Source organism: Lolium perenne, chromosome 2 (assembly GCF_019359855.2).
Source record: "Lolium perenne isolate Kyuss_39 chromosome 2, Kyuss_2.0, whole genome shotgun sequence".
Taxonomy (NCBI): Eukaryota; Viridiplantae; Streptophyta; class Magnoliopsida; order Poales; family Poaceae; genus Lolium; species Lolium perenne.
Window position 1 is genome coordinate 289292921 of NC_067245.2, and position 72089 is coordinate 289365009.

General features: G+C 43.9%; 2 protein-coding genes across 3 annotated transcripts in view; both read right to left on the reverse strand.

Annotated features, from left to right (window-relative positions):
• Positions 1-13441: 13441 nt before the first annotated feature.
• Positions 13442-20347, reverse strand: LOC127336312 (mannosyl-oligosaccharide 1,2-alpha-mannosidase MNS1). Of its 2 annotated transcripts, XR_007873249.1 has the most exons (15): positions 19998-20347; positions 17654-17701; positions 17364-17537; positions 17160-17272; positions 16446-16511; positions 16138-16309; positions 15760-15849; positions 15349-15473; positions 15073-15138; positions 14851-14959; positions 14649-14747; positions 14466-14546; positions 14184-14354; positions 13738-14095; positions 13442-13701 (listed from the first exon to the last, which is right to left on the reverse strand). XR_007873249.1 is itself a non-coding variant. In XM_051363110.1 (14 exons), the coding sequence occupies exons 1-14, from the start codon at positions 20157-20159 to the stop codon at positions 13862-13864; spliced, it is 1710 nt and encodes a 569-aa protein (XP_051219070.1). In that variant the 5' UTR covers positions 20160-20347; the 3' UTR covers positions 13442-13861. The 2 variants fall into 2 exon arrangements, 1 of the variants encoding a protein (XP_051219070.1); XM_051363110.1 differs by having other exon boundaries at positions 13442-14095.
• A 47135-nt stretch (positions 20348-67482) lies between these two features.
• The window catches only part of LOC127336311 (uncharacterized), a 16841-nt gene continuing 12234 nt past the window's right edge, over positions 67483-72089 (reverse strand). Inside the window, exons 14-17 of the mRNA XM_051363109.2 lie at positions 71822-72059; positions 68761-71231; positions 68518-68657; positions 67483-67925 (exon numbers count right to left, since the gene is read on the reverse strand). Of these exons, the coding sequence (XP_051219069.1) occupies positions 67598-67925; positions 68518-68657; positions 68761-71231; positions 71822-72059 (3177 nt within the window). The 3' untranslated portion in view covers positions 67483-67597. The remainder of the gene's footprint in view (positions 67926-68517; positions 68658-68760; positions 71232-71821; positions 72060-72089) is intronic.

Here is a 72089-nt window from a genome sequence, read left to right on the forward strand (position 1 = left end):
TTGCTCGCCATCAAAAAGGCTTCAGTACGAGCAACGCATGAACAACGTGGAGCTCGTGCTGCCTAGATCGCAAGATGCGATCTAGGCAGCATGTTGCTTACCGGTAGAAACCCTCGAGACGAAGGAGTTGGCGATGCGCCGAGATTGATTTGGTTGGTTGAACGTTGGTTGTTGTTTATTCCATAAACCCTAGATACATATTTATAGTCCAGGGGACTTTCTAATTTAGGCGTGCACCTAACCGTGCACGGGTCAAACTCTATCTTCTAATCTAAGATGCGATCTACTATATTACAGATACAAGGGCAAACTAGCCCAAACTTTGCATATAAGGCCGATTCACGTATTTCTTCCGTATATAATCTTCAAGTCCATCTTGATCGCGGTCCACCTCTGACTCGGTCAAATTCTGGTGATAACACATGCCCCCCTGGTTTTGGAATTGATAATTCCAAAATCACTCTGCTTTTTCTTCGTCGGGTCATGTCGTGGCAGAACCGTCGCAGTATCCTTCATCATGATGCCTTGCCTTCTCAACTTCTCCGCGTGAACTCCCATTTCTGAAGAAGGTTTCGACGAAGGACCAGCCGATGACACCCCAATCAGCTTTTAAAACAGAGCATCTACCAGGCCAGCTGCCCCCCGAGCCTCAGTCAAGGCGAGAATAGCGGTGAGGATACACGGATCAGACAAAGGGTTTTGAACTCAGGTAATTCTGAGACAGCCACCATGCCGAGCCAGCCAAACTTGCCCCCATCGATCGCCTCTTCCTCCGTTGAAAGCCGATATTGTAGACGAAACACCAACGGCTTAATGAGCAAAAGGCTGCCTTGCATGCCAAAACTGGCGCTTCTGACAGTACTGCTGAAATCGGCTCATTGCAGCTGAGGAAGCTCTCATCGTTTGCCCCCTCGAGGAAGCAGAGGGCCTCAAGAAATCCGTGTCTTGCACCCCAACCGGTAGATCTTGCGTAATTGTACTAGAGTCGATGGTTGTGCATCGGCTGTATGTCATGAAAAATCATCTATGGAAGAACATTGCAAAACCAAATGACATTTGGACTGAAAGGGCAAAAGGTGGCATCTTCTGGATATTATCAACATAAAGTAATATAACAAGTGCAATATGCAAGTATGTAGGAATCAATGCACAGTTAACACAAATGTTTGCTTTTTAGATAGAAGGAAATGGGTAAACTGACTCAACAATAAAAGTAGAAGAAAGGCCCTTCGCAGAGGGAAGCATGGATTGCTATATTTGTGCTAGAGCTTTGATTTTGAAAACATGAAACAATTTTGTCAACGGTAGTAATAAAGCATATGTATCATGTAAATTATATCTTACAAGTTGCAAGCCTCATGCATAGTATACTAATAGTGCCCGCACCTTGTCCTAATTAGCTTGGACTACCGGATCATCGCAATGCACATGTTTTAACCAAGTGTCACAAAGGGGTACCTCTATGCCGCCTGTACAAAGGTCTAAGGAGAAAGCTCGCATTTTGGATTTCTCGCTTTTGATTATTCTCAACTTAGACATCCATACCGGGACAACATAGACAACAGATAATGGACTCCTCTTTTATGCATAAGCATGTAACAACAATTAGTAATTTTCTCATATGAGATTGAGGATATTTGTCCAAAACTGAAACTTCCACCATGGATCATGGCTTTAGTTAGCGGCCCAATGTTCTTCTCTAACAATATGCATGCTTAACCATAAGGTGGTAGATCGCTCTTACTTCAAACAAGACGGACATGCATAGCAACTCACATGATATTCAACAAAGAGTAGTTGATGGCGTCCCCAGTAAACATGGTTATCGCACAACAAGCAACTTAATAAGAGATAAAGTGCATAATTACATATTCAATACCACAATAGTTTTTAAGCTATTTGTCCCATGAGCTTGTATATTGCAAAGATAAAGAATAGAAATTTCAAAGGTAGCACTCAAGCAATTTACTTTGGAATGGCGGAGAAATACCATGTAGTAGGTAGGTATGGTGGACACAAGTGGCATAGTGTTTGGCTCAAGGATCTTGGATGCATGAGAAATATTCCCTCTCGATACAAGGTTTAGGCTAGCAAGGTTGTTTAAAGCAAACACAAGTATGAACCTACAAAGAAAACTCACATAAAAGACATATTGAAAGCATTATAAGACTCTATACCGTCTTCATTGTTGTACCTTTTATCATTATATCGAAGCCGATCGCTTGAACCGGCCCCTCTTTGCCCTTGCCACCAGAGTGACTGCTTTCTTCTTTGTCTTTGCCATGGCGGTAAACAGAATGAGCTACCATGTAGTTAATTTCCCGGCGCAGAGCTCTGGTCTGTTCTTCTGAAGGGGTGGACATATCTACTTAGTCGAGGGCACCCTCGGCTGTAAAGCCGTTCCACCTGATGCCATGAGAACGGGTCTTCGAGAAAGAGCCGATTAGATCGGCTTCAAAGAGAGCCTTGAGCTCATCGTACCTCTTCTTGTGCTCATCAGGCAGCTCTGCGTACGTGACTGGGTCGCCAGCCATCTCAGCTGTGAATGTCGACATGGTTGCTGAAGAGCGTCCCACCGGGCGTGCCAGAATGTGTTGACGTCCGAAACCCACCGGCGGGCAGCGACGGGCAACACCGTAGAGCCGGGAACAACCTAGGGCTGCGGCTGGCCGAGGTCCCTCCGAGCGACGGCCCGCAAAGCCTTCTGGTCACACGTCCGATGCTGATTGCAAGGGCGTGCCACCTGACCTATACCTGGCCAGGAAGGTGATGGAGATGCCTCGCTTAGTTTCCTGCATGGCATACACGTAAACATTAAATACGAGCCTCGATCGGCTCTCAGGTTATCCTGTGAATCGGCTCAAGGAGCCGATCCACCCATGATTCGTACGGGGTGCACGAATATATGGTGGTCCTGCTTGATCAAGATAAAGCTAATGAGATCTACGACGATTTAGGGTTTTCACCGCATAATCGGATCATCCTACTCAGGATTGGGCCTCGCGGCCACGCACGGTGATCGTAAGCCGATCCTAGACAAGGCCTAAAAACCAACACGAGGTTGATCCCCGGAACATCCTGTCTAGGACTAGCAAACGACACCCTACGTGCCGCTGGATCCTCCCGCCCTTTGTAAGGCCTAACTATTGCAGATATTAAACTAATCCTTGATGAACAAGGAGCAACCGTAACGGATCGGATCTACTAAATAAAGATCAAGCGGGGTGCCGCCCCTACACCTAAGATAGGTGTAAGGGCGGCTAGACATGCGAGGGTTGCACTACGATAGCATGTTACACGAAGAACTATGCTAACCCTAACACATCTATGATAACTACGTTGCTCGCCATCAAAAAGGCTTCAGTACGAGCAACGCATGAACAACGTGGAGCTCGTGCTGCCTAGATCGCAAGATGCGATCTAGGCAGCATGTTGCTTACCGGTAGAAACCCTCGAGACGAAGGAGTTGGCGATGCGCCGAGATTGATTTGGTTGGTTGAACGTTGGTTGTTGTTTATTCCATAAACCCTAGATACATATTTATAGTCCAGGGGACTTTCTAATTTAGGCGTGCACCTAACCGTGCACGGGTCAAACTCTATCTTCTAATCTAAGATGCGATCTACTATATTACAGATACAAGGGCAAACTAGCCCAAACTTTGCATATAAGGCCGATTCACGTATTTCTTCCGTATATAATCTTCAAGTCCATCTTGATCGCGGTCCACCTCTGACTCGGTCAAATTCTGGTGATAACAACCATATCGAGGCACCAAACGGCGAACGTCCATGTTAATGGTATTGTCTTTAAACCGGACGCTGGGGTATGATTTTGCTTGGCGTACCTCTGGCACCCGTTGCATTTTCTCACTAAATCCTCAGCGTTTTCCAAGGCAGCGGGCCAATAAAACCCATGCCGGAATACTTTTGCTACCAGTGCCCTTGATGAAGCATGATGCCCACATTCTCCTTGGTGAATCTCCTCAAGCATTTCTTTCCCCTCTTCCGGTTCCACACATCTTTGAAGGACACCGGTAACGCTTCTCTTGTACACCTCACCATTGATGAATGTATATGCCTTGGACCTTCTTTGGATTCTCCTTGATTCATTTTCGTCAGCCGGCAAGGTGCCGTTGATCAGGAATTCCTTAATAGGTTTAACCCACGACGGTGTCTCTCGAACCAGAAACACCGGTGCGTCTATCTCCATGTTATCCACCAGCATCGTTTCTTCCGGTATGGATACAGCAGTCCCCGAGCTTACCGGAGCAGTCCCCGAGCTTGCCGGAGCAGTCCCCGAGTTTCCTTCATCGATATCCATGGGTACTACGTGCGATTCCGGTACGAAGATTGACTCCGATTCCGGGCTTGGTTTGATCGATGGTACTCTTAAGTGAGCCAAAGCTATTCCGGGAGGAATTTCTTGCCTAGATGAGCCCAGCTTGGACAAAGCATCCGCGGCTTCATTTTTTGCGCGTGGCACATGGTGAAACTCACACCCTTCGAAGAATCCGGCAATCTTTTGCACGTGAAACCGGTACGAGGCCATGTTGGCATCTTTCGCGTCCCAATCCCCGGAACACTGATGTACCACAAGATCTGAATCTCCATAGCAAATGATCCGGTGCGCACCGATTTCTTTTGCGACTTTAAGCCCGTGGATCAGAGCTTCATATTCAGCGACATTATTCGATGCCCTGAAATGTACTTGCAAAACATAGCGGAGGTGATCTCCTTTTGGCGAGGTAAGCACCACACCCGCACCTAGACCCTCTTTGAGTTTGGATCCATCAAAGTGCATCTTCCAGTATTCTACCCTCTGATCTGGCGGTTTGTACTGCATTTCCGCCCAATAAACGAGGAAATCAGCCAAAGCCTGTGATTTTATGGCATCTCTTCTTTCATATACCGGCACGTATGGTGATATCTGGATTGCCCATTTTGCAATCCTTCCACTAGCGTCCTTGTTGCACATGATATCGGAGATTGGTGCTTCACTCACCACTTTCATGGGGTGCTCCTCAAAGTAATGCTTGAGTTTTGTGGCGGCCATGTACACGCCATAAGTCATTTTTTGGAAGTGAGGGTAGTTTTGTTTCGAGAGGGAGAGCACCTCGCTCAGGTAGTATACCGGCCTCTGAACGGTTTTTCCTTCCTCTTCTCTTTCAACCACAACCACTACGCTCACAACCCGGTTTGTTGCCGCTATGTATAATAGCATAGGCTCTCTTCTAGAGGTGAAGCCAGTATAGGTGCTGTGGCTAGCATTGTTTTTAGCTCTTTAAACGCTGCGTCTGCCTGAGGGGTCCAGACGAACGTGTCAGATTTTTTCATAGCGACGTATACCGCCTGCGACGTATACCGCGGTCACGTAATCCGCGAGCCAGTCTTCCGGCTTTGTAGTGCCATCGTATATTTTTGTGTCACGAGGCAACATAAAGTTGCGCACTGGTGGTTTTTCTTTCATGATCCTTGGGCCAAAGCACTTTGGGCCTGGGGGACCTTCCTACTCGATCATTTCTGACAAGTAGACTCTATCCAGACGGTGCCTCGCATCCCGTTCCGGTAAATATCTCTCTCCCAGGCGTTCTCCCAATGGGTTCCGGAAAGCTGCCGGTCTTGCAGAATCAGCTTCATCATAACATTCCGGTACCGCGGCCCTTGCCTGCCGGTACCTCGGGGGATCTATTTCCTCCTCATCATATGCTGCCCTTGCAGCTCGATAATTTTGCCCGGTTTCGTATCTACTGGCATGATTGTTTCCGGCATAGCCTCCTCTGGCGTAGCCTCGTTCTGCCCCTTGGCTTTTTCTACCGGCATCATGTTGCCCGGCTTGTTGTTTTCCGGCAAGAACCGGATCGTACACAGTCATCTGCTGTGCGTTCATTTCTTTTTCTCTTCTTCTGTCCGGATGGGGGGACGAAGCCTGCCCATGGGACTTGCTTCCGGCATTCTTTGTTGAACGCGCGGATTTTGAGGCCGCGGCCTTGTTCAGCTTAGCCAGCTGCTCAGCATTCTGCTGCTCAATAGTTTCCAGCAGCTCTCTAACACGCTCTTGCTGTTTTGCCAAAGCATCTCCGGAAAGCGACTCGCATAACTCTACTGCAGCTTTAGCAGCTTTTATAGTTTTATCCGGGCTACTGTATTTAGGTTTTTCCACGATGCTAACAGATGCAGAGGTACTTTTGCCGGTAAGAATTTCTTTGCGCAGATCCTGATCTAGGTTGCGAGCCTTTAGCCGGTTCTCCGGTATCCTAGCAGCATGCGCGTTAACAGAAGCGAAGCCATGGGCAACGTTATACTCACGTAGGGTTAGGTTCAGCTCGCGCTGCGCCCGGATGATGTCCTTGTCGCTCTCGAGCACCTTTTGGCGCTGCGCCTCCAGCTCCGCCTGAGCCGCTGCCGGGTCGATGTTCTGCGCGATGGGGGTGGCGAGGACGTTCATCGCCGCTTGGAGCGGTGTTTCCGGCGGCGCGGACGACGCTCCCGCTGCGCCTGCGTCGCGCTCCAGCGGTGGCTTGGCCGCACGGGTTGAAACCGCACGACCAGCACCTTCACCCACAGCTTCTTTTCCTGCACCAACCACGCCGGTCATCATTACCTCGACGCTGCCGGCGGCGCGGCCCGCACAGAGCCATCTTGGCGGGTCCGGTGCCACCAGCACCGGCGAGAGGCGCTGGCGCACAGGGACGGTGCCGAAGTAGACGCGGTGGCTGCCAAACTCGATGACGCGGCCGTTCTTGGGGAAGACGCCGCCATTGGCGAAGCAGCCCGCGTTGTCGTTGATGAAGTCCATGGCGTAGATGCGCTGCACGAGCGCGGACACCATACGCTCGCCGGCGACCTCGAGGATGCCCGCCCGAACATGAACTCCTGCAAGCGCCACTTCATGCCCCACGGTGGGCGCCAACTGTCGTCGTGGTGAACAGACAGATGCCATAGGATGGCTTAGATTGGGGCCGAATGGACGCTAGAGGATTCGGGGGAGGGTTTGCGATTAGATGGGAAGAACTTCCGGATGCTTTCCTCAAGAACACAACCAAAGGCCGGTATACAAGAAGAGAGACAAGAGGAAGAACTCTTTACTAGATCGCTAGTTTCATTGATCTCAACATGGTTACAAGTGCATGAACACCAGCTCTATCGTCTAATCCCTTCTGTGTGCACGCGCCTGTAGGAGGCAGTACCCCCTCTCCTTATATAGGGGAGAGGGTGGCTTACAGGACAAGAAACCCTAATGGCATCTTTGACTGGACAAACTACTTTACAAAGCTACTTTAATCATAGATGACGCTGGGGTCCTCTTTAATCAGGAACGCTGACGTCCTCCGGCTTCTTTTAGCGTCATCCCTCTCTTTGGCGCTAGGGCTCTGATTAAAGCCACCTTGCTTAGCTCATCCTTGTCTTCTTGCTCTGAAGAGAATCTTTGACCAGTCCTGCCGACAGGCCCTTCTTTCCGGTAACTTCTTTACCGGGTTCCGGCATACCCCCTTGGGGATGCCGGCTTAGCTTCACTTAGCCCAAACTCCTACCTTTGTTTCCGGTAAGAATATTAAACCGGTATCTCGATGGCCCAAACCATCCGGTTTGGCATGCCTTTGGCATACCGGGGGTTATCCCCCCAACACTCTTGCAGCTCTATCCCACGCTTCCTGCGACAGCTGTACTTTTTCTCGTGGCTCAGTTCCAATGTATTTATTTCCCGTTCCTCGCGTGAGATCCGCGGGATCGACGTAGGGGTTGCCCAAGTCGTCGAAAGCCTCGGACTCTTCACGCTCTTCACGACCTGGTCTCGTGATTACGCAAATCTGGTGATATGTTGCAATTGTATTTTCATCGGCTTCAGGGCAAGTGACACCATCGTATAGATCGGCGAAGACCTCCCTACTAGCAGTAGAGTCGTTGATGTTGGTGAAGTCGAAGTTGGTGAAGCTTTCCGAGTTGCTATCTTGAGATAGATTGGTTCCCGTGAACGACCCGAAAGTCATGCCACCGAACAGATCCACGAGTGCCCCGCTGCTGGTGGGCTTGGTGAAGCATGGCGATGAAACTTCCTCGTCGCCTGACTCGACAAATGATGTTGACGATCCCGAGAAATCGGGATCGACCGCCAACGGTCCCGAAAAAATCGGTGCCGCAAGACAATGCAATCCTTCTTTCCCGACGAGGAAGCGGAAGCTCCCGAACATCATCTCCGTCGACTCCTCCAGATCGGCATATGCATGCAAACGGGTGGGAGGGCGAGGAACAAAATCGGCGAGATCAGGTTGGACTCGTTTACCTCTGTCCATCGCGTTGCTTGCCGTTGACGATGATGTTGAAGATGTCATCGAGATCAGGACCTTGCAGCCTCCAGTCCCCACAGACGGTGCCAATTTACGAGGTATCAACTCATCAATGCCTACGTATTGTAGACTTAGGGTTTTGTAAGAAGTAGAGGGCAAGTAGATCTCGAAGGTTCAGCCGAACAAAGGTGCTCAACTCAAGATTATGGTGGCTAGGGTTACAATGGTTTCGATCCTTTCTTTCTCCCTCGGCTTCTCTTTTATATAGGAGGCGAAGCCGAGGCTTTCCGTGTCATACAAGTTACAAACTATTCGAGCCATGTTGGGTCTTTCCTATATTGATACAAGTTTACTATTACAACTCTACTTCCCTAACTCGAAAGCCTTCAACCTTCTGGGTCTCCAAAGCTTCGAGCCCATGGGCTTCATACTTTCCTATAGACCTAGGGTACTTATTCGACATGCCTATTAGGCATACCTATGTCAGTGACATAGATCAAGATCATCCAGGAGCTAGGAGGTGAAGGCCAGTTGAATAAATCAACCAGCAAAGCACTTCATCAACACAAGAAACCATTTAGGAGCTAGAGCAAGGTATAACTCATACCTGGAGAGGATCCAAGGATCCAACCCATCATAAGCATTCTCATACACACACCTGGTGTGGAGCAGATGCTCCATACGGTTTAGTCATCACTTGGTATAGACGAACCTGATGCTGGTAAGAGAGAGGCCAGACCAGTGCTAGTGAATCTAGTAATTGGACATGCACAAGTAAACCCAAGTACCCAGCTATCCAAAGTAGCTAGACAAACCAGACCTAGTGACCAACTAAATTACCTAGCACCACTTGGTGTTCAAAACCATCAGTAAGACCCATTTTCATCAAAAGAATATCACAGGCCATTCATATACATAATTCCCAACTGTGGATATTATTATTTTCATAAAAAACAACCAGTTAGCCAATTTACTTTGCAACCAATGTCAGTAGCAAGATACTGAGGTCACAACACAATCCAATCAAGCAAGCAAGCCACACAGGCAAGCTAGTCATCATTACCAGAAGAGGTTCAAACATGTATTTAAATCCAATTCATCATGGAAATCAAATGAGTACCTTTGAATACAACTGAATCACTACCAACACATGGTTCATCAAGTATATTTGACAGTAAACCATCACAAAGCAACAATATGACGTGCACAGGTTACTTTAATGAAGCCAAAGCTTCAGTAAAGCAAACCATGCTATCAAATATTGTTTGCCAGGTAATTACTGCAAGCAAGAGCATCATAAATCATTCACTGAGCATACACAAGTGTCATAGCATGATAGTAACCCGCATCACAATGTAGAGGCAACACAGATGTATCACTGGCATAGCACCAGTAGCACCACAAGTCACCGATACTAAATGAGCATATACCAGTAGGCATCACAGTTCACCAATTGGTGACCAGCAAGTACTGGGAAGCTTAGCCAATGGCTAATGCTTCAGTTAAGAACAACATAGCCTAGCAGTATAGTAGCATGGCAACCAATAGCATCACAAGCTCCAGATGGAACCATGGGAACAGTTAGGACCAGTACAACCTAGCAAGCAAATACATACATCAATTATAGCATGCCAGCACAAGAAAATGGTGTGCATAGGAACACCAGATGAACTAAGAGCATCTCCACTCGTTGGCGATCCCCACGCCCAAATCCGGCGTTATGTTCGTCCGGATTGGAGGAAAATTTGGCGTGGGGAGGACGAGTTTCCCAGCCGCGATCTCAGGCGAAGTCGCCGACGCAAATTTGGAAAACGAAAACTGGACGAAATACGGCAAAAAACCTCTGAATTTAGACTAAATTTAATGATATTTACTATATAAAGGGCGAAGTTCATACATAGAGGCCGAATTCGAATATATTTCGAATTCTGCAGGCGGATACAAATTAAAATATAAAACACGGTGCTCTACATGCCAAAATGGCGGTAGAACACCGTGTAGTCCTCGTCGCCGTCGCCGTCGTCGTCGCCGCCATCGTCGGAGCGCGGTGGCGCCTGGCTGCTGGTGCCATGGCCGGGGTCTCCCCACCGGCCACCGTCGCACGGCGGGGACGGCGATGGCTTGTACCATTCGTCGTCGGACCCCTCAAGGTCGATGACGGGCACGGCGGCGCCGGATGGAGGAGTCGCTGGCCGGCGGAAGCGAGCGACGTCCTCGAGGAGGCAAGCCTGCCGCTCCGCCTCCTCCTTCTCCCACTGCTCCCTCGACCAGGCGCAGGCCTGGTCGAGGGGCAGGGCGTTGTCGGCGGGGACGAGGTCCTGGAGGGACCTCGCCTTGACGGCCTCGAGGATGGCGGCGTCCTCGGCGTCGTTGGCGGCCTCGGGATCGTTGGCGGCCTCGTCCTCCACCATCACCTTCGCCGGCTTGCGCTTCCGCTCGCCGGAGGTGTCCTCTTCGCGCTTGGGGCGGAGACGTCCTCGTGCTGTCGAGGGCTCGCGGATGACGAGCCCGCTGACGCTTCGCGCACGGTTTCTCGATGGCGATGGCGCCGACCTCGACGCCGATCCGGAAGACGAAGAGCTGGCAGCCATGCGCCGTGGCTGCCAGTTGTTTCCCCGGCGAGGGCGGCTGGCCGATGCCCTCGATGGAGGGGGCATCGTCAGCACCGGGACATTGCCACCCTCGATGTGCTCGAGGACGTTCTCCAGCGTCCTATTCGGCGCGCTCCACCAACGTCGGCGACCCGCGGCGTTGTTGCGCGGAGGCGGAGGCGGCGGGCCGTCGTAGGACGCCAGCTCCCGCTCCCACCGCCGGAGGAAGAACGAGTTCCACCTCGTGTAGTTCTCGGGGTGGTGGCGCGGGTTGGCGCGCTCCTCGTCCGTCATCGTCATTCGAGCCTCCTCGATGGCGACGTCGAGGGCGTGGCCCTGGGGCGGCGGCGGGATTGGTACGCCGCCAGCACTTAGCCGCCACCCGCCGCCGGGAGGCCTCGTGTCCGGCGGGCAGGGGTACCCCGCCTGGTGGAGGAGGTGCCCCTCCCACGCGTGGAGCGACCGGCGGGGGAAGCCGTTGTTGGCTGCGCCATCTTCGTCGTTGAACGCCATGGATCGGGAGAGTGGAGCGGGGATACGCGTCGCGGCGAGCGGAGCGGGGTATATAGGCGCGGCTGGTGCCGGCGATTAAATGCCGCGTGGAATGCGACGCGTCCGCGGCGAGCTGACCGGCGGCAGTTAGTGCGCGCAGAAGACGATGCGTGTGCGAAAGACGATGCGTGTGTCGCTGACCGGTCGGGTCCACCTCTGCGGCGAAGACGAAGCGAAAGCGCGGGAGAGATTTCTCGGCGTTTCGCGCGCTTTCGCTTCGTCCGGAGTCCCCGAGCGCTCCCCGGTAGGCCGGGGTTGGCGTGGACTTGCCGGATGGATGAAAGCCCAAATCCGGCGAAAAACGAGGAACCGGGGGCTCGGCTGGGCCATTTTTCGCCGTCCGGATGAAAAAATGGCACGCCGGGGGCTTGTTCGCGGAGACGAGTGGAGATGCTCTAAGAGGAGTAGGAGCAAGATAGGCACATAGCAAGTACCAGTAATGCACATGGCAAGCCATACAGAGCAACAGCAACAGCAATTGAGCAGCACAAGTAATGGCATGGCATGGCCAGTAATGGCTACATCTGGCAACCCAGATAGAGAAGAGAATAGAATGCAGTAGTGATAACCCACAAGTATAGCGAATCGCAGGCACCATTTTTACAGGCTCTACTGGCACACCGGATCAGAGCAGGCCATTGGCTCAAGATTTCGAGAACGATGGTTGCTAGCTAGTCGAGTGCGTTGAAGCAAATCATGACAACTTGCTCCTACCACTATTTCTTCCTTAAGCACGTGTTGGCACTGACAGAAAACAACATGTTGAGTGTACAGTGGGGGCAGGGCAGCGTAGCAGCAGACACACTAGCAAATCAATCGATCCATGCATGTATGGAATTTTCTAATGAAACACCGCGAAAATCTAGCTATACAAAGAATTTCAGTTTCAGGCCAAGAGGAAGACAAGACGCCCGAGGCCGTCCGCCTAACGTTCAAGCCGCCGTATACTCGTGGTCGAACGTTGAATTGTCGTCGAGCAGCTAGAAGGAACTGCCTAGTCGTCACATGGCAGCAAGTACGTCTGTTTCATTACCGGGTTGAAACCGTGGAATCCATACTTGGGAATCCATATTTTCAATAACTTCAGCCCCAAGTATGGATTCCCATACTGTATGGGTTCCGCGGACGACTATGTCCGTCTGACGTTGGACATGATCATATTGTCCATCTCAAACTTAGATTCCCAATGCATCCTATTTCTAAAGGATGTCTCCATTCAACTACTGGTGCCGCACTCATCTTGTTGGCCATTTTTGCTCCCCTCTATAGATCGACTTGTCCATACTGCCACTATGCCTGATTGCCTCACAATGTCAGACACCTCAATTCTAGTTTCAAGCCTGGATGTTAAGTGCAGGTTTCATTGCTTCACCAAACTTCACAGGCTAGTTGCTACCTTTTCTTATTTTCTTTCTTATGAGTTCAGTTGTTGTTGAGGAATTAACATCTCTAATGTGCATTAGGGCATCTCCAATGTATGCAGCATCAGGCTTGTCACAAGCCTTTGCCTCATCTTGGCTGTGAAAATAAACATGGTGCGATCATACTGTCACGGTATGAGAATAAAATTAGCATGTCCCCGAGTCCTTCCTTCTCTGTCTATTGTTTCCCATGCCTTCCCCATGTACACTTTCGTTGTTCCTGTCAAAGTAGTTGGATGCACTAATGGTCTATGGATACCCGTATGGATTTACATGTCCGCCCTAGGCCAAACCGGCAATGGCGTTGGATGACAAAAAAAAGGAAAAAAAAAACTTTCCAACAAGTCAACAACGGCAATTCTTGGGATCGACTAATTTCCATCTTGACATGGACACGCACAAAAAGTAGACGCACCAACAAACATGTGTATGAGCATCATGAATAAAAAATGTTCCTTTGTTTGATTATGCGTTTTAATTCTTCACCAATTAGAGCCCCGAACCATCTCCAATTTTTTTTATGCAGGACCCTAGAAACCTCTCTTTCGAATGCACTCAGTGCCTCAAAAAGTCCTAAAAAAATGTAGATATCGAAAGGAAACACACCCGGTTTTTATATATCATATAATCAAAATAATGAGGATACAACTCCACAGAGAGCCCTAGGCAAGCAACAACATATGGACATTAAGATACATGTATGTTGCAAATCAATAACGCTGGGAGCGTAAGCAAGTTCAAAGATGAAATGTTCCATGGGGACGCTGAACCTCAATTTCACCCCCAACGGACCAGTATGCCCCAAGATTATCTCATCGTGCTCTACCTATAGTTTTGTAGCCTAAATTGCCTAATGCCGAGATTTGCAACCCTTGCCATAAATTGCCTAATGCCGAGATTTGCAACCCTTGCCACTCCAGGAAACAGTTTCCCTCGTAATCTAACATTCTTTACCAGGCAGGTCAAAATCACATGGCAGATGTCAAAATCATCTGCTCTACTATTCAGGCTTACCCCTGTTTCCCTTGTTTCCTCCCGAACGGTCGGACCACCGGCGTTGCAATGTCAGTTGAATGGCCTTTGCTATCATGTATGGGAGCAATTCTCAATGGGTGAGCCTCGGTGTTGAAGACCCATTCATCGAAGGATATGACTGACGGAGGGGAGAACAGCAGATAGAGGTACTTGAGCGTCTCTGCTAGGAAGAAGCTCTGCATCTTGTCATCCTTTTCACCACTGTTCACCTGGAGACCGAAATGTTGCAGCGAGGTTTGTGTAAGGCAAGTGCTTTCAGTAGAAATTCAAGGACGGTAAGTCATCGCGAAAACTTACATCTCTCAATCCCACATATCCAGATTCTATGCGAGAGTTCTTCTCAAATGCCTGGAATATGTCCCACCCCCAATCTTGGTATGTTTTGTTCCCCGTAAGGCGCCAAAGGTACATAAGTGATTCAACCGTCTCTGGTCTCAGAATATTCCACGATGTGCCCACATTCATATCCTATAAAGTCAGAGTACAACTACTTAGTTGATGAAACTGTTTTACGAACATAATAGTCAATGGCATGCTATGGAATTACTAGAAACAAAAGGGTAAGGGCTGGTAACCTACCTGTCCAGGATGGAAATAATAGTTCTCTCCAGCCAACTTCGTAGGAGTTGATTGGTAGAAGTTATAACAAGTTCGAGCAAGCTATAAAGAGAATGAACAAAGAAATCAGATGGAAAACATACAAGATACCAGGTGAAAGAAATTTAAAATTACAAAAAATGAAATTCCATATAGAGGATTTACCTCTTCTGCAAGATTCATAATTTGTTTAGCTTTTTCAGGCCCATATCCAGAGGCTCCTAGTGCCAGCATACCAGGGGCAAAACATGCAAGTTCATCCATCTGCACCAGTTGCACGTTAAACCAGTGAGAACTTTAGGGCAACAATGTAAGATAAGCTTCAAAAGGCAACCAGCTGAACAGTTAACAAAATTGGGAAACTTACCTTGTCAGACAACGAGCCACCAGTCTTCTCGCAGATGTATGAATAATTAGAGGGTGTAGTTTTCTTGGTCAAGCTTATTAAACCTTCCATTGATGTTTCCCACATTTGTCTGTGTCAAGCACCACAAATGGAAATATTAATCATGTTAGAAGCAGAATGTATGGGCCTTTCACTAAACATCAATTAAAGGGATAATTATAGATTGTGAAGTCAGGCCTGAACCTGTAGTGTTTTACGCTCTCGGTTTTATTCCCCTGAATCCAGACCTTAAGCAAGTACTCGTAGAAGCTGAAAAGCGCATGCAAATGTTAATCCACTGTTATCTTTTGAGGACAATATCAGCTAGAGTATCAATGAAAACTTAGCAATGGTCCAATAAGCTAGAGCAAAATGGCTTAAAGATTTGCAACAAATTACATGATTGAATGGCAAAATAGAGCACCACCATTTGAGGAAGAATATAGCCTGGTTCAAATACAAGAGGACAAAGAACATCACCTATCTCCCATAGCACCGAATGTTATTGTTGAGTATGATGATGTTCCTGAATGAGGATTTATGTAGATAGGCAGTAAGCCATCACTTGGATATATCTTCTGAAGCTGACGGATGACATTTTCTGCCTGATATCATATTTTGGCAACTTCTATGAGAGATCAATACTAAGAAAAAGGGATCTAAAAGAAGACATCTAGGACGGAATTGAATGTATAAGCATGCTAAAGATACATGTGGTTTTTACTAGCTAAGAATAGCAGTAGATTGGATCTATGCATCAAACAAGAAAACTTGTTATTCTTGAGTGCTAGGCCAGCAGCTATGTTTTGCACAAAACTAGTTACAACCTTCACCAACAATGAATTTATACAGCTAATTACATAATATTGGAAGGATGCATGAATTACTAACCTTCAGCTGATACTTGGGATCACCAGTTCTCTGGGACAAAGCTATAAATTCAAGTTGCTCCGTTCCAGAATCTGCAAGGATACTATCACCCTGCAGAATATAAAAGCATTTGATTCATCGTCCAGTAGTCCAGGTGAAATAACTTAGAAAAAAAAAAAAAAAGAGAACCCATGATCTAGTGATTCTCAAGGGTAAGTTGTACTGCAGAGACGAATGCTCAGTAGCATGTTAATGATTTGTGTATTTGAGCATTGTGGCTTAAGATGTATTTTGAAGCCTTGGTATAAAAGTGAAGCTTAATGGGATGCTGGTAACACATTTGATTGTAAGTTGCAATGGCAGCAAGTGCTCACTAGAAAATATATATCAGTTACTCACGTTGGTCCATCCAAAATTATGGGCTCGGCCATGAGCTAAGTTGATTGAATTAAATGGGATACCAGATGTTGTATCCCAGGCAGGTAGCAATCGATCAGCAATATCCTTTGCCTTTTCAAGAAAAACTTTGTCACCCGACATATCATATGCACTGAGGAGACCTCCAACAACCCTGGATATGCACAGATAACAGAAGCTTAGACAACTTAGCTATTAAACCATAGCGTGATATGGCTACATGCCATATAGGCCTATGCAGCCAAATATCTGCAATGATACTATAACAAAGATAAACCTTGTAATGCAACCTTATGGTCGTTTCAAAAACACTTGCGTCATAATCCTTGTCAAAGCTTAATGACTCTGCCACCCAGCTGTTATCATGAAACAGACACAAGTCATGTCAGGAGTATGACATAAATCACAACAAGATATTGAAATGGTCACAAGGAATACTACGATGCGAGGTGATACATAAGAAAATGAGAGTACCAAAGATCTAGTACAATAATAAAACAGAAGTCCTGTTATCACATGAATGGAACAGATGAAAGCCATGAAACCAATAGAATGGGCAATAAAAAGAGAATTAACAGACTCTTCTAATTATCCTATACCATAGTTAGATCCATATCTTTATGTTCTGATGCTCCGGGTAGGATCTATCTTCATAAAATGGGTAGGTAACTTTAGACATTCTTGTTTAGGTGGCCAGCTATACAAGCACGGGTTGCCATCCCTTTCCACCTCATGGTGTGCCTTCCATCAACAGGCCAACAAGCTACTTGACAACAAGGCCAATCAATTCTAGTATATAACGAGCTTACTTTCAAAATTTCTGGAATTTATATTTATACATCATCTAATACAAAAGGTAATGATGGCACAGCTTTGTGTACAGAACTGAATTTTCACATGAGCAAATTAAAATCAAATAGTACATACTAATTTTGGTAATGGACCAAATGGAAGCACCAGGTGGGAAATTTTGAAAGATCTGGTTAAAGACAAGTGGAACTCACTCTCTGGCCTTCTGAAACTCATCTTTTAGGCCCATTATATACAGTGTATCAAGCGAGTCCACAAGTGTTGCCCCAAGACCACCAAAGCTATTAACACCATTCTTTGATTGCGGCTGTAAAGGTGAAGAACGAAAAACATCTTAGAGTTTGTCGAGACAAATTAGAAAAGGAAAAAGATGATAGAACAGAATTACTAAAGCAAACCTGAAGCTCATCCATTCCCCATGCATACTTTACATAGGAATTCCAGGCATGAAGCATAGCCTCCTTAACCTTTTCCCTCCTTTCAGTATTAATAGGATCGATTTCTGCAAGATCTTTTCTGAGCATTTCGCTACTTACTGGATTCTCATCCAGATGAACCCCAGCCTTTCTTAACTACAGAAAAGGCGTGAAATATTAAGATCAAAATTTTCAAATAAATAAAGAATAATATTGACTAAAATAAATAGGTAAACCAGTATGGACATCAACAAAACTGCAATAGTATTTACCTGACCATGCAACTGATTTATTTCATTCTCTAATCGGGAAATCTCAGACTGCAATGGAGAAAACCGGAAACTAAATTAACATAGTGAACAAGGTTGAAAAACTAGCCATGAATAATAATATATAAAATGACAACTGTAAATCTGCAATGCCTTTCTTCAAAAAAGAACAGACAAGCTAAACTGCATGTCTACAGTGTACAGATGGAACCAAATAAATGAAAAGATGAGAATGATTTATCAAGTGCATCATGAAACATCTTTTCATTATTCATTCCATTTAGCAGCTATAGTATCACGCACACAAGGACAACTAAACGTGGCCACGTGCTGCTTTTGAGCATTAGTTCTAGTTATGCTCTCAAGTTCTACATTTTGACATGGAACTCAAGTGATATAGGAATGTAAAATGTATATGTCCATATTTAAAAAAAGATTTATACTCCAAATACATGGCATACACATTTACTCAAGAAGTTCAATGCTTTTCAAGATTGACCAAAAGTTGAAGAGAATATCAACAAACACATTATTGAATAAATAGATTATGAAAATATATCTTATTGGTCAACTTAAATCAAATAATATGTCAGCGTAAAGCATTACACGCACAACTCCCAACTATACCCACTGATCACATTATCACTGACAATGAACTACAACAATCTAATGCACTATACCTTGTCATCTGTTATGACATCAAAGATATGAGCTGTTACCAAAAAAAAAATCCTGAAAACTATACCTTCATTCACTCTCAGACAAGAAGGGCACTAGAATAGAGAAAATAACAAATTTAATTTTTTAACTAGATATTTCTGTTCATTTATTGCCGAGGATTTAGATTGATTTAAGTAGTGAATCCAATAAATGGCACTCTATCCGTTCCCATGCAGAGGCCGTACCGTTTTTTTACCAAAAAGAAGGGCGCAGGGTGCGGTTTACAAGCTACCTCCCCCGCCCTCTTCCTGTAATATCACGTCTTAGTTAAATGTAGCTCCGCTCCTCTCCTTTGTCTTCCGAACTCCCCATTACTGATCCTCCCTGCAATTCCGCTCAATTCTCCTCTCACCCATACAAAAATGTCTAGCCCCCACAATTTGTCTTTCTCGTGTACGAAAAGTGCAGCTTCATATTTACCGTTTCTCTTGAGCATGCCATGGCTGGCTGGCAAGCAAGCAGTTTTGAACTTATAGTACAGATCACATGGCAAATCCATCGAACTATTTAATTAATTGCAATAAGTCCCAATGAACCAGCGGGAAATGCAAACCTAACCACTTTTATATCTTACAAAACTCTAAACCAGCATGAGTGTCCATACAACTACACTAACATAAAAGGGGGTTTACAAGTACTATGGCTCTTCAAAACACAACAGTTCTGTATCAAACAGTTTTGCTTCAAGCAGTAATCACAAAGGTGCATGTGCCATGTATAGTATGCTAGTTAGAATTCAGTTCTCCAAATGACTGCGCCTAGTTTTCCTGAAATATGGCATGGTCTGGACCATTCGCTCAAATTAACTAGCACGGTTAAGGACTTCCTGCCTTAGAGAAATCTAATAAGCTCATAAAAGGTACTTCCTCTGTTCCATAATTTTTGTAGCAGAGAGATTAGCTAGCTACACCGATATTCATCGCACTAACTGAAGAACTGTAAAGGCCCACAATTCTTCGCCAAATTACAGTTATTTTTCAAACAGTTCTGCTACGAACCATAACCACAAAGGTGCATGTGCCCTGTATTATGTTCTAACTACTCCAATTGAGTTCCAAATGTACACCAGCTGTAATCACCAAACATGGCAAGGTCTGGATCATTGGCTCATGTACATTAACTAATAACTAGTACATCGGTTAAGCACATCCCAGCAAGCTGATAAAAGTAGCTCACTATATCCATATTCATCCCACTAATTCTAGAACTGGTGGAGACCCACAATTCTTCGCCGAATTACAGCCAAAGCTGGAGGGAAATCTAAAGCTAACAAGAACAATCGTTACACACACCAAGAGCTGTACTGTAGTCTTGTGGTCCATCGTAAGATCCACTCGCTCAAAAGATCAAATCTGGAACATAACCGCCGAGGCTAGATTCTAACTGAATGGCAGATCCTCGACACGATTCTTCACAAATGAATCCTAGAGAGGCGGCTATGACTGATCACAGTGAGTTGCGGCTTCAGCCACAGGTTCTCGCAATACCCCGAGACCAGATCCAGCGACCAACCAGCGCCACAACGAATTCGAAGCTGATAAGCGGCAGCAGCTAAAACCAATCAGATCCCCGAAGTTCCAACCTGGATCAGGGGAGAATTTCCCGTGGCGGGAGAGAGGGAGCGCACCTCGTACTCGCTGACGAGCGACTGGCGGTCCCAGAAGGCGAAGGTGGCGGCGACGAAGACGAAGAAGAGGAGCGCGAGGCGCTTGGGCCGCTTGAGGTAGTAGGCGGGGTTCAGGTACCGCCACGCCCCCGACGACGACGAGGAGGACGACCGGCGAGCCATGGCGGCCGATGCCTAGGGCACGGCGCGGCGCTGGCTCCGGCCGGCGAGGGGGGCCGGCGGTATCGAAGCTCGTCGCCGTCTCCCTCCGGTGACGTCGTCGGAGATTCGCGCCTGCGGGCGGTCGTGTGTCCCCGCGTTTCTGTGTGTCCGTCCGTCAGTGCTTGTTGGTCTCGGTCGTCGTTAAACGGGGCCTACTTCTGGTAAATAACCACTTCGATAGAGTAGTAGAAGAACAAGAGTGGTGAATATTGTTGATTTTCATCTCTCCTTTTTTTGGGAAAATCTTAATGCTCTTCCATTATCGGGAGGGATTGTTCAATTATATTATAGTAGTATCATGGAAATGGGTTTTTCTGGAAAAATCTTAATGCGCGTAAGCTTAAAAAAGAAAACCTAGTCCAATTTATAAGAGCATCTCCACTCGTCTCCCCGAGAAGCCCCCAGGACCACTTTTTTTTCATCCGGACAAGGCCCCCGATTCCTCGTTTTGGTCCGGATTTGAGCTTATTTCGTCCGGACTCCCCATGCCAACCCCGGTTCCCCGTATAGCCCACCCATGATGGAGCGAATCACGCACGCTGGGCCACTGTCAGTGGTCGAACACCTCATGAGCAGCTCGGCGTGGGGTGCACATGGCTGGAAGTTTGTTGCCCCCCATGCCAAAAATTGATCTAATCCGGAGCTAAGTTCGTCCGAAATTCAGCCCGGGGTCTCCAAACGAGTGGAGATGCTCTAAGGAACCGGGCCGAAAAGTGAACAGTGGCTTACAACACACGGCCAAGCAAGCATACGCCAAGCAAACGTCTTGCCGAACCACCGGCCAACAATGGCGCGTGAGGTAAGGGCACAAGGTCTCAAACCGCGTCACATCCATAGCAGGACTACCTAGCACCACCATAACCCTAGGAAGGTACACGTATAGCCCACCCATAAGAAGGGAAGAGGGCGGCAGGACCTGGCCGGACCTAGAGGAAGCAACAACGAGCAGGCAAAGAGTACATGGCGCTCCGAAGACCCACGCTCTAAGCAGTGGCCACCTCAGACTCTAGGTGCCATCCTGGCACTCCCAAAACAGCCTCGACAGAGCCTCCAACAAGGGGATGGCATCGAAATGCGGCCACTGCCTGATCCAACAACTGGATCTAGGGTTTCCCCTAGTGCCTAGGATGGGATGGAAAGAACAAAGGCTCGACGACCCTTCAAGAAGGTGACAATGCCCGCGGGCGTCGCCGTCGTCCACAACCGTGCAGGGTTTTTCCCAGCCCTATCTTCAACCCCAAAACCATGGAAACGAAGCACACAAGAGCCAGGCCACCGAAGAGAGATGACCGCATGGCATGGCGAGCGAAGAAGTAGGGGCCAACCTCAAGCATCACCCAGCAGCCCAACATGCTGCTCCTGAACTTCCACATCCCACGTGGCCAAGCAAGGTGCAACGACGACTTCCTTCCATTAGCATCCGCGAGGTAGAGCAACGGCGGCGCCCCAAGTCAGGCCCTCCAACACCCCGTGCGAGCTCTCGGAGCTCCAGCACACAGCAGACACGCGAGACGGATGTGGCCCGCCCAACCCAAATTGGGCCCGAGCACCGCCGACGTAGCACTCACACCTCCCACCGCCTGCAGTGTGACCCTCTACCATGCTGCCTCTACGCACAAAGAGGAGACTAGTGGAATCCTCCCACAACCTTTGGCGACTATGCGCCGCCAGCAGCGGCCAAAGGAGCTCAAGATCTGGGGCTTTTTAAGGTTTAGGGAGTGCCCTTCAGAGCCACCCATGCGAGCGGCATGGGAGGTGGGGAGGAGGGGCCTAAGACCATGTATTTTCAGTTGTTATTGTTTTAATGAGCTTATGTCAAGCTAACGAAGCAGCAACGAGTACACAATTCGTGGTATTTCTAAAGGCATTTGCTCCGGTACAACCCCCAGCCACTGTTCATCATCCAACAAGAGTGTAGAGTATGCATTTATCTATTCTGTTATGTGATCAAAGTTGAGAGTGTCCACTAGTGAAAGTATGATCCCTAGGCCTTGTTCCTAAATACTGCTATCGCTGCTTGTTTCTCGTTTTCTGCGTTACTACTGCTGCGTTACTACTGCTTGTTTATTGTCCTGGGCAAAGCACTTTTCTGGTGCCGTTGCTACTGCTTATATATATTCATACCACCTGTATTTCACTATCTCTTCGCCGAACTAGTGCACCTACTAGGTGTGTTGGGGACACAAGAGACTTCTTGCTTTGTGGTTGCAGGGTTGCATGAGAGGGATATCTTTGACCTCTTCCTCCCTGAGTTCGATAAACCTTGGGTGATCCACTTAAGGGAAAACTTGCTGCTGTTCTACAAACCTCTGCTCTTGGAGGCCCAACACTGTCTACAGGAAAAGGAGGGGGCGTAGACATCAAATGCCACCAGATAGGGAGATAGAATTCACTATCGACCTAATTCCAGGAACAGCTTCGATTGCTAAAGCACCATATAAGATGGGGCCTAAGGAGTTGAAAGAACTCAAGGAGCAATTGGATGACTTGGAACAGAAAGGATTTATACAAGAAAGTGTTTCACCATGGGGATCACCTGTGATCTTCGTGGATAAAAGGGATGGAGGAAGAAGGATGTGCGGAGATTACAGGAATTTGAACAATGTGACCATCAAGAACAAGTATCCACTTCCAAGAATACAAGATCTATTTGATCAAGTTAGAGGCGCGGGAGTCTTTTCCAAGATTGATCTAAGATCCGGTTATCACCAGATAAAGATCAAGAAGGAAGACGTTCCGAAAACTGCCTTTGTCTCAAGGTATGGACATCATGAATACCTTGTAGTGCCTTTTGGATTAACCAATGCCCCAGCAATATTCATGAATCTCATGAATAAGATCTTCATGCCATATCTAGACAAGTTTGTCATCGTATTCATCGATGATATCTTGATATATTCCAAGAACAAGGCCGAACATGCTGAACATTTGAGGTTAGTGTTGCAAACACTAAGGGAACATCAACTCTATGCCAAATTTAGCAAGTGTGAATTTTGGCTAGATCAAGTGGAATTCGTTGGCCATGTTATTAGTAAAGATGGAATAGCTGTTAACCCGAGTAAGGTAGCAGCAGTTCTAGAATGGGAAGCACCCAAGACTGTTAAGGAAATCCGAGGATTCCTAGGAATGGCAGGATATTATCGGAGATTCATTGAAGGATTTTCCAAGATAGCAGGACCCATGACGAAACCGTTAAGAAAGAACACACCATTTGTGTGGTCAGAGGAGTGTGAGAAGAGTTTTCAAACTCTAAAGGAGAAACTCACCACGGCACCGGTGTTAGCAGTTCCGGAAGTTGGCAAGGATTACACCGTGTCTTGTGACGCATCCAAGCATGGATTGGGTTGCGTACTCATACAAGATCGGAAAGTGATATCTTATGGATCGAGGCAACTCGGACCTCATGAAGTGAATTATCCAACACATGACTTGGAATTAGCGATCGTATTTGCACTCAAAACTTGGAGACATTTTCTCTATGGAGCCAAGTGTGAGCTCTATACAGATCACAAGAGTCTCAAATATTTCTTCACTCAGAAGGAACTCAACATGAGGCAGAAAAGATGGCTTGAACTAATCAAGGATTATGATCTGACCATCAATTACACTCCAGGGAAAGCCAATGTTGTAGCAGATGCCTTGAGCAGGAAGAGTACCGGCGGAGTGGAACAAGAAATCTCACCGGAGTTGAGGAAGGAAATAAGTCAAGCCCAAATACAACTTTGGGAGAAGGAAGCTCATGAAGGATTATCGGCGTTGCAAGTAGCCGATGAGTTAAATGTCAACCTGAAGAATGAGATAATGATGGGTCAGCTGGACGATCCATTTATCGTTGAAGAGATGAGAAGAATAGATGAAGGAAGACCATCAGAATTTCACCGCGGAGAATCTGGATCATTATGGTTCCAGAAGAGAATTTGCGTTCCGGATATTGCTGAAATTAAGGAAGTAATACTCCGGGAAGCTCATCAAACACCATACTCCATTCATCCGGGAAGTACAAAGATGTACATGGATCTAAAGGAGTTATTCTGGTGGAACAACATGAAGAGAGAAATAGCACAATATGTGGCGGAATGCCATACCTGCCAGAGAGTGAAGGCTGAACACCAGAGTCCAGCAGGAAAGTTACAACCTTTACCTATTCCAGAGTGGAAATGGGAGGAAATAGGGATGGATTTCATCACCGGACTAACCATGACCAATAAAAAGAAGGACATGATATGGGTAATCGTGGACCGGTTGACGAAGAGCGCCCACTTCTTAGCGGTAAATCAGCAGGATAAAGGAGAGAAACTCATCGATCTTTACATCAAAGAGATCGTGAGTAAGCATGGAGTGCCTAAGAAGATAGTATCGGATCGAGGATCTGTGTTCACATCAGCATTCTGGAAGCAACTACACGAAGCTTTAGGATCCAAGTTGGACTATAGTACCGCTTACCATCCCCAGACAGGTGGACAAACCGAGAGAACCAACCAGATCTTAGAGGATATGCTTAGGGCTTGTGCCCTAGACTTCGGAGGATCATGGGAGGAGCACTTACCACTAGCAGAGTTTTCATATAATAATAGCTATCAAAGCAGCATCAAGATGGCACCGTTTGAAGCTCTGTATGGAAGGAAGTGTAGATCACCGATATGTTGGTATGAAGCTGGAGCAAGCAAGGAGTTTAATCCTGATTATGTCAAGGAAAAACAACAAATCATTGACATTATCAGAGATAGGCTCAAGATTGCCCAAAGTCGGCAAAAGAGTTATGCCGATCAGAAGAGGAGAACATGGGAGCCACGAGTTGGAGACATGGTATATCTTAAGGTAAGCCCGATGAAAGGACTCCAGAGGTTTGGAGTAAAAGGAAAGCTCAGTCCTAGATACATAGGACCTTTCAAGATTTTGAGTCAAAACCGAGGATTAGCCTTTGAATTGGAATTACCGGGAAGGTTATCTCAGGTTCACAATGTATTCCATGTGTCGCAACTCCGAAAGTGTCTGAAAACCCCAGATGAACCAGTATCACATGAAGAGCTCGAGTTACAACCAGACTTGACTTACATCGAGAAGCCAGCCAAGATTCTCGAGGAGAGCTGGAAACAACTCAGAAATAAAGCTATCAAGTATTGCAAGATACAATGGAAGCATCACCCCGAGAGGGAAGCCACCTGGGAAAAGGAGGAAGACCTGAGGAAAACATACCCCGAACTCTTCAGGTATTACAACCACAACTTCGGGACGAAGTTATCTTTAAGGGGGAAAGGCTGTAATGTCCCAGGTTTAGAGACGATCGAGGGGTAGATTTTAGAAAGGGATGTGCATTGCATTGTAATTTACGGGGAAATTTCGCGCTTTTAAACAAAAACTGCATCGAAGGGGGACAAGTTTCTCTCTCGACACCTTACAGGGTTAGGGTTTCGAGAGTGCGACAAACCTGTTCCTTATTCAACTAAACTAGGGTTTTGAGAAGAGAGTGGAGAGTTTGCATCACAAACTTAAGTTGCATGATTGAATTCTAAACTAAGTTGTATGATTGAATTCAATCCAAATTTGAAATTTGAAATTCAAATTCAAACATCAAATGATTATCATATAATTCAAACTTGAGATAATTTCATAAACAATTATCAATAATCAAGATTATAAGTAATACAACAATTATGTAAAGCTCATTAAGGAAAATGGGAGCTTTATTGATAATCACACATTATACATTGTCAATTACAATATTCAGAATTGAAATAAATGAATTATTACAACACATTACACAAATTTGGATAAATAGAAAAAGAAGATAAAAGAAAAGTACAAGTATGAATCTGTCCTAAATACTACAATGTGAATATCGTTTAATCTTGAGCTTGAAGATCATCATGTCCATTTGATCATCATTTTGAACCTGCACATAAACACAACAAACACAAGTTATGCCAAGTGGCATAGCCACTTGGCAGGTTAGAAACTAAATGAAAAGGGAAGGGATATGATCAAAGCTGCCGAGCTGATCCATCTCTCAGCCAAGACACAAGCCAGATACCAAGCATGTGCACACACACACAGCCTAGCAGCTCACCAGGCCTTGTGCATGCAGCACACACACACAGCACTGAGAGGAGTCACCAACACATGCCAGGCAGTGCTGTCGACCAGAGAAGCAAGGGCCAGGCATATAAAGCCCTTTTGCTCATAACACAAGCATGTGCATAACACATACACAAGCCTGGGGGTATGATTACCCTATGTGCATCATCATTTGGTGTAAACCATTTGATGCTGGCAAAATAGGGATTAAGCCAGAAGAAACTAACCCTAGGGAAGAATTGGTCAAGCCAAGTGATTCCTCACTAGGGCAAACCAAAGAATCCAAAGCAAGGGATTGATTCACGACTAGCCTAATCCCAACTCACCTAGCACCACATGATCACTAAACCATCGAGATATGTAGACAAATCATTGTCTATTTGATTTCAACGACAAAAGCTACCGGCAATCCAACAATAGGATCACCCGAAAGCATCTTGTGAGCCACAGCAAAGCCAACAAGGGTGGGAGCTACCTTAACAGCAAAGAAATGCTGTCAGAGTTACCTCAACCACTGAATCAAACCAAACCATCAAACCCAGCACTTGTATCATCACCCAGAAGGGTTCAAAGTGGAGCTAGGGTCCCCAACAATGGTTGGCATCCCTCTAGCTCAAGTCAATCAAGTTAAAGAATCATAAGCTATGAGAAGCAGTTCATCTCATTTATCAAATAAATCTTGCTAAGCTACACAGATAAATGATTTATACAAGTAATCAAGACACCAGAGCCTTGCGGTGGATCCAATGGATCACTTTGCAAACAGCAACGATTGCTTAAGCCAACAACAAAGACACACCGGCACTTATCGTAACCACACACGGCTCAAATTGAGCACCAGTAAGGCACAAGATGGAGCATCACAGCTTTTAACAAGCAACTGATGAACACAGGATCATCAGTAGCTTGCTAGAGCATGCCAGGGCATGCTAGGGCATCACTAGCATCACACAGGAATCATATAAATTAAACAGCCACAGTGAGCAACAATTGAATCACAAACAAGTACATAAACCACTTTTATGATTGTATCCAGAAGCATATCATCAAGGAATTGATGTATATGAACAACAATTAAGCAAGGCCAAGCCTACCATGAGCCAGAACCAATAATCATCACACAAACAACACTGTCTCTTGCAAAATGGCAAGAATTACACATAGTAATTAAGCGAGCAAGGAATTGAATACACTTGAGGATCTAGCGGTAGTAACATCAAGAACGAGTCACGAGAGATAGTTTCAAGCAAGAAATGCAAGCTTAAGCAAGCACACGGCTTTAGAAGAATTGCACAAGCAGCACAAGCAAGACATAAGCATGGATTTCACACAAGAAGAAGACAGGCATAGCGCAGCTTAGCCTACAGCAGAGCGAGCACCATGGCGGCTGAGAAGAGCACAACAGCTCTTGTGCGGCAAGCACAACACAGCAAAGAGAGCTAGCAGAGGAAGAAGAACAGTACGTAGAAGGAGCAGAAGAGGGGCGCACTTACTTGGAGCCGAGCAGAACGGTGGCGCCATGGCGGCCACGGCGGCACGCGCCGAAGCACGGCGGCGCCAGGCCAAGCCAGGCCATGGCGGTGCCGCGGCAGCTCGCGCACACGATGGCGAAGCCACGGCGGCGCCATGGCTTCAGGAACGTCGGCGGCGACGAGATCGCCGTGGGTCTCCACGGCCAGACGAGCAGAAGGGTTGGGGGCGACACGAAGAGGCGACGACGAGCAAATCGGCGCGGTGGATCTGAAGCGCCGTAGAACGGCGGTTCAGACGCATCCCATCTCGCCGGCGGCGATGGCCGGAGTCGGCCGGAAAAATTCGGCGAAGAGGCGGCGACGCGCGCGTCGCCAGAGCCAAGGATTAGGGTTCGTGAGGGAGAGAGAGAGGGGAAGTGAGAGCGACCGAGTGGGCCGGACCAGGCCAACTGGGTTGAGCCCAACCCACTCGGGTTCACCCTGACAGGTGGGCCCGAGGGCAATTTAGGCATTTTTCAAAATACCATTTAAGTGAGTATTTCAAAGAATTTTAGAAAATAGAATATGGCTCTAAAAAAATAATTAAAAATATGAAAATCAATCAGCATAAAATTCTCTATCCAAATAAAATATCAAAGAGAATTTTTGAAGATAATTAAGAATAAGCCTTAATTTGATGAATTAAAAAATGATTTAAATCACACATATTATTTTCAATAAAGAAAATAAGTCCATTAATGTAATTGGACTATAAAAAACACCTTGACAATATTTCAAGGTTGTATTTACCCTAAATTAAGTGTCTCCAAATTGTTCTTAGTATTAACCTCTCACATAAAATAACAACGACATCGGAAGGGGGGAATCAAACCCTAAAGCTGGAACCATGCATAATTGTTTTTTTAACCATTGCCCTTATCGGACAATGATGCTATTTTTCAGAACCATAGGACAAGGGTCAGTCCACACCATCCAACTGCAAAACTTTGCAGTGTTCAGGCAAGTTCATCACTTGCTCATGTCATTTGAGTATTTCTATCAAATTACTTGCAAAATACTATGGTTATCACTATTGCATAAAAAGCAAAACCACTATTTTCATAACTATGAATATGACTATGTGGTTGGCAATGGAACCATGGATTGTGTTGATATGGTGGAGGTTCCATTGCACGGGTTTATATCCATCTAGGATTAAACAACAAATGTTTGATGATTCTTGTGCCGTAATACCCGTGTTAACCATAAGATCCGGAGTGGGACGGAGTAGTCAAAAGTGTTTCCACCTCTCGTTCATCAACGGATGCGCTTACCGTAGCGATTGTATGCGGCGGAACAACCGGAGGGTGGGGATCCCATTCTAATTCCCCACGGTAAAGCATTGCTTGTCGTAGCAGTTGTGTCTTGCGGAACAACCGGAGGGTGGGGATCCCATTCTAATTCCCCACGGTAATGCGGTCTATGATGGGTTGCAGCTACCGGCGTAGGAGTGTATGGTAGAGCCCAGCACTGTCGTCGTGGTCGGGGTCCACCCTGAAATTACGGGAATAATGGGACCGGCGTGGACCCAGGGTCGGGGAATGCAACAACGGGTGGGTGTTCGAGGTAGCGGAGGAACATGATTGGCTAGACCTTATACCGGGCCTCACACCGAAGGAAGTGTGGACGGGAAAGCTGCCCGGTTGGCACCAAGGTTAAGATCTCTTATGGGTAAAGCAACACACCTCTGCAGAGTGTAAAGAACTGTGACTGTCACTCCTGTTCCGGGATAAGGAGCTGAACGCGTGACGGAAAGGAGCTCCATGAAGTTCTAGTAAACCGGTGAAGGCTGACGGACATAGCTCTTTCGAATAAAAGCAATCTCTTGAAGAAATGTTTATCAAAACTTGCATTGGTATTAGACTTTCTGGTCTAATATTGTAGCTAGAGCATTAAACACCTCTTCTCTATAATGAACTTGTTGAGTACGCTCGTACTCATACCACTCTTAAATCCCATGCTTAGATTGTCTGAATCGTCTGGAGGAGGATTACGACCACAATGAAGGAGCCGAGATCATCGGCTATGAAGAACCAGACCTCTCTGGAGGTATAGAAGGCGTAGACTACCTCATCGTCTACGGATCTGGGGAGGCTTCCGGAGGAGATCAAGCCTAGAGATATCCAGTAGTAGTAGTAACCAAGCAGCCCGAACTCTTAGTATTTAGCTGCTCGAGGAAATAAATGTATAACTTAGTGAGACTCTTATATTGTAAGCTAGGTTGGGTTCGCCTCGAACCCAGGAGTATTCCTCTTAGGACCCAAGAGGAGCTCCGAGATGACATGTGTATGATAGTTGTAATAATAAATGAATGAGTTATGGACCTGCTATGTTCTGTTGTACTACTCTGAGGGATGTAATATTTGCGGAATGGTACTTCGTGAATGTTATATCAACGGCGGCATACTACAACATGCGGTGGTATGCGGGTCACCACAGTTGGTATCAGAGCAAAAGCTTTGACCTTAGGTTGGAACCTAGTAAATGGGACCAAACGTTAGGAGTCAAATAGGACTAGTAAAGAATTCTCTAAAAATATGGTGTATATTCAATTGAGAATATAACAATCATATCTTTTAGTGCGATAATTCTTTATTATCTCTATTATGATGCGTTATTACTAATCTTATAATCTTTCTATTTCTACAGCCAACATGGCAAGTTCACGTCCAGGACGAAACGTGAAAGTGATGGATTCCACATTGAGCGAATATGAAGGAGGACTTGCAGATATTCTACGAGCCATGTTACTTGAATTTGGGTGTGATCCCCAGATCCAAGTAAAGAAATACATGTACTATGATGGTACTGTATTGGCCAAGTGTAGGGTAGGACTGCGACTTCCCGAATCTCTGGGAATGAGTGTAGTCATGCCAGCAGGGGAAGCTAGGACTATCAACACAGCCTACCATATAGCTGTTATGAGAGCCATAACCGACATTCAGGAACATAAGACGAAAGAGCTTATGGGTTCCGAATTCTCCCATATTCCTCATAATCAGGAGGAAGAAGATCCCATGCTTAATCACTACAAATATGCAAAACGCAAACCCATAGCAGCTGCAAAATACATGGATAATAGCCGCAACTTCATATCATTACTCTTTCAGTTGAACCATCATCTGACGGGAGCAATTGATACGATGCTAGAGGAGTTTACTGAACCCAAGGAGGAGATTAGGGGGAAAGAACCTATGGAGAATGTGATGCACACACCAGTTTACTCAGCTGGTGACTACATTAGTATTGATCCTCTTGAGCGTGAAACTACACCTGTTACACCTGGGAACTATCTGGGTAGTTCCTATGGGGGATACGAGGGCGGAGAGGAATCCGGAAACCATCAGCGTTCCGAGACTCCTATAGAAAATTCCACGGGTTGGCGTTGGGGATCGGATACTGGAACTCATAGTACTTCTGTGTATTATGATGGGGAGATGAATGATGACGCCACAACCCAGAACCAGACCAGAGTTATCCTAGTAATGAAGGAGTTGATGGAGGGTATCCGACACAGGTTGAGTCGGGTATAAGTGTTGGAAACACATATGGCGGAGCTACAGGGGAGTACACCCGATGGGTGGACTATGATGCACTTAACGATCAGTTTGTGAACACTGATTTCTCCCTAGGATCATCATCTGATTCGGATTACCAGCCAACGGGGAGACCTTATGTTCCAGGGTCTATCAGGAGGACGACACGTTCGACCGGATGGAAGCCTGGGATGTACCGGGAGTGAAGATCGACTAGAGTCCACCAAGGGAGGCGAGGATATAATACACAAGTACCACGTGTATTATAGTATGTAATATTTGTATAAATTTATACGTATACTTTAATAAGTGAGTTTGCATACTCACATCGACTTGAGTATTGTAATAAGACCACTAAGTATGTATATACATGGTATATGTTTTGTATGATTTGGATTTGCTTCTTGATTTCCATTGCGTGACTAGTTCTGTGCACAAAGTTGAGCTCAGAAAACTTGCGCATGGAGTAATTATGAGTATCATCTTGTGTTGCAGAACTAGGGGGTTATGTCGGGAGCGTTAGGAGAAGAGACCGAAGCGCAGCGCATGGAGCGCGAAGCAAAACAAAAGGAAGAGGCTGAGGGAGCAGCCAGAGATCAGTTTCCACCACCACCACCACCCATGACGCAGCAGAATTTCGTCCAGTACATGCAGCTGGTAGAGGAAAGACAACGTGTAACGTTGGAGCAGCGGAACAAATTCTTCCAAGAGCTGCTGCAACAGAACCGGGTGGAGAGACCCGAGAATCCGGGAGTCACCTTAGCAGACTTCCAGAACACCAAGCCTATATCTTTCGCATACGCGCCCGAGCCAATGGACGCGGAAGATTGGCTTATGGACACTGAGCGAAAGCTCAACACGGTTGGTTGCAATGACCAGGAGAAGGTCCGTTATGCTACACACTTATTGTGTGGACCCGCCGCATCCTGGTGGGACAATATAGTAGCCGTGTATCCGGCTGGAAAGGTATTTACCTGGGAGGAATTCACAAGGAAGTTCAGGGAATCCAATGTCCCTGAAAGTATTGTGGAATTGAAGCGTCGAGAATTTGAAAGTCTCGAGCAGAAAGACAAGGCCATCCTAACCTATGTCAGGGAATTCTCCAAGCTGTCTCGGTATGCGGTTGAAGAATTCAACACCGAGGACAAGAAAAAGAAGAGGTTTCTGAGGGGGTTAAGTCCCCAGTTCAAGGTACAGCTCCGTATGATGAGAGCGACGGAGTTCCAAGAGTTGGTGGATGCAGCCATCACTCTGGAAGATGATTTCAAGCAACTGCAGGAGGAAAAAAGGAAGAAGGCCAAGTTTGAGCCTAAGAGGTTTGTTAGTAACAAGCCTAATACCAGCTTGAGTTTCAAGCCCAGATACAACAACAACAACAACAACAACAACAGCAACTACTACGGTAGTAGGAAGAACCAAGCATTCCAGTCTGCAAATCAAATAGTTTGCAGAAGCTGTGGATTCACAGGGCATTTTGCCAAGGACTGTAAGAAGCCAAAGATTATATGCTTTGGTTGTCGCCAGGAGGGGCACATGCTGAAGGACTGCCCCAAGAGGAACACCGGAGGAGGTCAGTCTGGAGGAGGTGGAAGTCGAGGAGGAAACACCGGAGGGAACTGGAAGAATAAGAAGCCCTTCGGCAAGCTAAATTGCACTAGTCTGGAGGAGGTGGTCAACTCCGATCAGGCGGTGATAGGTACGCTCCAGATACTCACTCATCCTGGCAAAGTACTTTTTGATACTGGTGCAACTACATCATTCATTTCTCAACAATTCATCATCAAACATGGGATTAGTTGCACTAAGTTAGATACACCCATAACCATACTTTCTGCGGGGGGAACGATAATAGTAACCCATACCAAACAAAAACAAGTCATCATGATCAATAAGTGCGCGTTTGACGCAGACCTGTTCATCTTACCGATGAAGGACATTGATGTCATTCTTGGTATGAACTGGTTAGAAGAAAATGGGGCACTCATAGATTGTACCCATAAGACAATGTCTCTGAAAAGCCCCGATGGAAGTAGAATGATCTACCAAGGAGATAAGCATACACAGATTGAAGTTGAGCTACAGCTGAACAGCATGAAGGAGGTGAAGTTAGAGGATATACCTGTAGTAAATGAATTCCAGGATGTATTTCCTAAGGAATTACCTGGAATGCTGATACGTCTCCGACGTATCGATAATTTCTTATGTTCCATGCCACATTATTGATGATATCTACATGTTTTATGCACACTTTATGTCATATTCGTGCATTTTCTGGAACTAACCTATTAACAAGATGCCGAAGTGCCGATTCTTTGTTTCTGCTGTTTTTGGTTTCAGAAATCCTAGTAAAGAAATATTCTCGGAATTGGACGAAATCAACGCCCAGGTTCCTATTTTGCCCGGAAGCATCCAGAACACACGAGAACCGCCAGAGAGGGGGCACAGGCCCACCAAACCCTAGGCCGGCGCGGCCAAGGGGGGGCCCGCGCCCCCCTATAGTGTCGGCGCCCCTTCGACCTTCTAACGCCGCCTCTTCGCCTATATAAAGCCCCTCGACCTAAAACCTCGATACGAAAAAGCCACGGTACGAGAAACCATCCAGAGCCGCCGCCATCGCGAAGCCAAGATCTGGGGGACAGGAGTCTCTGTTCCGGCACGCCGCCGGGACGGGGAAGTGCCCCCGGAAGGCTTCTCCATCGTCATCACCGCCATCTTCATCACCGCTGTTGTCTCCCATGAGGAGGGAGTAGTTCTCCATCGAGGCTAAGGGCTGTACCGGTAGCTATGTGGTTAATCTCTCTCCTATGTACTTCAATACAATGATCTCATGAGCTGCCTTACATGATTGAGATTCATATGAGTTTTGTATCACAATTCATCTATGTGCTACTCTAGTGATGTTATTAAAGTAGTCTATTCCTCCTCCATGATGTAATGTTGGCAGTGTGTGCATCATGAAGTACTTGGTTTATGCTATGATTGTGATCTCTTGTAGATTATGAAGTTAACTATTACTATGATGGTATTGATGTGATCTATTCCTCCTTTCATAGTGTGATGGTCACAGTGTGCATGCTATGTTAGTACTTGGTTTGGTTATGTTGATCTGTCATGCACTCTAAGGTTATTTAAATATGAACATTGAATATTGTGGAGCTTGTTAACTCCGGCATTGAGGGTTCGTGTAATCCTACGCAATAGTGTTCATCATCCAACAAGAGTGTAGAGTATGCATTTATCTATTCTGTTATGTGATCAAAGTTGAGAGTGTCCACTAGTGAAAGTATGATCCCTAGGCCTTGTTCCTAAATACTGCTATCGCTGCTTGTTTACTGTTTTACTGCGTTACTACTGCTGCGTTACTACTGCTTGTTTATTGTCCTGGGCAAAGCACTTTTCTGGTGCCGTTGCTACTGCTTATATATATTCATACCACCTGTATTTCACTATCTCTTCGCCGAACTAGTGCACCTACTAGGTGTGTTGGGGACACAAGAGACTTCTTGCTTTGTGGTTGCAGGGTTGCATGAGAGGGATATCTTTGACCTCTTCCTCCCTGAGTTCGATAAACCTTGGGTGATCCACTTAAGGGAAAACTTGCTGCTGTTCTACAAACCTCTGCTCTTGGAGGCCCAACACTGTCTACAGGAAAAAGGAGGGGGCGTAGACATCAAGCTATTTTCTGGCGCCGTTGCCGGGGAGGAAAGGTAAAAGGTACTCACATTCCGGATCTCGGCTACTAAGCTATTTTCCGGTGCCGTTGTAAGTACTCGAAGCTATTTCCTTTAGATCCTGCAATTGCAACTTTTTGTTTCTTGTTTACACTAGTTAGGCATAATGGAAAACAACAAAAATATGAGAGATCTTTATGAACTTTATCTTGAATTAGGAAATGATGTGTTTGAAGAGAGAATTAAAAAACCCATGGAACTTTATATGCATGCTAATGGGAATGTTATTAATATGAATGCTTTGAACACTATTGTTGCTAATGCTATGGAAAATTCTAAGCTTGGGGAAGCTGGTTTTGATGAGCATGATCTTTTTAGTCCCCCAAGCATTGAGGAAAAAATTTACTTTGATGATACTTTGCCTCCTATTTATGATGATTATAATGATAGTAGTCTTTTGGTGCCACCTACTATGGAGAGTGAATTTGATTATGATTACAATATGCCTCCTATATTTGATGATAGCTACTTTGTTGAATTTGCTCCCACTATTACTAATAAAATTGATTATGTTTGTGTGGAGAGTAATAATTTTATGCATGAGACTCATGATAAGAATGCTTTATGTGATAGTTATATTGTTGAGTTTGCTCATGATGCTACTGAAAGTTATTATGAGAGAGAAAAATATGGTTGTAGAAATTTTCGTGTTACTAAAACACCTCTCTTTTTGCTAAAAATCTTGAAGCTGCACTTGTTTTATCTTTATATGCTTGTTGCATTATGCTTCATGAACTTGTTTACTTACAAGATTCCTTTTCATAGGAAGCATGTTAGGCTTAAATTTGTTTTGAACTTGCCTCTTGATGCTCTCTTTTGCTCCAAATACTATTTCTTGCGAGTGCATCATTAAAACTGCTGAGCCCATCTTAATGGCTATAAAAAAAGAACTTCTTGGGAGATAACCCATGTGTTATTTTGCTACAGTACTTTGTTTTATATTTGTGTCTTGGAAGTTTTTTACTACTGTAGCAACCTCTCCTTATCTTAGTTTAGTGTTTTGTTATGCCAAGTAAAGTCGTTGATAGTAAAGTTCATACTAGATTTGGATTACTGCGCAGAAACAGATTTCTTTGCTGTCACGAATCTGGGCAAAATTCTCTGTAGGTAACTCAGAAAATTATGCCAATTTACATGAGTGATCCTCAGATATGTACGCAACTTTCATTCAATTTGAGCATTTTCATTTGAGCAAGTCTGGTGCCTCAATAAAATTCATCTTTACGGACTGTTCTGTTTTGACAGATTCTGCCTTTTATTTCGCATTGCTTCTTTTGCTATGTGAGATGGATTTCTTTGTTTCATTAACCTCCAGTAGCTTTGAGCAATGTCCAGAAGTGTTAAGAATGATTATGTCACCTCTGAACATGTGAGTTTTTGATTATGCACTAACCCTCTAATGAGTTGTTTTGAGTTTGGTGTGAAGGAAGTTTTCAAGGGTCAAGAGAGGAGGATGATATACTACGATCAAGAAGAGTGAAAAGTCTAAGCTTGGGGATGCCCCCATGGTTCATCCCTGCATATTTCAAGAAGACTCAAGCGTCTAAGCTTGGGGATGCCCAAGGCATCCCCTTCTTCATCGACAACATTATCAGGTTCCTCCCCTGAAACTATATTTTTATTCCGTCACATCTTATGTGCTTTGCTTGGAGCGTCGGTTTGTTTTTGTTTTTGTTTTGTTTGAATAAAATGGATCCTAGCATTCACTTGTGGGAGAGAGACACGCTCCGCTGTAGCATATGGACAAGTATGTCCTTAGGCTCTACTCATAGTATTCATGGCGAAGTTTCTTCTTCGTTAAATTGTTATATGGTTGGAATTGGAAAATGATACATGTAGTAATTGCTATAATGTCTTGGATAAAGTGATACTTGGCAATTGTTGTGCTCATGATTAAGCTCTTGCATCATATACTTTGCACCTATTAATGAAGAAATACATAGAGCATGCTAAAATTTGGTTTGCATAATTGGTCTCTCTAAGTGACATAGGCATACCCTTCGGGTACCCATTATTAGTATACCTGGCTCGGCCCAATATGGAGAAGACCAAATATGGAGAAGGCCCAACAAGGCAATCCGAAGAAATAGTCGACTAGGACTCTTGTAAAACCCTAGGCTGGTTGCATATATAAAGCTAGCCAGGGTACCCGAAATAAGGAGGGCCAAGATATAGACATAGAGATAGACAACATAGCTCCGCTAGGGCGACACCCTGTAAACATACAATGATCATATACTGGATTGCTAGCAGCACGTAGGGATCCTCCACCGAGGGGACCCGAAGCTGGGTACGTCGTGTGCCTAATCTCGTCCCCGGAATCTCCATCGTCGCTCTCTCCCGAAACCCAAGTCTACAATACGTAGGCATTGCTGAGGTATTCCCTCGTCAATTGGCGCCGACCGTGGGGACTGCGGCGATTGGATTTGTTATCCGGGCGAGATCCGTCGAGTTCATCATCATCAACAGCACGGCCAGATCTTCGGCAGATCATCTACTTCAACTTCATGCAACAACCTGGCGTTCATCCTCGGCCTAGATCCAATCTAGCTATAATGGCCTCGGCCGTTCAGCGCACAGGCCCGGCGCATTGAGCGCGTGATTGGGTTCAAGGCTTTGGCTGGCCAAGATTTCAAGAAAAATAAGCGAAGACGTGGTTTGCTTGGTCTGACAGCCGACGGATTGCAAGCTTGAAGAAAAAAAAAGCAATCTAGAGTGCCAATTACTACTCCATACGGGTTCAAGTCCCACGAAAAAGAAAAAGTTCATACTCTTCACGAATCCAAAAACTGATCGAGCTTATTTACGTAAGAACCGGACCCCATCTTCGCCATCACGCAGGTCGGTACCTACAACGACTTTGGTCCTTCGCAGCCATGACATCTGCTAGCACTCTCTAGCGTATGCACGCCCATCAAGAATTCACCGGCATCCGACAAAAATAATCAGGTGCTATATTTCTAATTTATTACTACTTATAAATTTACTTCGTCAGCTCGTACTATTACTTCCTTGCAGAATTTTTTCCGCCGCAATATAACTGCAGATCGAAACAATGCTTCGCCGCACATAGTAGCCACACTCGGGGATTTGTCTCCCGCGAACTCAACACCCTCGGGTGCTCACCTATCGCGGATCCGTCGGATCGACTGCGTCCTCTTCATCAACTATGACGGCCACATCGACCACTTCCGGCCAGACGCCGTGCGACTATAGACTGCGTCCGAGGCACGACTTGCGTCCACATCGGCTCCGTCGCACCCGATAAAAAGCTAAATTTCCCTCTTCCAAGAGTTAATTATTTATTTACTTTCGCCACACCCGAATACTCGGGGGCTGCAACATTGCATCATTACAGCAAATTTACCCGACATTTGGGACTGTGCCATTACTTCGTTATCACAAATATACTCGGTTACTTGGTGAATTTCTTTCCTTCGGCTCTGGATATATCTTCTCCGGCTCAGTGAAATTATTTTCTTCGGCTCAATGGAATTATTTTCTTCGACTTACTGGCTTTATCTTCTTCGACTCAGTGGATTTATTTTCTTCGGATTACTGGATTGGTTTTCTTTGGGTTATTATTGGTTCACTTATACAATATTACCCGATACGTTTCCGGGTCAATGGATTCATCTTCTATGGCTATTACTGGAATTATTTTCTTCGGCTCAATGGATTCATCCTCTATGATATCAGCTGATTCATCTTCTATGGTTATTACTGGATTTTTCGGGTCAACGGATTCATCCTCTATGATATCGGTGGATTCATCTTCAATATATGATTCATATTTGATGGTGTAATCTTCAATATGGATTCATCTCAAGTACTTCATCTCAGATTCATCTTCAGTATTTCATCCTTAATGTCCCTCTTCTGGCGTCGCGGATAATACTCGGGGGCTCGACAACGACTTCGCCACGAGTAACAACTGTGACACGGCGTCTAAGCAACAATCATGATATCACCCCAGCAGTGCTCGGGGGCTCGGCTATCTCTTCATCAACAATTCGGTGGTATCCACTTTCGCTATTCGGTGGTTTCTACTTCGGCTCGACTTTTTCGCTGCACTCGAAGACCTCATCGCGCATCGACTTCGTCGTGTCCAAAAAGCTAAGTGTTCTTTTATTTTGCACAAAGTTGATTATCGTTACTTTCGCCGCACCCGACACTCGGGGGCTGGGCGGCATATATTCACTTTACATATCATCGAATCTAAGCATCTGACACCGCATGCGAAAAAGAGAGTCAAGGAAAAGATAGAAAAAGTTTGTTTATTTGTGCAGGAGAAAGCAAAATTCAAAGTATATAAGAGAGAACCCGACGAAATTGTTTTCAAAAGAGAACTCGACAAAATCTTCTTCAAGGAGAACCCGACGAAATTGTTTTCAAAAGAGAACTCGACAAAATCTTCTTCAAGGAGAACCCGACGAAATTGTCTTCAAGAGAGGACAGGACCCGACGAAACTTTTCCTCAAGGAGAATCCAAGAAAAATTCCTGAAGGAGGATCCGAAAAAATTTCCTAAAGGAGGAACCCGAAGAATTATCTTCAAGAAGGTCCCGAAAATTATCCTCAAGGAGGTCCAGAAGAATTATCTTCAAGAAGGTCCCGAAAAATTATCCTCAAGGAGGTCCCGAAGAATTATCTTCAAGAAGGTCCCGAAAAATTATCCTCAAGGAGGTTCCGAAGAATTATCTTCAAGAAGGTCCCGAAGAATTATCCTCAAGGAGGACCCGAAGAATTGTCCTCATGGAGGACCCAAAGAATTGTCCTCAGGGAGGACCCGAAGAATTGTCCTCAAGGAGGACTCGAAGAATTGTTCTCAGGGAGGACCCAAAGAAATTTTCTGCAAGAAAGAACTCGACGAAATTTTCATCAAGGAGGAACCAAAAAAAAGTGATGGACAAATCTTCGGGTCCATTGATTCGTCATATTGTTCCGAGCAAGAGCATCGGTGATGTACTCGACAATATAGAAGAATCCAATATATTCGGTTGTCTCATCACGCCCGAGAAAAATATAGAAGAGCCCGTAAAATGGGTCATTGCATCAGCCGAACAAGGCACTCGACAATATATTCTCAGAGCGCTAAAAGTCGCGAACAATCTCTGAATGCCGCAAAACTCTGCGAAGGTAAGACCCCAGATCCGTTCTGAGCGGCGTGGCACCGTCTCTGACGTCGGTTTGCTACTTTTTTCCGTATCAACAGATACAAAGAAAAATCCTAACGGACGCGTTAGGTACCCGATAAAACATGACTGGGACTCGACAGGATGGTAAGACCTTAAGCGGCACCTGTCGAGTTAACACCAGTATCCCGGGATCATGTCCAGGGACGTGATCTTGAAGTAGGTTTTTGCGGATTGCCACTAGAGCAGTTAACTAGTACCTGATCCATCAGATGAACTAGCCCCAACTACCATTATCCCTGTACAATATAGATATGGATGTCAAATAAAAATAGCAACGGCCTGGAGACGATAAAAAGAGGGGCTGCGCCAAGTTGTTTATCGAGTAGTACAACTTGAGCCTATGCCTAGGTGCAATCACCTGCTCATAGGCTCGGGGGCTACTCTTATCGAGAGTATTGTTCACCCTCCCGATAAGATACAAGAAAGAGGAAAAATTGTGGAGTCGATTAAAAGCAAGTTGAGCCTACACCCAAGTGCAAACACTTGGCTGTAGCCTCGGGGGCTACTCCCATCGGGAGCGCTGGTCGCGCACCCGATAGAAAATAACTTCGACAGCATCTACGACAATCAAGGTTTGTAGACTCAACTCGATTCTACGACTCGAGTGGAGCATACTCCCATCGGGAGCACATGGATTTCATCAAGTCCTCCAGAAATATAGTTAAGTTCTTCATCGAGTAGTACAACTTGAGTCTATGCCCAAGTGCAAGCACTTGCCCATAGACTCGGGGGCTACTCCCATCGGGAGCGCTGCCGCGCACCCGATAATTTCAAAAATCGTCGACATCATCTACGCTACACATGATCTACGACATGGACCTCGCCTTGTATTTCTTCGACTTCGGAGATGGTTATGCTTGGAGTTTCTACGCAAGTCTTCGACTTCCCTATAAACTCGGGGGCTACTGACATAGGCATACCCTTCGGGTACCCATTATTAGTATACCTGGCTCGACCCAATATGGAGAAGACCAAATATGGAGAAGGCCCAACAAGGCAACCCGAAGAAGTAGTCGACTAGGACTCTTGTAAAACCCTAGGCTGGTTGCATATATAAAGCTAGCCAGGGTACCCGAAAATAAGGAGGGCCAAGATATAGACATAGAGATAGACAACATAGCTCCGCTAGGGCGACACCCTGTAAACATACAATGATCATATACTGGATTGCTAGCAGCACGTAGGGATCCTCCACCGAGGGGACCCGAAGCTGGGTACGTCGTGTGCCTAATCTCGTCCCCGGAATCTCCATCGTCGCTCTCTCCCGAAACCCAAGTCTACAATACGTAGGCATTGCTGAGGTATTCCCTCGTCACTAAGGTCTAGATAATTTCTAGTATTGAGTTTGAACAACAAGGAAGACGGTGTAGAGTCTTATAATGTTTACAATATGTCTTTTATGTGAGTTTTGCTGCACCGGTTCATCCTTGTGTTTGTTTCAAATAGCCTTGCTAGCCTAAGCCTTGTATTGAGAGGGAATACTTCTCGTGCATCCAAATCCTTGAGCCAAACACTATGCCATTTGTGTCCACCATACCTACCTACTACATGGTATTTCTCCGCCATTCCAAAGTAAATTGCTTGAGTGCTACCTTTAAATTTCTATTCCTCCACCTTTACAATATATAGCTCATGGGACAAATAGCTTAAAAACTATTGTGGTATTGAATATGTACTTATGCACTTTATCTCTTATTAAGTTGCTTGTTGTGTGATAACCATGTTTCTGGGGACGCCATCAACTATTCTTTGTTGAATATCATGTGAGTTGCTATGCATGTCCGTCTTGTCTGAAGTAAGAGAGATCTACCACCTTAATGGTTGGAGCATGCATATTGTTAGAGAAGAACATTGGGCCGCTAACTAAAGCCATGATTCATGGTGGAAGTTTCAGTTTTGGACATATATCCTCAATCTCAAATGAGAAAAATTAATTGTTGTTACATGCTTATGCATTAAAGAGGAGTCCATTATCTGTTGTCCATGTTGTCCCGGTATGGATGTCTAAGTTGAGAATAATCAAAAGCGAGAAATCCAAAATGCGAGCTTTCTCCTTAGACCTTTGTACAGGCGGCATGGAGGTGCCCCATTGTGACACTTGGTTAAAACATGTGTATTGCGATGATCCGGTAGTCCAAGCTAATTAGGACAAGGTGCGGGCACTATTATTATACTATGCATGAGGCTTGCAACTTGTAAGATATAATTTACATAACTCATATGCTTTATTACTACCGTTGACAAAATTGTTTCATGTTTTCAAAATAAAAGCTCTAGCACAAATATAGCAATCGATGCTTTCCTCGTTGAAGGACCTTTCTTTTACTTTTATGTTGAGTCAGTTCACCTATCTTTTTCCACCTCAAGAAGCAAACACTTGTGTGAACTGTGCATTGATTCCTACATACTTGCATATTGCACTTGTTATATTACTTTACATTGACAATATCCATGAGATATACATGTTATAAGTTGAAAGCAACCGCTGAAACTCAATCTTCCTTTGTGTTGCTTCAATACCTTTACTTTGATTTATTGCTTTATGAGTTAACTCTTATGCAAGACTTATTGATGCTTGTCTTTAAGTACTATTCATGAAAAGTCTTTGCTGTATGATTCACTTGTTTACTCATGTCATATACATTGTTTTGATCGCTGCATTCATTACATATGTTTACAATATGATCAAGTTTATGATGGCATGTCACTCCAGAAATTATCTTTGTTATCGTTTACCTGCTCGGGACAAGCAGAAACTAAGCTTGGGGATGCTGATACGTCTCCGACGTATCGATAATTTCTTATGTTCCATGCCACATTATTGATGATATCTACATGTTTTATGCACACTTTATGTCATATTCGTGCATTTTCTGGAACTAACCTATTAACAAGATGCCGAAGTGCCGATTCTTTGTTTTCGCTGTTTTTGGTTTCAGAAATCCTAGTAAAGAAATATTCTCGGAATTGGACGAAATCAACGCCCAGGTTCCTATTTTGCCCGGAAGCATCCAGAACACACGAGAACCGCCAGAGAGGGGGCACAGGCCCACCAAACCCTAGGCCGGCGCGGCCAAGGGGGGGCCCGCGCCCCCCTATAGTGTCGGCGCCCCTTCGACCTTCTGACGCCGCCTCTTCGCCTATATAAAGCCCCTCGACCTAAAACCTCGATACGAAAAAGCCACGGTACGAGAAACCATCCAGAGCCGCCGCCATCGCGAAGCCAAGATCTGGGGGACAGGAGTCTCTGTTCCGGCACGCCGCCGGGACGGGGAAGTGCCCCCGGAAGGCTTCTCCATCGACATCACCGCCATCTTCATCACCGCTGCTGTCTCCCATGAGGAGGGAGTAGTTCTCCATCGAGGCTAAGGGCTGTACCGGTAGCTATGTGGTTAATCTCTCCCCTATGTACTTCAATACAATGATCTCATGAGCTGCCTTACATGATTGAGATTCATATGAGTTTTGTATCACAATTCATCTATGTGCTACTCTAGTGATGTTATTAAAGTAGTCTATTCCTCCTCCATGATGTAATGTTGGCAGTGTGTGCATCATGAAGTACTTGGTTTATGCTATGATTGTGATCTCTTGTAGATTATGAAGTTAACTATTACTATGATGGTATTGATGTGATCTATTCCTCCGTTCATAGTGTGATGGTCACAGTGTGCATGCTATGTTAGTACTTGGTTTGGTTATGTTGATCTGTCATGCACTCTAAGGTTATTTAAATATGAACATTGAATATTGTGGAGGTTGTTAACTCCGGCATTGAGGGTTCGTGTAATCCTACGCAATGGTGTGCATCATCCAACAAGAGTGTAGAGTATGCATTTATCTATTCTGTTATGTGATCAAAGTTGAGAGTGTCCACTAGTGAAAGTATGATCCCTAGGCCTTGTTCCTAAATACTGCTATCGCTGCTTGTTTCTTTGTTTCTTTGCGTTACTACCGCTGCGTTACTGCTTGTTTATTGTCCTGGGCAAAGCACTTTTCTGGTGCCGTTGCTACTGCTTATATATATTCATACCACCTGTATTTCACTATCTCTTCGCCGAACTAGTGCACCTACTAGGTGTGTTGGGGACACAAGAGACTTCTTGCTTTGTGGTTGCAGGGTTGCATGAGAGGGATATCTTTGACCTCTTCCTCCCTGAGTTCGATAAACCTTGGGTGATCCACTTAAGGGAAAACTTGCTGCTGTTCTACAAACCTCTGCTCTTGGAGGCCCAACACTGTCTACAGGAAAAGGAGGGGGCGTAGACATCAAATGCCACCAGATAGGGAGATAGAATTCACTATCGACCTAATTCCAGGAACAGCTCCGATTGCTAAAGCACCATATAAGATGGGGCCTAAGGAGTTGAAAGAACTCAAGGAGCAATTGGATGACTTGGAACAGAAAGGATTTATACAAGAAAGTGTTTCACCATGGGGATCACCTGTGATCTTCGTGGATAAAAGGGATGGAGGAAGAAGGATGTGCGGAGATTACAGGAATTTGAACAATGTGACCATCAAGAACAAGTATCCACTTCCAAGAATACAAGATCTATTTGATCAAGTTAGAGGCGCGGGAGTCTTTTCCAAGATTGATCTAAGATCCGGTTATCACCAGATAAAGATCAAGAAGGAAGACGTTCGAAAAGCGCCTTTGTCTCAAGGTATGGACATCATGAATACCTTGTAGTGCCTTTTGGATTAACCAATGCCCCAGCAATATTCATGAATCTCATGAATAAGATCTTCATGCCATATCTAGACAAGTTTGTCATCGTATTCATCGATGATATCTTGATATATTCCAAGAACAAGGCCGAACATGCTGAACATTTGAGGTTAGTGTTGCAAACACTAAGGGAACATCAACTCTATGCCAAATTTAGCAAGTGTGAATTTTGGCTAGATCAAGTGGAATTCGTTGGCCATGTTATTAGTAAAGATGGAATAGCTGTTAACCCGAGTAAGGTAGCAGCAGTTCTAGAATGGGAAGCACCCAAGACTGTCAAGGAAATCCGAGGATTCCTAGGAATGGCAGGATATTATCGGAGATTCATTGAAGGATTCTCCAAGATAGCAGGACCCATGACGAAACCGTTAAGAAAGAACACACCATTTATGTGGTCAGAGGAGTGTGAGAAGAGTTTTCAAACTCTAAAGGAGAAACTCACCACGGCACCGGTGTTAGCAGTTCCGGAAGTTGGCAAGGATTACACCGTGTACTGTGACGCATCCAAGCATGGATTGGGTTGCGTACTCATGCAAGATCGGAAAGTGATATCTTATGGATCGAGGCAACTCATACCTCATGAAGTGAATTATCCAACACATGACTTGGAATTAGCAGCAGTCGTATTTGCACTCAAAACTTGGAGACATTTTCTCTATGGAGCCAAGTGTGAGCTCTATACAGATCACAAGAGTCTCAAATATTTCTTCACTCAGAAGGAACTCAACATGAGGCAGAAAAGATGGCTTGAACTAATCAAGGATTATGATATGACCATCAATTACACTCCAGGGAAAGCCAATGTTGTAGCAGATGCCTTGAGCAGGAAGAGTACCGACGGAGTGGAACAAGAAATCTCACCGGAGTTGAGGAAGGAAATAAGTCAAGCCCAAATACAACTTTGGGAGAAGGAAGCTCATGAAGGATTACCGGCGTTGCAAGTAGCCGATGAGTTAAATGTCAACCTGAAGAATGAGATAATGATGGGTCAGCTGGACGATCCATTTATCGTTGAAGAGATGAGAAGAATAGATGAAGGAAGACCATCAAAATTTCACCGCGGAGAATCTGGATCATTATGGTTCCAGAAGAGAATTTGCGTTCCGGATATTGCTGAAATTAAGGAAGTAATACTCCGGGAAGCTCATCAAACACCATACTCCATTCATCCGGGAAGTACAAAGATGTACATGGATCTAAAGGAGTTATTCTGGTGGAACAACATGAAGAGAGAAATAGCACAATATGTGGCGGAATGCCATACCTGCCAGAGAGTGAAGGCTGAACACCAGAGTCCAGCAGGAAAGTTACAACCTTTACCTATTCCAGAGTGGAAATGGGAGGAAATAGGGATGGATTTCATCACCGGACTAACCATGACCAATAAAAAGAAGGACATGATATGGGTAATCGTGGACCGGTTGACGAAGAGCGCCCACTTCTTAGCGGTAAATCAGCAGGATAAAGGAGAGAAACTCATCGATCTTTACATCAAAGAGATCGTGAGTAAGCATGGAGTGCCTAAGAAGATAGTATCGGATCGAGGATCCGTGTTCACATCAGCATTCTGGAAGCAACTACACGAAGCTTTAGGATCCAAGTTGGACTATAGTACCACTTACCATCCCCAGACAGGTGTGATACGTCCAATTTGCATCACTATTTTATATCATAATTTGCTGTTATTCATTGATATATTTCATATTGGGACACTATACTTATGTTATTTCATCTATTTTGCATGTTTCATCATTATTGGAGGATCAAGCACCGGAGCCAGGATTCTGCTGGAAAAAGCACCGTCAGAACGCAATATTTCGGAAGATCAACTGTGGAAGGAAATTATACCAAAAATCCTATTTTTCAAGATGACGAAGGAAGCCAGAAGGAGGAGCCAGGTGGACCCAGGGTGGGCCCACACCATAGGGCGGCGCGGCCCATGGCCTGGCCGCGTCACCATGTGGTGTGGGGGCCCCACAGCCCCTTTCGCCTCCTTTTCTTCGCGAAACCCTTCGTCCCGAAAACCTAAGCCACAGAGGGTACCTCGCGAAGAGTTACAGCCGCCTCTGCGGGGCGGAGAACACCAGAGAGAAAAGAGCTCTCCGGCGGGCAGGAATCCGCCGGGGAAATTCCCTCCGGGAGGGGGAAATCGACGCCATCGTCACCGTCATCGAGCTAGACATCATCACCATCACCATCATCATCATCTCCACCATCATCACCGCCGTCTCCACCGCTGGACACCGTCACCGCCGTAGCAATTTGGGTTTGATCTTGATTGTTTGATAGGGGAAACTCTCCCGGTATCGATCTCTACTTGTTGTTGATGCTATTGAGTGAAACCATTGAACCAAGTTTATGTTCAGATTGTTATTTATCATCATATCACCTCTGATCATGTTCCATATGATGTCTCGTGAGTAGTTCGTTTAGTTCTTGAGGACATGGGTGAAGTCTAAATGTTAGTAGTGAACTATGGTTGAGTAATATTCAATGGTATGATATTTAAGTTGTGGTGTTATTCTTCTAGTGGTGTCATGTGAACGTCGACTACATGACACTTCACCATTTATGGGCCTAGGGGAATGCATCTTGTATTCGTTTGCCAATTGCGGGGTTGCAGAGTGATGAAAACCTAAACCCCCGTTGGTATATCGATGCAGGAGGGATCGCAGGATCTCAGAGTTTAAGGCTGTGGTTAGATTTATTCTTAATTACTTTCTTGTAGTTGCGGATGCTTGCAAGGGGTATAATCACAAGTATGTATTAGTCCTAGGAAGGGCGGTACATTAGCATAGGTTCACCCACACAACACTTATCATAACAATGAAGATTATTTAGCCGTATGTAGCGAAAGCACTAGACTAAAATCCCGTGTGTCCTCGAGAACGTTTGGTCATTATAAGTAAACAAACCGGCTTGTCCTTTGTGCTAAAAAGGATTGGGCCACTCGCTGCAATTGTTACTCTCGCATTTTACTTACTCGTACTTTATTCAACTGTTACATCAAAACCCCCTGAATACTTGTCTGTGAGCATTTACGAGTGAATCCTTCATCGAAACTGCTTGTCAACACCTTACGCTCCTCGTTGGGATCGACATTCTTACTTATCGAAAATACTACGATACACCCCTATACTTGTGGGTCATCAAGACTATTTTCGGGCGCCGTTGTTTGGGAGCTAAGCGCTATTGGTAAGTGGAATTGGTAAGGAAAACCTTTACTTGTTTGTGCTGATTTTATTTCTGCACTGCTGCTATAAGTCATTATGGAGAGATCTTCTCTTCAATTTTTATTTGGGAAATCTACTACTACTGCAACGGTAGTGGATGAGGCGCCAGGTGAGGAAGTGATACCATATAAAATACCTATGAAAATTATTGAACGTGTTATGGATAACCGCTATGAAGGGGATGGAACTGTCCACCCTGGAGATCATTTATTGTTCTTACATGAATTATGCGGTTTATTCAAGTGTGCAGGTATCGCTATGGATGAAGTGAGGAAGAAACTATTCTCTTTATCGCTGTCTGGTAAGGCGGCGCATTGGTATAAATTACTGGATAATGGGGATTCTCTTGAATGGAATGATATTGTGCCCCGGTTTTATTCTAAGTTCTATCCTCCAAGTGAAATTCACAAGGATCGGAATCGCATATATAATTTTTGGCCTCATGATGGAGAGAGTATTGCCCAAGCTTGGGGGAGATTGAAGTCTTTAATGCTCAAATGCCCCATTCATGAGCTTCCTGGTAATGTTATTATTGATAATTTCTATGCAAGACTTTCTTTTCAAGACAAGACCTTGCTGGATATTTCTTGTTCTGGATCATTTACACGCAACAAAGAAGAGTTTAAAAGGGACCTTCTTGATCGGATCCAAGAAAATACTGAAGGTTGGGAGAACGACAAGGATAGAGAATCAGGTATAATTTATGATTATAAATACATTGAAGCTTTTATGGATGCGATAAATTTAAGTAATATGAGTGCTACATATGGTCTTGATTCTCAAGTTGCTGCAAATCTTTATAAAGCTTTTGCCTCTCATTATGAATTGCCAAAGAAGAATTTTGATAAGTATCATGAACCCTATAAAGATAAAATTGATTCATCTATTAATAAATGCATTGTAGTTGAAACTGCCGATCATGTTATTCCTGAAGCTTATATTGAAAAAACTCCTTTCCCTGCTAAAATGAAGGAGTACTCTGTTATAAATAGTGCGGTTCATAAAAGTGAAAAGAAACCTGTAGAACCTGAAGAACAAATAAAAGTTGAACTTCTTTGTTGCAATAGTTAAAGATCTTGTGACTGAAAATGTGGAGGATGGTCATATTATTTTCTGTGAAGATGCTTCTAATATTGTTTCACATCCTAATAAACCCAAACAAGCTAGTGTTCCTATGCTATCTGTTAGAATTGGTGATCATTGCTATTATGGATTATGTGATATTGGTGCAAGTGTTAGTGCTATTCCTTATGAGCTTTACACGGAGATTATGCACGAAATTGATTCTTGTGAACTTGAAGATATTGATGTGGTTATTCAGCTGGCTAATAGAGAAACTATTTCTCCAATTGGTATTGTTCGAGATGTGGAAGTTTTATGCGGTAAGATTAAATATCCTGCTGACTTTTTGGTACTTGGTTCTGCTGCTAGTGATTATTGTCCTATTATTTTCGGTAGACCTTTTCTAAATACTTGTGGAGCTATTATAGATTGCAAGAAAGAGAAAATTTTGACTAAATTTGCTGGTGAATCTTATGAGTTTAACTTCTCTAAATTTACCAAAACTCCTTATAAAGCTGATTTGCCTAGTGATGATTTTAAAATGGAGCAGTGTGCATCTATTGTTCTTGTTCCTAACAATCCTTTGCAGCAACATTTGGAGGATAGCGAGAGTGAAGTTTTTAGGAAAGAAAGAGATGAGCTTGAGGAAATTTTTCTTCGCCAACCTATTCTTAAGCATGATTTACCGGTGGAAGATCTGGGTACAACACCGCCACCAAAGGAAGATCATATTTTTGATTTAAAGCCTTTGCCTGATAATCTTAAATATGCTCATATTGATGATAAGAAAATATATCCTGTTATTATTAGTTCTAAGCTTACAGAGTTTGAAGAAGAAAGGTTATTGGAAATATTGAAGAAACACCGAGGAGCTATTGGCTACACTCTTGATGATTTGAAGGGGATTTCTCCTTCTATTTGCCAACATGCTATTAATATGGAAGATGATGCGAAGCCTGTTGTTGAACATCAGCGATCGTCTAATTCCGAAGATGAAGGAGGTGGTAAGGAATGAGGTATTAAAACTTCTTGAAGCTGGTATTATATATCCTATTGCTGATAGTAGATGGGTTAGTCCTGTGCATTGCGTTCCCAAGAAAGGAGGAATGACTGTTGTGCCTAATGATAATGATGAGCTCATCCCTCAAAGAGTAGTTGTAGGGTATAGAATGTGCATTGATTTTCGAAAAGTTAATAAAGTTACTAAGAAAGATCATTACCCTTTACCATTTATTGATCAAATGCTAGAAAGATTGTCTAAAAATACTCATTTTTGCTTTCTTGATGGTTATTCTGGGTTTTCACAAATTGCTGTTAAAACTAAAGATCAAGAGAAAACCACTTTTACTTGTCCCTATGGAACTTATGCTTATAGACGCATGCCTTTTGGTTTATGTAATGCTCCTGCTACTTTTCAAAGATGCATGTCTGCTATTTTTCATGGTTTTTGCGAGAGTATTGTAGAGGTATTCATGGATGATTTTTCCGTTTATGGGAATTCTTTTGATAGTTGCTTGCGAAACCTTGATAAAGTTTTGCAGAGATGTGAAGAAACTAACCTTGTTCTTAATTGGGAGAAATGCCACTTTATGGTTAATGAAGGAATTGTATTGGGACATAAAATTTCTGAGAGAGGTATTGAAGTTGATAGAGCCAAAGTTGAAGCAATTGAGAAGATGCCCTATCCGAGGGATGTTAAAGGTATTCGTAGTGTTCTTGGTCATGCTGGGTTTTATAGGAGGTTTATTAAAGATTTCTCCAAAATTTCAAAACCTCTTACTAATCTTCTTCAAAAAGATGTACCATTTGTTTTTGATGATGATTGTAAGGAAGCTTTTGAAACTCTTAAGAAAGCCTTAACAACTGCTCCTATAGTTGAACCTCCTGATTGGAACTTACCATTTGAGATTATGTGTGATGCTAGTGATTTTCTTTGTAGGCTTGTTCTTGGACAAATGAGTAGATAAAAAACTGAATGTTATTCACTATGCTAGTAAAACTCTTGATGCTGCTCAAAGAAATTATGCTACAACTGAAAAAGAATTATTAGCTGTAGTCTTTGCTTGCGATAAATTTAGATCTTATATTGTTGATTCAAAAGTTACTATTCATACTGATCATGCTGCAATTAGATACCTTATGACAAAGAAAGATGCTAAGCCGAGGCTTATTAGATGGGTACTTCTTTTGCAAGAATTTGATTTACATATTGTAGATAGGAAAGGTGCTGATAATCCTGTTCTTGATAATTTGTCTAGATTGGAAAATATTGCTTATGATCCTGTTCTGTTAATGATAGTTTTCCAAATGAACAATTGGCTGTAATAAAGGTGAGCTCGCGAGACAGGTCCTTGGTATCTTGATTATGCTAACTTTATTGTTTCCAAGTACTTGCCTCCAACCTTTTCAAATTTCAGCAAAGGAGGAAATTCTTTTATGACTTGAGGCATTATTTCTGGGATGACCCACACTTGTATAAAGAAGGAGTGGATGGTATTATGCGAAGATGTGTTCCCGAATATGAACAACAAGAGATATTAAGTAAATGTCATGGTAGTGCTTATGGAGGACATCACTTGGGAGAAAGAACCGCGCAAAAGGTTCTACAATCAGGTTTTTATTGGCCAACTCTCTTCAAGGATGCGAGAAAGTTTATTTTATCTTGTGATGAATGCCAAAGGGTTGGCAATATCTCCAGACGTAATGAAATGCCTATGAATTATACTCTTGTTATTGAACCGTTTGATTGTTGGGGATTTGACTTTATGGGACCTTTTCCGTCTTCAGAAGGTAACACTCACATACTTGTTGCTGTTGATTATGTTACTAAATGGGTGGAAGCTATACCTACAAAAAGTGCTGATGGTGAGACCTCTTTAAGAATGCTTTTAGACATTATTTTTCCTAGATTTGGAGTGCCTAGATATATTATGACTGATGGAGGTTCTCATTTTATTCATGGAGGTTTTAGAAAAACTCTTGCTAAGTATGGTATTAATCATAGAATTGCTTCCGCTTATCATCCTCAAACTAGTGGTCAAGTAGAATTATCAAATAGAGAGATTAAATCTATTTTGGGGAAGACCGTTAATAAAACTAGAAAGAATTGGGCTAGTAAATTGAAGGATGCACTATGGGCTTATAGAACTGCTTATAAAAATCCCATGGGAATGTCACCTTATAAAATGGTTTATGGGAAAGCTTGTCATTTACCTTTAGAACTAGAGCACAAAGCTTATTGGGCTGTTAGAGAATTAAATAAAGATCCTAAACTTGCCGGTGATAAGAGGTTGTTGCAATTAAGTTCTCTAGATGAATGGAGAAGTGAAGCTTATGAAAATGCTAAACTTTTTAAAGAGAAAGTTAAAAAATGGCATGATAGAAGGATTATCAAAAGAGAATTTAATATTGGGGATAAAGTCCTATTGTATCGGTCTCGTCTCGAGATTCTTTGCGGGGAAATTACTCTCGAAATGGGAAGGACCATATGTTGTCGAGGAGGTGTATCGTTAGGAGCAATCAAAATTAGCTCTCTCCAAGGCAATGCTACGCAAGTGGTGAATGGACAAAGACTCAAGCATTATATCTCAGGTGATTCTTATAATGTTGATGTTGATATTATTCAAGTGGAAACACCGGAGGCTTTCATTAAAGGACAAATTGACGATCCGCGAACTCGACTTTGAATAGGTAACGATCGGTAATGAAAAGTACGCAATTTACTTTCCAAACAATATTTTTGCTGTTTTTGGAAAATATGAAAAATTACGAGTTCGAAACGGAGTGGAAAGGACGCACGAGGGTGCCACCATAGGGCGGCGCGGCCTGGCACGGGCCGCGCCGACCTATGGTTTGGCCGCCTCGTCGCCCCTTTCCGACTACGTTCGATCAGTACTTTCCTTTTGTCGTGAAATTTTTTCTATATAATCTCCCGGACCCTGGAGGTCCGTATATCGTTTTCTCGACGTGTTTTGTTTCGAACTGTTTCGCGGGATCTGTTTTCGGTCTAGAAGCACCATGGCCTCCAACAACAAGGGCAAGGGGCTTTCGGAGGAAGAAGTGAAGAAGGTGCCATCAAGACAAGAGCAGCAAGCCGGTGGGAGTAAGCAAATCTTGGTGGGATCTGTTGACACTCGACGTTCTTTTTCTCATAACCTGCAGGGACCTTTACCACCCGCTCTTAGCCTCGACTCCTTCCCTATGTTGGAAGAAGTTCTACGGACTACCGATGAGTTTTGTGATCAATATCGGGCTCTAAGAAGAGAAGTGGAGATACTCCAGGAGGAGAATTGTCGTCTCCGAAGAATGCTGGAATACCACTCGATTCGCATCACAAGGTCATCATCGCCAATTTCAGATAACAATGAACCTCTTCGAATCTTAGTGCAGAATTGTCAAGCTGAGAAACTGAAGTTGAAGGAGTTCTGTAAGAAGCGCGGGGGGAGTTCATCACCACCATCGCCGCAGGAGTAATTCATCATCGGTATTGGCATCCCCTTGGTTTGTTCCAAGCTTGGGGGAGTGCCGCGGTATCACATCATCACTACCTTTTACTTTTATTGTCAAGTAGTGTCATATCATGAGTAGGGAAGTTATCATATAAGATGGGTTGCAGTTTGGAAGTATCTCTCCTTTAGTTGGTTGTCTATGTATCCCTTGGTGTGAGTTATCGTTATGGAATATTAATGAGAAGTCTTATCATTTACATATTGCACATCTTATTCTAGTTTGCAATCTCTATCATATGATTTACCTTGTTGTTAGTATTGGTATCACTTTGGGAGCATTGAATAAATCTATTTGGTTTTGGCAAACTTAGCATTGGTCAATAGCAACAACACTTTGAGGTTTAAGTAGAAAAGAGAAATACATGTAGATGTTTCATTGTCTTTCTTTCTTGTTAGCTCATAGCTTATTATTCTGAAGTTAAAATTGTTTGTGCTTACAAGTAAGATGCATGATTGTTTCTATCACATGTATATTTGTTTGTTTCCCTCGACTCTTATGCTTGCTAATTAACCTTGCTAGCCAAAGACCTGTACCGAGAGGGAATACTTCTCGTGCATCCAAACCTTAGCCCAAACCTATGTCATTTGTGTCCACCATACCTACCTACTACATGGTATTTTCCGCCATTACAAGTAAATACTTCATGTGCTACCTTTAAACAATTCAAAACTTAGTATCTCTTATTTGTGTCAATGTTTCATAGCTCATGAGGAAGTATGTGGTGTTTATCTTTCAATCTTGTTGGGCAACTTTCACCAATGGACTAGTGGCTTCATCCGCTTATCCAATAATTTTGCAAAAAGAGCTGGCAATGGGATTCCCAGTCCCAAATTAATTAAACTAAATAGACACTCCTCCATGGTATGTGATTGATGGACGGCACCCGAGGATTCGGTTAGCCATGGCTTGTGTAAGCAAAGGTTGGGGGGAGTGTCATCATCATAATAAAACTAAAATAAAAAGGCACTCCTTCATGGTATGAGATTGTTGGCAGGCACCCGAGGATTCGGTTAGCCATGGTTTGTGAAAGAAAGGTTGGAAGGAGTGCCACACAAAATAAAAATAATATGGGAGCCGCTCTTTGAAGGTTGTCTGGCAAGGGGGTTAGAATACCCGCTACCAGTCGTTGACAACAACAAACACCTCTCAAAATGTTACCTTTATTTTCTTTATATGATTGCAAAAATGAAAAAGCTCTAGCACATGATTTAATCCCTGCTTCCCTCTGCGAAGGGCCTGTCTTTTACTTTATGTGAGTCAGTAAATCTATTTCCCTCCATCTCAAGCAAGCATTTGAGTAGTTGTGATCAAACCATTATATTGTGATTTGCTTCATCATGTCTTTTATTCTTCCTTGTTTAGTACAAGTTTTATCTGAATGAATATAGCTTTGCAAGTTATCAATGATCATGAAGAGACCATTATGATTGAGTATGCAAGTTGTGCCTTATAAACTTTAACATGAGAGCGCTGCTCAATGAGATAAGTATAATCTGTTAATTGTTCTCTGACCAAGAACGAAGTTTGCCATCACCAATTATGATTTCTTATGCACCTTTATTTGTGATTACCTTATACTTTTTTCAAGTTGAGTTATATGAGGAAGTTGACTACTATAATGTCTTGTGCAAATGAATACGATGCTTCTTGTCCGTATTTTATTTATCGACTCTTCACTCCATAAACATGTGGTCCTGTTTATCGAGCTCAGTTTCGCTTGGGGACAAGCGAAGTCTAAGTTTGGGGGGAGTTGATACGTCCAATTTGCATCACTATTTTATATCATAATTTGCTGTTATTCATTGATATATTTCATATTGGGACACTATACTTATGTTATTTCATCTATTTTGCATGTTTCATCATTATTGGAGGATCAAGCACGGAGCCGGATTCTGCTTGGAAAAAGCACCGTCGTAACGCAATATTTCGGAAGATCAACTGTGGAAGGAAATTATACCAAAAATCCTATTTTTCAAGATGACGAAGGAAGCCAGAAGGAGGAGCCAGGTGGACCCAGGGTGGGCCCACACCATAGGGCGGCGCGGCCCATGGCCTGGCCGCGCCACCATGTGGTGTGGGGGCCCCACAGCCCCTTTCGCCTCCTTTTCTTCGCGAAACCCTTCGTCCCGAAAACCTAAGCCACTGAGGGTACCTCGCGAAGAGTTACTGACCGCATCTGCGGGGCGGAGAACACCAGAGAGAAAAGAGCTCTCGGCGGGCAGGGAATCCGCCGGGAAATTCCCTCCGGGAGGGGAAATCGACGCCATCGTCACCGTCATCGAGCTGGACATCATCACCATCACCATCATCATCATCTCCACCATCATCACCGCCGTCTCCACCGCTGGACACCGTCACCGCCGTAGCAATTTGGGTTTGATCTTGATTGTTTGATAGGGGAAACTCTCCCGATATCGATCTCTACTTGTTGTTGATGCTATTGAGTGAAACCATTGAACCAAGTTTATGTTCAGATTGTTATTTATCATCATATCACCTCTGATCATGTTCCATATGATGTCTCGTGAGTAGTTCGTTTAGTTCTTGAGGACATGGGTGAAGTCTAAATGTTAGTAGTGAACTATGGTTGAGTAATATTCAATGGTATGATATTTAAGTTGTGGTGTTATTCTTCTAGTGGTGTCATGTGAACGTCGACTACATGACACTTCACCATTTATGGGCCTAGGGGAATGCATCTTGTATTCGTTTGCCAATTGCGGGGTTGCCAGAGTGACAGAAACCTAAACCCCCGTTGGTATATCGATGCAGGAGGGATCGCAGGATCTCAGAGTTTAAGGCTGTGGTTAGATTTATTCTTAATTACTTTCTTGTAGTTGCGGATGCTTGCAAGGGGTATAATCACAAGTATGTATTAGTCCTAGGAAGGGCGGTACATTAGCATAGGTTCACCCACACAACACTTATCATAACAATGAAGATTATTTAGCCGTATGTAGCGAAATCACTAGACTAAAATCCCGTGTGTCCTCGAGAACGTTTGGTCATTATAAGTAAACAAACCGGCTTGTCCTTTGTGCTAAAAAGGATTGGGCCACTCGCTGCAATTGTTACTCTCGCATTTTACTTACTCGTACTTTATTCAACTGTTACATCAAAACCCCCTGAATACTTGTCTGTGAGCATTTACAGTGAATCCTTCATCGAAACTGCTTGTCAACACCTTCTGCTCCTCGTTGGGATCGACATTCTTACTTATCGAAAATACTACGATACACCCCCTATACTTGTGGGTCATCAAGGTGGACAAACCGAGAGAACAAACCAGATCTTAGAGGATATGCTTAGGGCTTGTGCCCTAGACTTCGGAGGATCATGGGAGGAGCACTTACCACTAGCAGAGTTTTCATATAATAATAGCTATCAAAGCAGCATCAAGATGGCACCGTTTGAAGCTCTGTATGGAAGGAAGTGTAGATCACCGATATGTTGGTATGAAGCTGGAGCAAGCAAGGAGTTTAATCCTGATTATGTCAAGGAAAAACAACAAATCATTGACATTATCAGAGATAGGCTCAAGATTGCCCAAAGTCGGCAAAAGAGTTATGCCGATCAGAAGAGGAGAACATGGGAGCCACGAGTTGGAGACATGGTATATCTTAAGGTAAGCCCGATGAAAGGACTCCAGAGGTTTGGAGTAAAAGGAAAGCTCAGTCCTAGATACATAGGACCTTTCAAGATTTTGAGTCAAAACCGAGGATTAGCCTTTGAATTGGAATTACCGGGAAGGTTATCTCAGGTTCACAATGTATTCCATGTGTCGCAACTCCGAAAGTGTCTGAAAACCCCCGATGAACCAGTATCACATGAAGAGCTCGAGTTACAACCAGACTTGACTTACATCGAGAAGCCAGCCAAGATTCTCGAGGAGAGCTGGAAACAACTCAAAAATAAAGCTATCAAGTATTGCAAGATACAATGGAAGCATCACCCCGAGAGGGAAGCCACCTGGGAAAAGGAGGAAGACCTGAGGAAAACATACCCCGAACTCTTCAGGTATTACAACCACAACTTCGGGACGAAGTTATCTTTAAAGGGGAAAGGCTGTAATGTCCCAGGTTTAGAGACGATCGAGGGGTAGATTTTAGAAAGGGATGTGCATTGCATTGTAATTTACGGGGAAATTTCGCGCTTTTAAACAAAAACTGCATCGAAGGGGGACAAGTTTCTCTCTCGACACCTTACAGGGTTAGGGTTTCGAGAGTGCGACAAACCTGTTCCTTATTCAACTAAACTAGGGTTTTGAGAAGAGAGTGGAGAGTTTGCATCACAAACTTAAGTTGCATGATTGAATTCTAAACTAAGTTGTATGATTGAATTCAATCCAAATTTGAAATTTGAAATTCAAATTCAAACATCAAATGATTATCATATAATTCAAACTTGAGATAATTTCATAAACAATTATCAATAATCAAGATTATAAGTAATACAACAATTATGTAAAGCTCATTAAGGAAAATGGGAGCTTTATTGATAATCACACATTATACATTGTCAATTACAATATTCAGAATTGAAATAAATGAATTATTACAACACATTACACAAATTTGGATAAATAGAAAAAGAAGATAAAAGAAAAGTACAAGTATGAATCTGTCCTAAATACTACAATGTGAATATCATTTAATCTTGAGCTTGAAGATCATCATGTCCATTTGATCATCATTTTGAACCTGCACATAAACACAACAAACACAAGTTATGCCAAGTGGCATAGCCACTTGGCAGGTTAGAAACTAAATGAAAAGGGAAGGGATATGATCAAAGCTGCCGAGCTGATCCATCTCTCAGCCAAGACACAAGCCAGATACCAAGCATGTGCACACACACACAGCCTAGCAGCTCACCAGGCCTTGTGCATGCAGCACACACACACAGCACTGAGAGGAGTCACCAACACATGCCAGGCAGTGCTGTCGACCAGAGAAGCAAGGGCCAGGCATATAAAGCCCTTTTCCACAGTAAACCCTAGCTCATCCATCGACACAGCAGCAGGGTAAGTCACCAGATAGCAAGAACAACTCAAGAACACCAAGAACAGGTGAACAGCCAGAGCTGTCTCACCTATTCCCAAATCACCAGAACATAACCAAGCATCAAGCTTGCAAGGAGGAGCAGGGCAAGCCAAGAAATCAACCAGCAGCAAAACCTCTACACCAACAAAAATTCTAGGAGCTGGAGTGAGGTATACTCAAATCCATGAGCAAACATCAGTTTTGCTCATAACACAAGCATGTGCATAACACATACACAAGCCTGGGGGTATGATTACCCTATGTGCATCATCATTTGGTGTAAACCATTTGATGCTGGCAAAATAGGGATTAAGCCAGAAGAAACTAACCCTAGGGAAGAATTGGTCAAGCCAAGTGATTCCTCACTAGGGCAAACCAAAGAATCCAGCAAGGGATTGATTCACAGCTAGCCTAATCCCAACTCACCTAGCACCACATGATCACTAAACCATCAGATATGTAGACAAATCATTGTCTATTTGATTTCAACAGCAAAAGCTACTGGCAATCCAACAATAGGATCACCCAGAAAGCATCTTGTGAGCCACAGCAAAGCCAACAAGGGTGGGAGCTACCTTAACAGCAAAGAAATGCTGTCAGAGTTACCTCAACCACTGAATCAAACCAAACCATCAAACCCAGCACTTGTATCATCACCCAGAAGGGTTCAAAGTGGAGCTAGGGTCCCCAACAATGGTTGGCATCCCTCTAGCTCAAGTCAATCAAGTTAAAGAATCATAACTGCAGAAACAGTTCATCTCATTTATCAAATAAATCTTGCTAAGCTACACAGATAAATGATTTATACAAGTAATCAAGACACCAGAGCCTTGCAGTGGATCCAATGGATCACTGCAAGCAACAGCAGTTGCTTAAGCCAACAACAGCACACACCAGCACTTATCTGTAACCACACACAGCTCAAATTGAGCACCAGTAAGGCACAAGATGGAGCATCACAGCTTTTAACAAGCAACTGATGAACACAGGATCATCAGCAGCTTGCTAGAGCATGCCAGGGCATGCTAGGGCATCACTAGCATCACACAGGAATCATATAAATTAAACAGCCACAGTGAGCAACAATTGAATCACAAACAAGTACATAAACCACTTTTATGATTGTATCCAGAAGCATATCATCAAGGAATTGATGTATATGAACAACAATTAAGCAAGGCCAAGCCTACCATGAGCCAGAACCAATAATCATCACACAAACAACACTGTCTCTTGCAAAATGGCAAGAATTACACATAGTAATTAAGCCAGAGCAAGGAATTGAATACACTTGAGGATCTAGCAGTAGTAACATCAAGAACAGAGTCACAGAGATAGTTTCAAGCAAGAAATGCAAGCTTAAGCAAGCACACGGCTTTAGAAGAATTGCACAAGCAGCACAAGCAGCACATCAGCATGGATTTCACAGCAAGAAGACAGTGCATAGCGCAGAACTTAGCAGCACAGAGCAGACACCATGGCGCTGCAGAAGAGCACAACAGCTCTTGTGCAGGCAAGCACAGCACAGCAGTAGAGCTAGCAGAGGAAGAAGAACAGGCACAGAGAAGGAGCAGAAGAGGGGCGCACTTACTTGGAGCCGAGCAGAACGGTGGCGCCATGGCGTCCACGGCGGCACGCGCCAAAAAACGGTGGCGCCAGGCCAAGCCAGGCCATGGCGGTGCCGCGGCAGCTCGCGCACACGATGGCGAAGCCACGGCGGCGCCACGGCTTCAGGAACGTCGGCGGCGACGAGATTGCCGTGGGTCTCCACGGCCAGACGAGCAGAAGGGTTGGGGGCGACACGAAGAGGCGACGAAGAGCAAATCGGCGCGGTGGATCTGAAGCACCGTAGAACGGCGGTTCAGACGCATCCCATCTCGCCGGCGGCGATGGCCGGAGTCGGCCGGAAAAATTCGGCGAAGAGGCGGCGACGCGCGCGTCGCCAGAGCCAAGGATTAGGGTTCGTGAGGGAGAGAGAGAGGGGAAGTGAGAGCGACCGAGTGGGCCGGACCAGGCCAACTGGGTTGAGCCCAACCCACTCGGGTTCACCCTGACAGGTGGGCCCGAGGGCAATTTAGGCATTTTTCAAAATACCATTTAAGTGAGTATTTCAAAGAATTTTAGAAAATAGAATATGGCTCTAAAAAAATAATTAAAAATATGAAAATCAATCAGCATAAAATTCTCTATCCAAATAAAATATCAAAGAGAATTTTTGAAGATAATTAAGAATAAGCCTTAATTTGATGAATTAAAAAATGATTTAAATCACACATATTATTTTCAATAAAGAAAATAAGTCCATTAATGTAATTGGACTATAAAAAACACCTTGACAATATTTCAAGGTTGTATTTACCCTAAATTAAGTGTCTCCAAATTGTTCTTAGTATTAACCTCTCACATAAAATAACAACGACATCGGAAGGGGGGAATCAAACCCTAAAACTGGAACCATGCATAATTGTTTTTTTAACCATTGCCCTTATCGGACAATGATGCTATTTTTCAGAACCAGAGGACAAGGGTCAGTCCACACCATCCAACTGCAAAACTTTGCAGTGTTCAGGCAAGTTCATCACTTGCTCGTGTCATTTGAGTATTTCTATCAAATTACTTGCAAAATACTATGGTTATCACTATGGCATAAAAAGCAAAACCACTATTTTCATAACTATGAATATGACTATGTGGTTGGCAATGGAACCATGGATTGTGTTGATATGGTGGAGGTTCCATTGCACGGGTTTATATCCATCTAGGATTAAACAACAAATGTCTTGATGATTCTTGTGCCGTAATACCCGTGTTAACCATAAGATCCGGAGTGGGACGGAGTAGTCAAAAGTGTTTCCACCTCTCGTTCATCAACGGATGCGCTTACCGTAGCAGTTGTATCTGGCGGAACAACCGGAGGGTGGGGATCCCATTCTAATTCCCCACGGTAAAGCATTGCTTGCCGTAGCAGTTGTGTCTTGCGGAACAACCGGAGGGTGGGGATCCCATTCTAATTCCCCACGGTAATGCGGTCTATGATGGGTTGCAGCTACCGGTGTAGGAGTGTATGGTAGAGCCCAGCACTGTCGTCGTGGTCGGGGTCCACCCTGAAATTACGGGAATAATGGGACCGGCGTGGACCCAGGGTCGGGGCATGCAACAACGGGTGGGTGTTCGAGGTAGCGGAGGAACATGATTGGCTAGACCTTATACCGGGCCTCACACCGAAGGAAGTGTGGACGGGAAAGCTGCCCGGTTGGCACCAAGGTTAAGATCTCTTATGGGTAAAGCAACACACCTCTGCAGAGTGTAAAGAACTGTGACCTGTCACTCCCTGTTCCGGGATAAGGAACTGCGAACGCGGCCGGAAAGGAGCTCCATGAAGTTCTAGTAAACCGGTGAAGGCTGACGGACATAGCTCTTTCGAATAAAAGCAATCTCTTGAAGAAATGTTTATCAAAACTTGCATTGGTATTAGACTTTCTGGTCTAATATTGTAGCTAGAGCATTAAACACCTCTTCTCTATAATGAACTTGTTGAGTACGCTCGTACTCATACCACTCTTAAATCCCATGCTTAGATTGTCTGAATCGTCTGGAGGAGGATTACGACCACAATGAAGGAGCCGAGATCATCGGCTATGAAGAACCAGACCTCTCTGGAGGTATAGAAGGCGTAGACTACCTCATCGTCTACGAATCCGGGGAGGCTTCCGGAGGAGATCAAGCCTAGAGATATCCAGTAGTAGTAGTAACCGAGCAGCCCGAACTCTTAGTATTTAGCTGCTCGAGGAAATAAATGTATAACTTAGTGAGACTCTTATATTGTAAGCTAGGTTGGGTTCGCCTCGAACCCAGGAGTATTCCTCTTAGGACCCAAGAGGAGCTCCGAGATGACATGTGTATGATAGTTGTAATAATAAATGAATGAGTTATGGACCTGCTATGTTCTGTTGTACTACTCTGAGGGATGTAATATTTGCGGAATGGTACTTCGTGAATGTTATATCAACGACTGGCATACTACAACATGCAGTGGTATGCAGGGTCACCACAGCGCACCCGATAGATTTGAAAAATTATGCGACAGGAGAAAAATATAGCGACATAGGGCATGGAGCCTACACTCAAGCACAAGTTCTTGACTGTAGCCTCGGGGGCTACTCCCATTGGAAACGCTGCTCGATGAAATTATAAAAAAATAGAGAAAAAGAAATAAGAAGAGGAAGTGAGTATATTTCGAGTTATACAAATAACTCTACATATACTCCCATCGGGAGAGCAATATAAGTCATCCGTTGACTCAATAAAATGTGCTATTCCAACAGCCGAATAAGCACTCGACAATATATCCTTAGAGCGCCAAAGTTGCGAATAAATCTCTGAATGCCGCAAAATTTGCGAAGGTAAGACCCCAGATCCGTTCTGTGCGGCGTGGCGCCGTCTCTGACGTCGGTTTGCTACTTTTTTCCGTATCAACAGATACGAAGAAAAATCCTAACGGACGCGTTATGTACCCGATAAAATATGACTGGGACTCGACAGAATGGTAAGACCTTAAGCGGCACCTGTCGAAGTTTACACCAGTATCCCGAGATCATGTCCAGGGACGTGATCTTGAAGTAGGTTTTTGCGGATTGCCACTGGAGCAGTTAACTAGTACCTGATCCGTCAGATGAACTAGCCCCAACTACCATTATCCCTGTACAATATAGAAATTCGTATGCAAAGATATATGGTAAAGTTTAGAGTTATTGAGAAAATATAAAGGTGGAGATTTTCCCTGACACTGCGATTCAAGCAAAATCTCGGGGGCTGCTGACATAGGCATACCCAATGGGCCTGCCGAAGATGGTACCCGGGGTTTATTGAAGGCCCACGACCCGAAGAATAAGAAGATTTGGAAGTCCAAGATACTATTAAGGAAGGCTAGAGTTGTAATAGGAGTCATCGTTTGTAATCTTGCGGGACGGGTTAGAAACCCTCCCGGACTCTGTAAACTTGTGTATCACGAATCCCTCGGCTCCGCCTCCTATATAAGGGGGAGTCGAAGGACAAAGAAAGGATCGAATCATTATCTCACAAACCCTAGTTTTTACATCGTCGAGTACTTTTCGGCTGAAACCTTCGAGATCTACTTGCCCTCTACATCCAACGAAACCCTAGTCTACTACTTGTAGGCATTGACAAGTTGATACCTTGTCATGGGGGCTTCCTTTGTTCAAATTAAACTTTGGGATTATAACATTGTTACCAAAAAAAGAGAACGCAATACAAATTCAGCAGTATAGACCTATATGTCTGCTTAATGTCAGTTTTAATTTTTTTACCAAAGTGGCTACCGACCGTGTGTCGGTTGTGGCACACACTGTGGTTAAACCTACTCAGACGGCTTTTATGCCTGGGAGACACATTTTGGAAGGAGTTGTTGTTTTGCATGAGACGATACATGAATTACACCGTAAAAAGTTGGATGGGATTCTCTTTAAAATTGATTTCGAGAAGGCATATGATAAGGTGAAATGACCTTTCCTTCAACAAGTCTTGCGGATGAAGGGATTTGATCCCATTTGGTGTGACCGTGTTAAACAGTTTGTACAGGGGGTAGTGTCGACATAAAAGTTAATGATGATATCGGTCATAATTTCCAAACTAGGAAGGGTATGAGACAAGAGGATCTGCTATCTCCTATTTTGTTCAACATTGTAGCTGATATGTTAGCTATTTTAATTGCATGGGCAAAAAAAGCTGGTCATGTGGGTAGTTTAATTCCTCATTTGGTGGAGGGGGGGTGTGTCGGTGTTGCAGTGTGCAGATGATACTATCATATTTATGGAGCATGACTTAGAAAAAGCCGTTAATATGAAGCTCATTCTGTGCATATTTGAGCAGTTATCGGGTTTGAAAATAAATTTTCATAAGAGTGAATTATTTTGTTTTGGCAAAGCATCGGATATGGATCATCAATATAAAGAAATTTTTGGGTGTGCTTCCTGATCTCTGCCACTCAAGTACCTAGGTATTCCGATACACCACAGAATGCTCCGTAATTCTGAATGGAGCCCAGTGGAAAATCGGTTTGCTACAAAATTAGGATGTTGGCGGGGTAAAATGCTATCTTATGGTGATAGACTTATCCTCATCAATTCCGTTCTCAGTAGTCTACCAATGTTTATGTTATCTTTCCTAGAGATTCCTAAAGGAGTGAGGAAGAGACTTGATTTTTATAGATCTCGATTTTTTGGCAATCTGATGAACACAAAAAGAAATATAGATTATCTCGTTGGAATATCATTTGTAGACCAAAGGATCAAAGGGGTCTCGGTGTTGAAGTCCTTGAATTGAAAAATAAATGTATGTTAAGCAAATGACTTTTCAAGTTATTAACTAAAGATGGAGTTTGGCAACAATTGTTACATAACAAATATATTAAGAATAAGACTTTGTCTCAAGTGGAAGAAAAAACTAACTGATTCTCCTTTTTGGAAGGGGTTAATGCGAGTGAAAAATGAATTTTTCAAGAGGGGTACTTTTAAAATAGGAAATGTGTCGATGGTTAGGTTTTGGGAAGATGTTTGGCTTGGTGAGGTGTCATTAGCTCAACAATATCCCTCTCTTTACAATATTGTCCAACGAAAGAATGTGTTGGTATCTACGGTTTTGGGTCAATCTCCTATTAATATTGGTTTTAAGAGATACCTCAATGAACATAAGTGGAATTTGTGGTTAAACTTGTGTGAACGCCTAATGTCTGTACAATTGACAGATGACAGTGATAAGTTTGTTTGGAAACTAACAGACTCAGGTTTATTTTCAATTAAATCTATTTATCTTGATCTTATGAATGGACATACTAGATTTCTGAGAAAATACCTTTGGAAGATTAAAGTACCCCTTAAGATAAAAAAATTATGTGGTTTCTTAGTAATAAGGTTTTACTTACTAAGGATAATCTGATTAAGAGAAAATGGACAGGTTGTCAAAAATGTTGTTTCTGTGATAACAATGAGACGGTTCATCATCTGTTTCTCTCTTGTCCTTTTTCAAAACTGATTTGGAGAATGGTATTTTTTTACTTATAACATTCCTCCTCCAACAAATATTACTAACATGTTTGGTAATTGGTTAAATGGGGTGAATAAGCGAGATAAAGAACATATTCGTATTGGCATTTCTGCACTTTGTTGGTCGATATGGACTAGTAGAAATGATATTGTGTTTAATAAACAGAAGGGAACCAATTTTTTGCAGGTTATTCTTCATGCGGCGCATTGGATACAACTATGTGCATACCTTCTCCCGGAGGACCAGCGGGATATTATGGATATTGGTTGCAACCGACTATTGGCGGTCGCACGGGGCTGCTAGTTCCAGGCTACTGGATGGCGGCACATTAAAAGAATCGAAGTTTGAAGATGGATAGATTTTGTTTTCTTTTCATCTTTGGTTGGCTGGTTACTGTTAAGTTTTAGATGTTGTAATAAGGATATTTGTTTGAACCTTCGTTTTAATAAAAACATGGATGTGTGCATCTATTGATGCAGAGGCCGAGCAATGCTCCCATATCAAAAAAAAAGACGGCGGCGTGCAGAAGGTGCGATGCGGCGGCGCGGTGTGCAGCCGGACAATCCGGCGGACCTTCTACCGGACTGTCCGGCATGTTTAGGACGAAAGCAATGACATGCCGGTCGTCAGGGCCGGCCAGACCGTCAACGATTCATTGGTACTACAAGACCGGCGACAAGTCTGGCTATTCTCTTATCCTTATTTACTCATCTGTAACTACATATTTATTGGTACTACAAGGACGGACAGGCCGGCCTAAAGTCTGGTTGTTCTCTGTTTATCTGGAACTACAGGCCGGACAGGCCGGCGCTCTGGTTCGGTCAGTCCGTCGGCGGCACGGACGCACGGTTGCCTCACGACTGGCGGTCACCTTGCCAGTTTGAGCTGCAACACTCACGCGGAAAATGAGTGGGTAGAAGACGGAGACGATGGTGATCAGAGGTGTAGTGGGCGGCGGACGAGATCGCAGCAGCGGCGGACCTGATCGGCACCGACGTTGTTCCTGATCGGCAGCGATGGGTCGGCTAGAGGAGGATGTTTAGATCGTGGAGGTTTTGATAGAGATCGTTGCTGCAGTCTCTATACATATACAACGTATAGGTATACCGGGTTTAGATATGGGTTTAGGAGGGCTTACACTTAATCCAAACTGAGTTTGGGGGAGGGGGTTGTACTGGAGCAAGCCCCATTTCTAAAACAAATACACATTTGATGGTGAAAATCGTGTATCCTAATTGATAGGTCTCTGAAATGGATGGACCAAGTGTAGTCAGGGGAATGTGTTTGTAAATTGTTTTACCTTGAATTGGTGATATGGATATGTGTTATGCCAAGCTCAGAAGTCAGAACCCAATTGTTAGCTAGCTAACCCTTCGTTTAAAAAAATGGTTAGCTCGCTCTTATACCCCGTTGATGAAAAAGTATGTTGAAGCTCCCCAATTATTTTGTGACAAAGGGCGAAGGCCACCATGTTGTAAGAGGATATTTGGTGTCGTTCGTGCAACAAGTTGGTCGGATGGAGCACATCAACGTTGGTTTCGCGTTTGGTCTTTCCTAGTGTCTTTTTTTTAATCAAACAAACCCTACTCCGTCTAGGAAACACTGCATTGATTCAGTTCAAAGTAGATTGGGATTTAATAACCGTCCTAACTGCCGAAACGAGTGAACATATGCAAAATAGAAAATACAGCACAGGCATTACTGGTTCACTTCTTGCCATGGCGCTTCGATTTCTTGGGGTTCTTCTTGCTTTTCTGCTTCTGTTTTGAAGCCTGGGCCACACCTGCTTCTTCCTTGGCCGATTCCACCACGTCATTTCCCCCCGCGTCGGCTTCCTTGCATGAACATCCACTCAACTCATCAGCTCCGCCAGCATGCTGCTGGGCAACAGCTGAAGCTGCATTCCTCATGCAATCTTTTTTCATGGATGCCTTTTCAGAATGGAGATAGCGCATAATCTTCTGTAGTTTCTTCTCACCATCTTCCCATATTGAATAAAGATCATTGGCAGTCACACAAGCCCACTTCCCCAGCCTGTGTTTGACAAAAAGTGGTCATGCTCAAATTTGAACCATTTAAAAGATATAAAGATAAAGTACAGTTATTTACTTTCCGCAAAAGAAGTATATATCATGCGCAAAATAAGGAGAAAATATCAGGTGGAAACCAGTTACCGGTGAAAACTGAAAACCAAGTAAAAATGTATTTAAAAACGCTAAAAAAAATATAAAAACATGCATTATGTTGAGGGAGAAGGTGATGTTCAACAAACATGTAGGATTTCAAGTTTTATAAAGCGAATTCATTTGGGAGGTACAAAAAAAACGAAATTCAGCAGCAAATAGTGACAAATAGTGGACATCACTATTCATCCATAACTCGTCTTTTTCTTACCTCTCAAGAGAATATGAGTTTGAACTCAAATTTCATACGTTAATAGAACATCCCTTTTTTAACATGCTGTGCTTTTTTTCAGATTTTTTAGAACTTCTAAACTTGGTTTCCACTAGATACTTTCTCCAAAAGGAGACATGATCATAACATTCACATTTGTCCTATCGACTGGAATACTATATTTGTAGTCATTAACGTTTTGGAGTTGATGTCATTTTAACATTTTTTTTACCTAGCAGAACGCTCTTCAACCTCATTGCAGATTTGCCTGACATCTTCCTCCAACCGTGGGTCCATCTTTTTTAGTGGGCCTCTTCGCTCCAGCCAGAAAAGGGTACTTTTGAGGAATTGTATAATAATCCATGCATCTTTCTGCAGAAGTTGACTTTTAGAATATATAAAACTTGGCAGTTGCGAAGCATTGGAGAAAACTGGAAGGTGACCGAACGAACATTACAACATATATGAAACTCACTTGGGAATGCTTGTTGACTCGAAATTCCTCAAACTTCTCCCAGAAGGGAGCACCCTCATTATTTATGACATAATCTTCTGGACAAAACCGCCCAAGTACCTTCTCAATATCTTTCCAATCTGCTCTGCTAATTATGTCAGCATTTAAGTCTCGAAAGATTGGCCGGACTTTGCCTGAAGTCATAACTACCATGCGATTTCCAATTGCTGCAAGCGCATCAGCAAATACTATCCTGAAGTTGCTAAGTGTCTGAGAACTCATTTGCAAACAATATATAATTTTTTGAGAGAACCCCAAATGTAAATCCTCAAAAACATGGTGCATCCGAAGGAAATCTGTGACCTCATAGCAATCTCCCACCTTAAGATTTAGAGTCACAATGTAAAGTGTGATAACTAATCTCTGAAGGACTAGATTGTATGAACTAGTTGAAGTAGAAGTCTTCTCCAACCACTCTTGGATTATACGCTTGTTTGACAAGAGTTTCCTGACTGACTGAAATATGAAACGACCTGCTGACAATGGTATATGGTCCGGAACCAAATCTGTGCTAGGAAACTTAAAGAGGTATGTTGTGCTGGTACAGCACTTTAGCACCTTGACTAGAATAGATTTTGTGCTAAACACACAACCAATCGGTAAAGAATATGACGAAGCGAAGAAGCAAAGGAACTCTATGAGATCCACATAGCATGTTGGGGATATGTAGTCCGGCTCAGCCATCCAGTTTGCATTGAACGTAAATTCAAGGGCAAGCTTAAAGTTCAAGATCAAGGGGGATCTGCCAAAAAAACCACCAGCACAAATAAATATCTTTAAAGACTGAAAAAAGTTTGCCCACTCGGATCCTTTGTCCAGGTACTGCAGAAGACTTGAAAACAGCATATCATCTGACTGCCGTGATGTACACTGTCCTACATGTAGCAGAAACATGGTAACTCTCCCAAGATGCCCATGAGTCAGTTTCTTATTTGTTGGCCTGAGATATGTGCCAAGAGAATCAGTAATCAGACCATATGCAGTTGGTAACTCAAGCATACACAAGAGGGGCTTCACTGTCCCATCCCTCCAAACATGAGAAACAAACTCAATGAAGCGCCTCTCGCACAGAGTGAAGAAGCTCCTCAACTCGGTACTTTTCGGCATACCAAACTCTGGCTCCTTCAGAAACATTGCAATTTCATACATAATAAGGATAATTCTCCCAAGGGCGTATGAAGATGCCTGCTCTGGAGAAAATTGAACGCAGGATAACTTATTGAGTACAGTCAAACTAATTGAAGATAGCTCATTCATCCAGAAATTCTGAACAAATGAATGAAACTGGACAGAATCCAGCCAACATCTGTTGCCATCTTGCTGCCAAGAGCTTCTATCTAGATTAGAAAACCAACTTAAATTCATGTTTAGAACCACCACATATCGGTCATTGTCGCCATCTTTTCTCAACCCGAAGTATCTAGCACAAAGATCATCATACGTAACTGCACAATCATTTGATTCTTGGCCATCGGAGTGACGAAGATGAGATAGTATGTTAACTATGATTGACCTCCAATGGTTCCAGACATACAACATAGTTTCAGGTGATATCTGGTCAGAAGCCAGCATAGCATTACAACACCTTTCCTCTTCCGATCCTTGCGCTAATCCCAAATTGTATCGAGAAGCTTCGGACTGGAGATGAACATCAAGAACCAAACGGGCAGCAACAAGTTCTACTAACAAGTTCCCACATGTTCTGCCCACGAGGAAGGCACAAGTTAAAATGGGAAGAGATTTAGGCACACATTTCAGTGTACATGCTCCGAAGTTATCAATGCAGAAGCAGCAAGCACTGACTTCCTTGGCCATATCATTGGCTTTTGCACGAAATTGTTCCTTCTCAGCAGTTCTGTGAGGAGGCCACCACTTCATACTCTTTGCATACCACAAAGATCTGAAGACGACAGTGTGGAGAACAAGCTGTGTAGCATCCTCAAAGTAACCTGTCATCTCAAGCAAGTCTGCCTCTCCCAAGATATCAGCTCCACTCTTTTCTATTCCTGCAGCTTCAAGGAATTTACCCATTTCCATCTCTAAGTTCAGCAGTTCATCACCGAGATTCCTAGAGTACAAATATGCCCGAACATGATCCATAGAACTAAAACTCTTAACAAATGGCATCATGTTCTTGATGTCTCCACGCTCAAAATAGTGTTGGGCACAATTTTCTAGATACATCTTTCTAATTGCAGAAAGCTCGACAGACTTCGAATTCTCGACCAAACATTCGTCTTCCACCTTCAACCATTGTAGGAACTGCAATCCCAAAATGAATAGTTTTCCCTTCAGGCACGTGGAGAAACACTTGGCATAACATTTAGCTTTAAAGTAAGCTTCAGCTGCCTGTAACCAGCATTCAGTCACAGCATAACAGTCACCAGCATCCTCCAGCCTGGAAGTACCACATTTTTGCATATAGACCATTCCTATGGCAATTCAAGGAAAACAATGTTTAAGTCAGATAAGAGTTTTACAGTGTGCGAAGTTATGACCATCTTTGCAAAGGCTGGAAATAGGGACACGGTGCTTTGGCTCATTGGTCTAGATGCACCTATTATAAAAAAATGCATTTCAAATCCATTTCAAAATGTTATTTTTTTATTTTGAAAAAGAATCCTGATTGTACATCCCGAAATTCTATGTAAAAAAGAAAAGAAAATGTCTTGTGAAAAGCTATTTTGCAGCGCCGGACCTGCATGGGCCACAAAAACTAACATTTTTTCGCAAAACTTCGTGTGCGATCCCGATTTATTTTTGGAATTTTTAGACAACTTGAAGTATATTTTTTAGGTAGAAAGGTGCATCTACACCTACGAGCCAACATGAATTTCCGGAAAAATAACATCTATATAAGGACACAAGGGGTGATACACTTTTGAACCAACGTTTTGAAATTTGAAGGCCTTTATTTCTATGGTAACTCCATTAAGAGAAACTTGTCATCTATAAAACGTTATGGAATGATGAAATCCCAGTCATACTGGCACAGCTGGAAAGTTAAGGAGAGTCCACACACCTGCTGCTTCGTAGTCACCCAGTTTAATATAGCAAGTGGCAACTTTATCATACAAGCCAATAGACTCATAAATATCCGAGGCATTTTGCAATAAAGCTTGGCCAATCTCTAAATTTGAGGAAATGACACGGTCAGCCGTTGCTTCAAGTCCAGTAGCTCTTGCCAATTTCTCTCTGTGTATATCACCAGCCTTCTCGAAACACATTGTAGCCATCTCAAATTTCCCTTTATTGAATAACTACAAGAGAAAGGTGCACTCCTGATAATG

Excerpts from the sequence above, each read along its gene's own strand:
- LOC127336312 (XM_051363110.1), bottom strand. The coding sequence starts at position 20,159 with ATGGCTCGCCGGTCGTCCTCCTCGTCGTCGTCGGGGGCGTGGCGGTAC. Across the intron at positions 15,850-16,137 it reads ATAATTTTGGATGGACCAAC|GGTGATAGTATCCTTGCAGA; the intron begins GTGAGTAACTGA and ends TATATTCTGCAG. Across the intron at positions 14,748-14,850 it reads GTGGCTCGTTGTCTGACAAG|ATGGATGAACTTGCATGTTT; the intron begins GTAAGTTTCCCA and ends CAACTGGTGCAG.